The sequence below is a fragment of the Astatotilapia calliptera genome, chromosome 4 (genome assembly GCF_964374335.1).
Source record: "Astatotilapia calliptera chromosome 4, fAstCal68.1, whole genome shotgun sequence".
In the NCBI taxonomy this organism is placed as follows: Eukaryota; Metazoa; Chordata; class Actinopteri; order Cichliformes; family Cichlidae; genus Astatotilapia; species Astatotilapia calliptera.
The window spans coordinates 31,340,369-31,412,457 of record NC_137425.1 but is presented as its reverse complement, the minus strand read 5'-3'; the positions used below and the strand labels follow the sequence as shown (position 1 = coordinate 31,412,457).

General features: G+C 39.7%; 2 protein-coding genes and 2 long non-coding RNA genes across 6 annotated transcripts in view; 2 read left to right on the top strand and 2 right to left on the bottom strand.

Moving 5' to 3' along the window:
• The window catches only part of LOC113019939 (uncharacterized), a 9,512-nt gene extending 495 nt beyond the window's left edge, over positions 1-9,017 (top strand). The window contains exons 1-8 of one of the 2 annotated variants that reach the window (XM_080300476.1): positions 1-117; positions 278-313; positions 396-707; positions 2,846-3,136; positions 3,245-3,538; positions 4,218-4,535; positions 6,052-6,189; positions 6,276-9,017. The exon at positions 1-117 is cut by the window's left edge and continues 495 nt beyond it. In XM_080300476.1, the coding sequence (XP_080156602.1) occupies positions 87-117; positions 278-313; positions 396-707; positions 2,846-3,136; positions 3,245-3,538; positions 4,218-4,535; positions 6,052-6,189; positions 6,276-7,024 (2,169 nt within the window). In that variant the 5' untranslated portion in view covers positions 1-86 and the 3' untranslated portion in view covers positions 7,025-9,017. Of the gene's footprint in view, positions 314-395; positions 708-2,845; positions 3,137-3,244; positions 3,539-4,217; positions 4,536-6,051; positions 6,190-6,275 lie in introns of both variants that reach the window. The other variant, XM_080300475.1, reaches the window with a different exon arrangement.
• A 6,733-nt stretch (positions 9,018-15,750) lies between these two features.
• On the top strand, positions 15,751-25,067 carry LOC145428373 (uncharacterized). Its single transcript, XR_013908659.1, has 5 exons — positions 15,751-15,817; positions 15,895-16,030; positions 16,410-16,477; positions 24,280-24,396; positions 24,488-25,067. It is a non-coding gene; the product is annotated as an uncharacterized LOC145428373 (long non-coding RNA).
• LOC113019938 (uncharacterized) lies at positions 24,773-31,270 on the bottom strand. 2 transcript variants are annotated; one of them, XM_080300483.1, is made up of 6 exons: positions 30,510-31,269; positions 30,102-30,395; positions 29,489-29,809; positions 27,807-29,031; positions 27,339-27,700; positions 24,773-24,905 (listed from the first exon to the last, which is right to left on the bottom strand). In XM_080300483.1, exons 4-6 carry the CDS (start codon positions 27,931-27,933, stop codon positions 24,888-24,890), a joined length of 507 nt encoding a protein of 168 aa, XP_080156609.1. In that variant the 5' UTR covers positions 27,934-29,031; positions 29,489-29,809; positions 30,102-30,395; positions 30,510-31,269; the 3' UTR covers positions 24,773-24,887. The 2 variants fall into 2 exon arrangements, with proteins under 2 accessions (XP_080156609.1, XP_080156608.1); XM_080300482.1 differs by having other exon boundaries at positions 30,102-31,270.
• Positions 31,271-40,173: 8,903 nt separating this feature from the next.
• Positions 40,174-42,438, bottom strand: LOC145428377 (uncharacterized). The gene is made up of 2 exons (XR_013908664.1): positions 41,851-42,438; positions 40,174-41,746 (listed from the first exon to the last, which is right to left on the bottom strand). It is a non-coding gene; the product is annotated as an uncharacterized LOC145428377 (long non-coding RNA).
• Positions 42,439-72,089: the final 29,651 nt, after the last annotated feature.

The window sequence follows — 72,089 nt, the reverse complement described above, 5'->3', positions numbered from 1 at the left end:
CGAAAGGGGAAGTGTTTCGGGAGGACAAGCACTGTGAACAATTTTAGTTCTCTGTAGTGTTCTCTGGATCTCATAAATGACACGCCATGTGGGGCAGACAGCATTTTTTTACCCTCGGTAAGACAGATTTTCTATAATGTATAATGTTTTTTGTAATTTTGTACAGGCACAGTATCAATAGGATTTTGGGTTTGATTTTCAATGCAAATATTCATCACTGCATATCAACAAGAACATTTCTATGTAATAAGCAATGGCATGGTTTCCTCTCCGATAGTTTCTTGTCTCTTGGCCTCACCGTCACCTGCTGCAGGTCAGTCTGTTCCTATGTCTTTTTTTAAAGGAAAACCTTTAAGGGAAATATTAAAATGTTGTTTATATAACGTTCTTGATAGGTCAGATCAGACTAGCTGGATCTGGGTCCACTCGGTGCTCTGGAAGAGTTGAAATCTATCACAGTGGCTCCTGGGGAACAGTCTGTGATGATGACTGGGACTTAAAAGATGCTGAAGTGGTCTGCAGACAGCTGCACTGCTGGACAGCAGTGAGTTTCCATAAATCAGCTCACTTTGGTGAAGGTACAGGACAAATCTGGCTTGATGATGTGGCCTGTTCAGGAAGTGAGAGTTCTCTAACTGAGTGTCGACACAGTGGATTTGGGACACATAACTGTGGGCATAATGAGGATGCTGGTGTCACATGTTCAGGTGAGCAAACTTTCAGTTAAATCCTATCCTATCCTAACAGTTCATAATAAAAGTTGTTAAAAGTGGTGAAGTGATTATTATTTTTCGTTAATAAATAATGTAATTAGTATATTATATTGTTTTTACTACACTTTGTTCATTGGAGAAAACATTTACTAGTAAATTATATTTCCCAACAAAAATGTAAATGCATATCTTTTTTTAAAATAAGATTTTCTTCTTCTCTGAGACACAAGTCTCTTCAGCTGCTGTAAATAAAAGAATCAGTGAAAATGAACTTTGAACTTCCAACTGATTTTAATCTCAAACATAACCTGTTCCCAACAGTTTTAGATTTTGCTCTCACAGCTGCAGACTTGGTGCGGTTTAAGGTTTTGACAGTAAAGATCAAATCTAAAAACAAAATTTGAAACCCTGAACGAGACTTTTTCAGTTACTTTCTAATTATTCTAATTGTTCGTAGAGTTCTTTGAAAATGTTCTTTTTCACAAGACTGTCCTTTCTCAGCTGTAATGTTACAGCCTGTATGACCAAAATCAACATCAACACCATGGCTGCCATATTTTCACACACAACGGACAGATCAGCATGATTAATCAAGCGTACAACTAAAACATATACTCAGTGAAGTTAAAAATGACACACAGTTTACAATTCTATATCCAATAAATAATATGAAGTAGGCAACAGGAAAATACAGTGTGAAGTTGTAAGGTAGTTTTTTGATGATTGAATTAAAAATTTAAAATGTTCAGCAGGTCGACATATTGTGGGAAACATCACTGTGGTATCATCGAGCACCTCAACAAATGATGAAATCGTCCTGCCTGCTACTGTGTGACTATTCTTCAGCTGCTCTACTTTCTGTTCGTTATCTTTGATCTTGAGCTTGCCTGCAGATACCTTTGATCTCATTATCAAAGCATTAGTTGCTTTGCAAGGTGATGCTGACAGGAAAAGGATTAATTTAGCAGCGCGGCACATTGAACAGCAGTAATGTGGTATTACTACTTGACAGTGACGCATAGGGAAATAATTCAGAAGCACATCTCTGGGTTCAGAGCGGAGGGAGTTGCCTTTTTCTCCTGTTCTTCACAATGAACTTTTGGCTCTGTTTGTATTTGTTATTTATTCAGTTTAGGTAAATGTAAGGTTAACACTGACAGGCCAACTGCCTGTAAAAAAAAAAAAAAAAAAATCCAGGACGTGTGAATTTTCAAGTATTGCATGCTAGTCAGGGCCATACTTTCATGGTGTCATGGCTTCTGTAGGAGCATGTCAGGATTTTCCTCTGTTTCGTCATCTGTGTGCTGCCTATGTGTTTTTTAAAGTTACTTTTGAGTCTGGTTCACTCCGAGTCACTTATTTGAGAAACAGATTGTAACCTTAACCAGCTCATTGGCAGGTTTTCTTCAACAGAGTATCCTGTTGTCCTGCTGCACATCAACCAGCTGCCTGAAACTTCATTTCCTCATTCATAAAGTCGCCATCAAAGCTCAGACCAGCAACTTATTCAAATGAGCAACAAAGCAATGCAAACCAAATACGGGTGCCATCATTTAGAAAATGGATGGATAATACAAAAATTATCAAAGCGCTTTACACCACTCTCATTCATACAAGCACTTTTTTTGTATGCTTTCTATCTAACATTCACACAGATACACTCTGATGGGTGCACTGGAGGGCAACTTGGGTCTAGTATCTTCCCTAAGGATATTTGGCATACATCCCGGAGCAGTCTGGGATTGAACCACCGACCTTTTGATAAATAGATTATATGAAAAAGGCAGCGGCAGCCTCGCCTCTGTCAGTGCGCCCCAGGGTGGCTGTGGTTACAATGTAGCTTGCCATCACCAGTGTGTGAATGTGTGTGTGAATGGGTGGATGACTGGATATGTAAAGCGCTTTGGGGTCCTTAGGGACTAGTAAAGCGCTATATAAATACAGGCCATTTACCATAGATTGGTAGAACACCACCCCAACAAACCAAAAATGTCTCTTAAATGTTGAAATACTGACCAGGAAAACCAGTGCTAGTGCCATTTTACTGTCACAATGCTGGCACTACACCAGAGATGCTTAAGTTAAAAGGAGAATACGGTGTACATTTACCACATGCCAAATTATTGTTTCAGGGGTCCCCCCCAAGCCAAGGATCTCCATAAATAACAGTGAGGTCACCTGGGGTCAGAGTGCCAGCATCTCTTGTTTAGTCCCAACTCAGGCATCAGATGGAACTTTCATCCTCAAGAAGACATCTGACTCATTCATGGAGACTAAAACCTCAAATTCCAACTCTACTATCTTCAGTATCAACAAAGTGAACTTCAGTCATGAAGGACAGTACTACTGCCAGTACGAGGAAAGCATTCAGGGTTCAAAGTTCTCCTCCCCCTTTAGTAACTCTGTAGGACTCTTTGTTACTGGTAAGGATAAATCCAATTTCCCAAGTTTTATGGTATATTCCATTTTGTATAATCTAATCAGTAAACTGGTGATAAAATGAAAACTTTAATTCTGTGTTGCTATTTCAGTAAGCTTCCCCAAACCCCATATCTCCATCAGTCCTGCTGGTGAGGTGACCTGGAGTCAGAACATTGCAATCACTTGTTCAATCTCCACTCAGGTTTTGGGTGGAACGTTCATTCTGATGACAACATCAGATTCATTCAACAGGACCCAAAATTCAGCTACAAACTCTGCTACCTTCAATATTTCTTCTGTGGACTTTGATGATGAGGGATCGTACCAGTGTCAGTATCAGAAAAAGGGCTCAAGGCGGGACTTTAATTCCCCGCTAAGTGACAGTGTCACACTCAATGTCACAGGTAAGAGCAATAAATAAAAGGGTAAAATAAAAAGATCAAAACTAAATAAAAATAATACAAATTTACAGATCTTTACATTTTTGCTATTACAAATAGTGTTGTATAAACTGTAGAAATTACTTGTCATAAGATATCAACAGCGTTAATTTATGTTTATCTATGTAATAAAAATATAGATATAAACTTTTTCATATAAGACAAAAAGCGCAATTTCAAAGGTACATCTAGTTTTTTCTGCATAATCTCGCAGAAACGCAGCTGCAGTTAATAAACTGTGTTTTTTTTTTGTTTTATTACTGTTGGCTCACTATATAAAAAAAATGCTGGAACTTTTCTGTCATTTCAACATTTATTTATTACTTAATTTCTTAGTGTAATGTGAATGACCACGAGAGGGATCTTTATCAGTAGGAACAGCAGCAAAAATCTATGCCCTCCTACACATATCCAGTGGGACGAATTGGAGTCTTTGGCAGACCGATTCTGGCCCCTGGGACTTATGTTTGACACCGCCGCTGTAGAACATTAAACAGCTGTTAACATTCGGTAGATCACGAAATACATGGCTAATGTTGATTGGTTAATGATGATTCATAAATAATAAGCTAACTTGCATGAAATGCTACCATTGGACTTGTTTCTGCTGCCCTTCTTAATGGTAAGTCTTTCTTTCACACAGTGAGACTGCAGAGGCCCAGCATCTCCTTGACGTCTCCTAATGCAGGACTTGTCTGGGGTCCTGAAGGTGCCGAAATCACCAGGGGTTACAGCTTTGTCCTCACCTGTTCCATTAACTCCACATTTTCCAGTGGACATTTTATTCTGAGCTTCCCTGGCTCCAACCTCACAGAGCCAGCAGTCAACAACTCAGCCTCCTTTAGTTTCCCTGTAGCTGAGTATGAACAGCAGGGCAACTACAGCTGTGTGTATGAGGTCACAGTGTCCACACGGACATTCAGATCTGCTGTATTGGCACCGATTAGTGTCATCATTAAATGTAAGTACAGTGTTGAATTCATGGATTTTTGTATAAAGCAAAAAATAACATAAAAATATCAGACTGACTGTGGTAGCTGTAGCTGTATGTACCATGCAAACTGTGACCATTGCATTAGCTTATGTTTCCCAGTCTTGTTATAAATGTATACATTTAAGACCACAAAGAGAAGTCATAAAGGAGGAAAATGGTAGAGTATAAAAATAAAATGGTAAATAGACTAATTCTTATATAACAGTTTTCTACTCTTCTCTACTCAAATGTCTTTGTACAACACGCCACATTTAACCAAGCACTGTTTTCTATACTTGTCAGTGCCTTCTAACTAACATTCATACTCTGATGCAGCGGTCCCCAACCCCCGGACCTCGGACCGGTACCGGTCCGTGAGTCATTTGGTACCGGGCCGCGAGAGTTGAGGCTCAGGTGTGAAATGTCTGGTTTTCAGGGTTTTTATCGGTTTTCAGCCTTATTTTGTTATCGTTTTTATAGTTTACTCAGTTTTCCTGGGTTTTTTCACGTGTGTTATGAATAAATGTTCTTTTTTTCAGTACTGGTATTAGTTTTATTTTGTTGTATTTATCCGCGACACCTTAAAGGCCGGTCCATGAAAATATTGTCGGGCATAAACCGGTCCGTGGCGCAAAAAAGGTTGGGGACCGCTGCTCTGATGGATGCATCAGGTGGTTAATAACTTGCCCAAGGATATTTGGCATGCAGACTGGGGAAGCAAGGGATTGAACCACCCCCTTTCCAATCAGTAGATGACCTGCTCTACCCCCTGAGCTACAGCCATCCTCAAAAGACCCCATTTGTTTTTGAGGACAGAAAATAAAAAAAGATCTTAGCAAACCAGTTCTTATTACAGATTGTTTTACAGTAATGTTCTCAGAAAATCTGTTAAGTATACCCAAACCTCTTACAGTCACTCAGTCAGAACAGACCCGGTCTTTTGGATGAGGTACTGTCCACTATGTGTTACACCATTATCCTGCATTCTATGTGAAAGTTAGTCACAAATCATGAAGATCAAATAAAAAGAAAGTCAGACTTAATATAAGACATTAAAGCAATGATCATTTTGATGAATGTTACTCTTACTCTGTAATATTGACATTATGTTCTGTAGTATTGTCAAACTGGAGGTTAAAGCTGGCTATGCTGTAGGGCAGACCTACCCTGTAGGTGAAACGTTTCATGAGCAAGCATTGTCCCTCATTTTCTCAGATCCACCCATTGACTGACACTTGGTTTCATAATGGCAAAAATGGTGAGATTAAGAAGGCTTGACAACAGGACTTAACAAACCAATGGGTGGTCGTGTCTAACTTTTAGACATAGTTGAGATGAGAAGTGTTGACAGGATGAGCAGAGTGCCCTTTCAGTGACCTGTAGCCATATTCTTGAAACAGACTTGAAATAAGTTACATGTTCTAAATTAAAACATTAATGAAAAGTAGTTCATTATGTGAAGAAGTGTTTTGATGGTCAAACTGATCAAATTCTCTCTCCTTAGTCAATTTGATGCCGCTGCTGTCCTCAGTATCTGTTGGACTCCTGTTGCTGCTCCTGCTGTTGCTGTTAGTGGTAGGGCTGACGTGCAGGAGAAGACAACGACGAGCCAAGAAGCCTGTAGCTCTCATCCACAGTCAAAGTGTGTGCTCGCAAATTTTAAACAATTATTCATCTGAAATTCATCAGACTACATATTCGCATTCTTTCCCCTTACTTGTGTTTCAGTGGCTGTCCGAGTCGGGAATGCTTACAAGTATGGAGATGAAGATGATGATGAGGATGTTGAGGACTCTGTGAATGTTGATCTATTGGACACTAATGAAAAAATCAAAGGAGGAGCTCCTGGGCTGGATGAAGATGATGATGATTATGAGGACCTAGTGAGTGATGATGATCACGATTATGAGGAAGCAGGCCCAAATGACAAAAAGTCCAAGGAGGCCTGTGTGAGTGTAGACTGTCACAGACAAGATGAGGAAGAAACTAGTGATGAAGAGGAAACTAGTGATGAAGAAAACAACTATGAGAATGTATCCCCACCTTCAGCAAGTGTGGATAATAAGGAAGAAGAGGAAACTAGTGATGAAGAGGAAACTAGTGATGAAGAAAACAACTATGAGAATGTATCCCCGCCTTCAGCAAGTGTGTGTAATAAGGAAGAAGAGGAAACTAGTGATGAAGAAAACAACTATAAGAATGTGTCCCCGCCTTCAGCAAGTGTGGACAATAAGGAAGAAGAGGAAACTAGTGATGAAGAGGAAACTAGTGATGAAGAAAACAACTATGAGAATGTATCCCCGCCTTCAGCAAGTGTGTGTAATAAGGAAGAAGAGGAAACTAGTGATGAAGAAAACAACTATAAGAATGTGTCCCCGCCTTCAGCAAGTGTGGACAATAAGGAAGAAGAGGAAACTAGTGATGAAGAGGAAACTAGTGATGAAGAAAACAACTATGAGAATGTATCTTTACCATAACCAGCTCATTATCATTCGTAATGAGCTCTCGTCCTTTTGTATGAAATGGTAAATGGACTTGTTCTTATAAAGCTCTTTTATCCTCTGAGCACTCAAAGCGCTTTAGGCAACTTACCTCTTTCATCCATTCATACAAGCACTTTTGATGCTTAAGAGTTTTCTATCTAACATTCACACACATTCACACTCCAGTGGATGCATCAGAAAGCAACTTGAGGTCAGTATATATATTTAGCATGCAGACTGTGGGAGCCAAGGATCAAAGCAACCTTCCGATTAGTAGATGAGCCGCTCTAGCTTCACCTACTTCTTTTCCATGCACTTCCAAAGAAGTGCATGGAAAAAGGGTAAAAACTGTCGTGTCACCTTCCAGTCATATTGAACACAACATGATGTTAACTTTGTAAATGATGATGCACTTTAGGCAACTTGCTTGCAACTGATTGAGCTGTGTCCCCTAAGTTCTAATCTCAGTCAGATCTTCCCCTTGCTCATGAAAACACCAGTTTGAAAACACCAAGAGAATGATGGCAAAATTGCTCATCTTGAGGCTTCACGGTGGGATTTCAATAACCAATGGGTGATGCCAAGCATGGGTGGATGCATGCATTATTTTTAATATCCAGTATCTCACAAAAGTAAGTAAACCCCTCACATTTTTGCAAATATTTTGTTATGTCTTTTCATGGGACAACATTGAAGATATGACACAGTGTACAGCTTGTATAACTTTAAATTTGCTGTCCCCTCTAAATAACTTACAGCCATTATTGCCTAAACTGCTGGCAACAAAAGTGAGTACACCTCTAAGTGAAAATGTCCAAATTGTCCCCAATTAGCCATTTTCCCTCCCTGGTGTCATGTGACTCATTAGTGTTACAAGGTCTCAGGTGCAAATGGGGAACAGTTGTGTTGAATTTGGTGTTATTGCTCTCACACACTCTCATACTGTTCACTGGAAGTCTAACATGGCAAAAGATCTGCAAAATAGAATTATTGCTCTACATAAAGATGGCCTAAGCTATAAGAAGGGTGCCAACACCCTGAAACTGAGCTGCAGCACATTGGAAAAAGACCATACGGCAGTTTAACAGGACAGATTTCACTCAGAACAAAAAAATAATCGTTGCCACGCAAAATATTGACACCTTGGGCACAGCTTGGACATTTTCACCTACAGGTGTACTCACTTTTGTTGCCAGCAGTTTAGACGTTAATGGCTGTATGTTGAGCTATTTTGAGCTGACAGCAAATTTACAATGTTATACAAGCTGTACACTGACTACATTACATTCTATCAAGGTGTCATATCTTCAGTGTTGTCCCATGAAAAGATACAACATTTTTTCAATAATGTGCAGGGCGTACTCACTTTTGTGAGATACTGTACATTTTCTCCAACATTAAAACCAGATCTGAATTTAAACTAGTCAAATATTGTCTATGTACTGTAAAAATATTAGCTGGCTAACCTAAGTTTGTTGTAAGTAGCCTTTTAGATATGATAGTCAACAGTGAAAAGCTCAACTTCAACAAACTGTTTGCAAACTGTTTTCTATGATGTCACTAAAGCATCAGTGTGGGTCTTCACATTAATTATTAGTAATAATTCCAGGATATGTGTTTAAAAGAGTGCAAATGTTCTTTGAAACAACCTTCCCTGATAACTTTTAGATTTTTGATGATTTATATTTTAATGCTTTGCACTGTATGTTATTCTTGATGGTGGACTTGGGTCTGGGACGCCTCTATTTTGAACTGATATTGCAATTAATTTTAGATGCATACATCATATTTTATATTTTCCAGTATTATGACTTTGTCCATATAAAAAACATACTGTAAATATATACATGTATACATGCAAAGTATTATACACTGTCCCTTGATACTCAAACACTTTTCAAAAGCAAACTATAAATTTCATTTTGTTATTTATGTAAAACTATAGATAGCGAGTAAACACTTTTTCTAATAAATTTCCTACAGAATATGTAATTTCACCTGGATGTTATTCCACATTCTCACACATTTAAAACCCTGGGCAATCTTAATTTGGATGTTTTGACAAACTTGTGAATAATAACCTGGTTGAGCTGGGTGGTGTAATCATATCTTAGTCATTTAGAGATGCAGACACAGCAGCTATCTGGAGTCTCTCTTTCTGTTTCTGATCCTGGCATCCTCTACCTAACTGACACACTTCTTTATTCATGCAGCAGTGCTGATGACTCACAGCTGACTTAGGTTATTTCATATGCGTCGTTGTTCCTTCTGAACTTTTTTCTTTAGTCCAGATTTGGTGGCTTCACCATGAATCCCCAGTGCAGTCCAGTTCATCCAAACCATAATGCTTCAAGTAAACAATATTTATTTGCTGACACTTTGAGGTGCATTAAACTTTTCACAGCAATAACAGACATCAAGATAAGCTTCTGGTGTTTTGTATCAGCAAACTGTTCCAAGAGGATGTGGTAAATACCACAATGAACCAGCTGTTTTCAACCAATCACATTCATTCTTGTTCACTGTTTGAGCCAATCACATGAAGGCATTACAGTCCTAAAAAGCCACAAATACATATGACACATGCTCTTTGTTGTGTTCACAAACAGCGCTCACATACACACAGTGTGGAAATGTTAGAGTCTGTCTTGTTTCGGGTTACAGGGCCTCATCACTGCTTAAAGGATGAGCTCAGACTGCTGTTTGAAATATGTGCTCGGCCCGGAGTCGCTGCTTAGGTCAGTTCTTGGTAGTCAGTTAATGTCTGACGAATGAAAATTCACAGAGCATACAGATGCATAAATAATAAAAAAAAGCAGTTCCATGTCAAAACTGTACTTGCTTCAGAAATGAAGGTAATGTTAACATTAAGAACACAACGGCATGTGCCGCCATTTTGGTGTTACCTTGGCTGTTAATGCACCTCTTGAGTTTTGTAACTTGGCACAATTGCCACTATGGACGTATTCGAGGGAAAACCACGGTCCGTCTGTACAGGCATCTGTATGACACATAAATGTGAGAGCACAAGGACTCCCAAATGTCAATGAATTCACGGAGAGATTTCAGCGACACTGGGAAAGAAAAAATCAGTGTGTTACAGACTGTGGAAGAATCTCCGTGATCACTCTGTAAAGGCAAGAAAGAGGGTACAGGCTAGAAAAAAGCACCAGCAGGCAACAAGCCAGCCCAGATATTAGCAGAAATACACTGGCTGATGAGGTTTGTAAAACACAGAGATTGATAATTTATTTATTGATATTTTGTTTTAAGTCTTTTGTGTTAATGTACTTTTGCAGAATTGACTCTTTGGTGGTTGGCCTGTTGCACCCCTCACAGGCAGTTGTAGAAACTTTTTTTTTCCTTCAACCATGACTCACTTGTACATTTTGTTCAGCAAATTTGCTTGTTTCTAGACACATCTCCAAAAGTTGATTCTGTTCATCTGGACGTAGCGTTTTCAGAGAGAAATGTTTCGTCACTCATCCAAGTGACTTCTTCAGTCTCAGCTGACTGCAGGTTTCCCCAGCCTTCCCCAGCTTTATTTAATGGAAAACTTCCACAACACTCTGTGTTGTGCCATCCGCTTAGCCAGAGGTTGTTTGGTTTCCCCGATGTATAAATCCTGGCAATCCTCCTGGCACTTAACAGCGTATACTATGTTACTCTGTTTGTGTCGGGGGACCCGATCCTTGGCGTGAACCAATTTTTGGTGCAGTGTGTTTTGGGTTTTTTAAGACACTGACTGTGCACTGTTAATGCTGTCCTATTATTAGACACTATACAGCAGGTATGAAGGTGGAAGAGAAGGAATCTCAGAATCATCAGGTAAAATTTATATAAATCTGTGCTGCACTTGATGTAACATAACTTTGACCTTTAAGCCACAGCCATTGTGCCACATTGTGCACCAGTCACACACTGCTCTTTTAATCCATCACAGTACACAGTAAACAAAAACACGAAATTGCCATTCAGATATTTTTTTCTTGTTTGACCTCTCACTCAGACATAATGGATCATATTATTGCACTTTCCACTTGTTGGTAATGTGCTTCTTATGCTTTATCTGTATTTGTTCGGGGACTTGTTATAAATCTGTCATGGTATTGCATCACGGACCCAGGGTTTGGTGTTTATTGGTTAATATTCGTGGATTATTGTCATTCATGGTTTTCTGCTTGTGTTTATTCTTACTTCCTTGGCTTTAGGTTTGTTTCTTTGCCTTCCCCGTGAGATGCAACCTCAAAATCACTCACTTGTTCCATCATTACTAAAGAAAGTTTATTTACTTTACAAAGTTTATTTATTTCACATGACACCCACTCCAGGAGTTTTGTTTTCCACAAAATAACTGGTGACCCTCCTACTCCTACATGCACGCACACACAGTCTCACTCTGTAAGTGAGTTGTGCACTAACTTCCGGTCGAGTGAACGCTGGCGCGCTTGGCTGCCGCTGCTCACCGGTTATTATTATCTTATTTTTTAAGTTGCTGACGACAATTTAAATCAAGTATCTAAAACGCGGCCCTGTTTTGACTTGTTTTCGCAATATTTTCGGGCTTCTATTGCTTGCGCTGCAGCTGTCAGCGGTCCCTCCGTTTGTGTTCAGTGCTCGGCCCTGATTAAGATGCGGATCCACAGGGTGTTGGTGTGGCTTGTGCTCACCTGGGTTTTTTTATCCATCATTCATCACCCGGCAACAGCTCTTCTCCAGTATTCTGCTACGGATCTTTTACGGCTCCGTTTTTGCCTGGCTATCTCTCCACCGGTGGCTCTATACTTCTACCCGGACATCGCCTTCCAGCCCCGCCGCAGGTATATCCACCGAGGGCTTCAGCGGAAGTTCAACATCAGTGACACTAACTCAATATTTTCCATCTGGTCAAAAACTCGTCATCCTCCCTGCAAGACTGACCGGGCTGTTGACCACAGTGTGCTGGCCCACCTGGCTAGATCGACTAAGCCTACTGTCAGGCATGGTAACTCCAGCATCAAGTTTGGTCTATTAAACATCCGCTCTCTCACTGGTAAGGGACATCTCGTCCATGATCTCCTCTGTGATCGTAAGTTGGACTTTCTTTGTTTAACTGAAACATGGCAACTGCCTAATGACTTTGTTTCTCTTAACGACTCCACTCCATCTGAGTTTGTTTACACCTGTCAACCTCGCATCTCGGGGAGGGGCGGAGGTCTCGCGATAATTCACCGGAGGCACTGGAAAGTGCTCCCTGTCTCTGCCCCTCCCTCCCATTCATTTGAATACACTGCACTACAGCTCCCTGGATCTACCCCCACCATCATATGTACTGTTTATCGGCCACCTAAGCCAAACAAGGAGTTTTTAAATGAATTTTCTGCTCTTCTCACTCATTTTTCTGTACTTTCTCCAAATCTGATCATTGCTGGTGACTTCAATATTCATATGGACAATAATAAAATCCCTCTTTCCAGAGATTTTACCTCCTGCCTGGAAAGTTTTGGGCTTCTACAGTACATAGAATTTCCTACCCATTCCAAAGGTCATATCCTGGATTTGGTCTGTTGTTCTGGCATTACCCCCACCCATTGTAAAGCCACATTGTTTCCCCAGTCTGATCATATGTTTATTTCTTTTGATGCAAACATAACCGCTTCCAAAACCTGTATCTCTCGTAATATCACTTTTAGGAAAATTAGTAATATCAACCCAGCTGTTTTTTCATCTGCCGTCCATGACCTTCCATCTATCCACTGCTCCTCAACCCCTCATGAACTCGTTTGTCATTATAATGTCAACCTTCATAACCTTCTTAACATATTTGCTCCCCTTAAACATCGAACTGTCTCATTTTCCCGTTCAGCTCCATGGTTTACCTCCAACCTGCGTCACCTTAAAGCTAAAGGACGCCAACTCGAACGTCTATTCAAGAAAACCGGACTTACTGTACATAAAGAAATGCACAATGATCATGTTTTGTTCTATAAGGACTGCATTGCCTCAGCCAAATCTGCTTACTACTCTGGTTTAATTAGTTCTAATGAAGGTAACTCCAGGTCCCTCTATTCATTGTTCAGTAAAATTACAAAACCTCCAGACACATTCCCCTCCCAGATGTATTCTGTTGATTTTTGCAATTCTCTTATCTCTTTTTTCACTTGTAAAATCTCAGACATTCACCGTCAACTTAACTCTTTAGGAGCTCCTGGCTCTGAAGTAGACTTCCTGGTTCCCCCACTGTCTTCCTGTCAGCTATTTTCAAGCTTTACTCTTCCCTCCATAACTGATGTATCTAATCTCATTAAAAAATCTAAGCCATCCACCTGTCAACTTGACCCTCTCCCTACTGTGTTAGTTAAAGCCTGTCTTCCCTCTTTAGCACCTCATTCCTCCCTGAACACTGGGATTGTTCCTGAAGCACTGAAAATGCTTCTGTTATTCCAACTCTCAAAAAGCCTGGTGCAGACCCCAATAACTTTGATAATCTTCGCCCTATATCAAATCTCCCCTTTATTTCAAAAATTCTTGAAAAAGTTGTCGCCGCCCAGCTTCATTCACATCTCAATGACCATAATCTCTATGAACAATTTCAATCTGGTTTCCGCCCCAATCATAGCACAGAAACTGCTCTGTTAAGGATTACCAATGACCTTCTGATGGCAGCTGATTCTGGTCTCCTATCCATTCTCATCCTTCTTGATCTTAGTGCGGCGTTTGATACCATTTCTCACAATATTCTCCTGAACCGGTTAGCTTCCATTGGTATTAGTCATACCCCACTTACCTGGTTTACCTCCTATCTCTCAGACCGCACTCAGTTTATCCAACTTAAATCCCATTCTTCAGCTCTCTATCCTGTTTCTGCTGGTGTGCCCCAGGGTTCAGTATTGGGGCCTCTTTTATTCATTATTTATATGCTTCCTCTTGGTTATACATTCCGAAAATATAACATAAATTTTCACTGTTATGCCGATGACACCCAGCTCTACCTTTCTTCTAAACCCAATTCATCCCTCCCACCTACCTCCCTCTCAGACTGTCTTATTGAGATTAGATCCTGGTTCTCCTCCAATTTCCTCAAACTTAACAGTAATAAAACTGAAGTTTTACTTGTTGGTACACCATCTATCTTAACCAAATCCCACAGCTTTTCCATTAAAGTTGAAAATTCTCCCACCCTTCCCTCCCCTCAGGTTAAGAGTTTGGGTGTCATACTTGATAATACTCTTTCATTCCAGTCTCACATTAATTACATAACACGGTCTGCTTACTTCCATTTACGTAATATTCACCGACTCCGTCCCTTCCTTACTCCCCATGCTGCTGCCATCCTTGTCCATAGTCTTATTACATCCCGTATTGATTACTGTAATTCCCTCCTATTTGGTCTCCCTAAAAGGTCCCTTCATAAACTCCAACTTCTTCAAAATTCTGCAGCTCGGGTCATAACTTGCACTCCGTTAAGTGCTCATATTACCCCAGTTCTACAGCAGCTTCACTGGTTGCCCATAGAAGCCAGGATAAATTTTAAAATCTTACTTCTTGCATACAAGTGTATCCATAAATCTGCTCCTTCATATTTGTGTGACCTGCTCCATATCACCACTGTTTCCCGCACTCTCAGATCATCATCTGCTATTCATCTTACTGTTCCGTCCTTACACCTTATCACTATGGGGAACAGAGCTTTCAGTCGCTCTGCTCCTCGGCTCTGGAACTCTCTTCCTCCTGCACTAAGAAATATTGACTCCCTCTCCGTATTTAAGACACAGCTCAAAACACATCTGTTTAAACTGGCTTATTCGCTTTAATGCTGATTTTATCTGTTGTCACGCTCTGTTTTGTAATTTTAACTTATTTTATGTATTTTATGACTATTGCTCCTTTTATTAATTGTGTTTTTTGTAAGGTGACCTTGGGTTTCTGAAAGGCGCCCTCAAATAAAATGTATCATTATTATTATTATTATAAAAGGCACAGTCCAGTCTTAGGCTCCGCTCCCTGAGTGGAATAATGAGTCTATGTGAGTACAGCTGCGAGTGTACGCTAATTATTGAAATTAGAATTTAAAAAATAAATAATAAATGATATATCTACTGCTGTCAACTGGAAACAGTTGCAATCATATCAGCATCAAGCTTGGCTGAGAGCTGGTAGCACTGTGGTGTTTTATTACAAAACACATGAACACGGTCAAATTGTGCAACTTTGAATAAAGCCCTAATAATGAAAAGCATTTTGAAGTTGTGTTCTGGTTATTTTTATTATTATATTCACATATATATTTTTCAGATAACAGATACATACATATATCATTGCTTTTACATAATTGGATCCCAAGTATGACATATTTTGCTTGTTATAACTGGCAGAAATTGAAAGTGATCACCAAGGCTTGAAGTGAAAACACAAATTGATCACACACTTTGAGTGTCACACATGATACAAATGATTTTTGTTTTTCACTGCATCATTATGGACTGATAACAAAGTGATATCTCATCATCTCAGACATGTTAAACACATTGATGGTCTGCCAGAACATGTCTGAAAACATGTATTTCATTAATGACAGCTGAGCATTTTTGTGCCAGAAAAAATGTTCCAGTTAAAACCACTCTACAGTTTGTGTTTAGATGTGTCCTCGATCCAACACAGCTGATTCAAATGGCTAAATTACCTCCTCAACATGTCTTGAAGTTCTCCAAAGGCCTGGTAATGAACTAATCATGTGATTCCGGTGTGTTGACCCAGGGTGAGAGCAAAAACCTCATCCCTTGAGACCTGGAGTTGGACACCCCTGAGGTAAGCAGTTTATTTAACTTTAGCTCATTTGAATCGAAGGCCGATCCAGGTCTGATCCATGTCTTGTCTTCCTGCAGTAGGTGCTGTAGTCGCTGCCCCTGCTCTTCTGGGAGCTGCTGGTTTCACCTCAGCTGGAATAGCTGCAGGCATGATGTCATTTGCTGCAGCTGCTAATGGAGGAGGAGTGGCAGCCGGAAGTTTTGCAGTCAGCAGGTAAATTAATAATTTGATGTTTCATTAGGATTTTAACTTGCAACAACATCCAAAAATAAAAAGTTCATGAAAATATCATAATTTTAGATTAGATAATGACACTATGCTGTATCATTATGATAATTATGGTCATTATGATAAACATAACTATGACATCATCAATGATATCATTACAACAATAACTGTGAATAATGATGATGATAATGATACAGTTCAAGGATAGATAAATTTGGCTGTCATCTTTACAGCAGTGCATGCTATGACTTCTTATGATGATAATGATAGAGTACACTGTGATATCAGCAGGACTGAAGTGATATTTAGTCATTAGGCACAAAGCACAAGTATTTATCACTTTCTTTGTCTAATGGTGCTGCAGGTGCAGCTGGTATGTCAGCTACTGCAGGTCCCGCTGTGGCTGGTGCTGGAGCAGCAGTGGGTTGGTTGGTGAGTTTCATCAGCTAAAAATCACGAAGAACTCGTATATTTGCTTTATGCCAAAACTGGAAGTCTTGTTATTCTTCTCAAGCTTGTTTTCATCATTGTGTTTTAATTGTGTTCATTATGATACATTTATATTAAAATTAAGTATTATGGTGCAAAGTTTTAAACCGCGTGTGTATCATTAATGCAGCTAACTGTATACACAGTTACAAGGAAAAGACATGATTTTGTGTACAAGTCAGAGAGACAACTGAACGTCTCAGTGAAACTAAATCTGTTTTCATCTGTTCTTTTGGAACATTTGTGTGTGGCATTTTCAATCAGCTGTCTTGTGGAATAGCATCCAAAACACTGATGGACTTTTATTATGTACAGCCGTGATATTCTCTCAGAAGTTGAGAAAATATCAGGGCTGAAAAGCCATATTTGAAAAAGTCTTTATTTCCTTCCATATCTGCATCTCAATTTATATTATTGTGGGTAATTTAATAATTCTTACAGGCTATATGAAGGGATAACATTATTATAAAAAAATACAGACTCATGTATGTCTTCCCAGTGCATGTGCATGCTTTCAAAGATAACTCAGATGACACCAAAAACTCAACTGCAGATATGGAAGTATGTGAAATGTTTTTTTTCCAGTGTCACATTACTGCCACATGCCCCGTTTCATATGACAAAACCAGTTTTAATCCCACCTTGTTTATATATTATACAGCTTTTTACCAACTTCATAAGAAAAAGAAATTCCATAATGAGTGGTGTGTTGGTGAAAAAAGTACATTGAGATGATACAACAAAAAATGCAGCATGAAGCAAAGTTGGACGAGCTGTTATTTTTTTAAATTGATCTATGAAACAGATTTTATGAAGGGATCTCTTGATAACTGCACTGAGTGATTTTGTTTGCTGAAATATTCTATTTCCAATTGTAAACTGTTTTTCAAGAGCAGTAATTAAAAAGATAGAACAGCAGCTAGTTTGCTTTTCTTCCACCTCAATTTACAGAGAAATAGTGCGTTTTGGGAACATTTCTTCCCATCTTTTTGGAACTACTATCCAAACAGTAATGTAGTACACACACATTTAGTATAAAGTTGGGAGCTTAGAGTATTTCTTGGAACTGTGGGGAAATGCATGTATTGTCTGACTTAGATGCAATAGTGTTGGGAATTCTTCCAGCAGGACCCTGCTGTGAGCATGAGAGTACTGACAGCAATGATACGAAGTTATACGAGGATTATGAGGACAGCAAAGTAGATAAAGTTTATGTTCTTACACAGTTTTCTGAGTATACACTTAATCTTTAAACAATGGAGGAATTATTCACATTCTTCACTTTACAACAAAGTACTAACATCACCCTGTGAACATTACATCCTGTATTTGTAGCATTAATATTATGTGAGAACAATGCAATCGTAAAAATTGGAATCAAAGAGCTCAGAAACATAGTTATTTTTTAAAATATTTTGTTTTGTTTATATTTTTATTTATTGTCAACAATCTTCATTTAATATTATATTACAGCAAATTTGGTTAACTATTTCTATTCAGCCCTGACACTGGCACAGCCAGATATTCAAAGCCTTCTTTTTTTTAAAAATCAGTTTCATACATTGAATAGTTTTCACTTCTTACAAAATGTAATTCTCAGAGAAGTTTTTTTTTCTTTTTTTTTAATTCAAGTCATTTCAGTTTTATCTATACAGCACCAAATCACAACAACAGTCACTTTATATTGTAAGGCAGACTCTACAATTTATGTCCCAATAGCAGGAAGTCAGGACCTGAAATTCAGACTGGGCAGACCGTTCTATCACAAAGGTTTTTTTTTTATTCAGAGGCAGTGTGACCAAGAAGTCAGAGGACTTAGGCTTAACTGTTCCCGTGAAATTTCAGGAGCTAAGAGGGGTTAAAGGGAGGGATCGGTGGCCACCGGGCAGGCAGGTGGAGGGCTCAGAGTTCCATGATCCATTCACAACCATTAAGGGGAGATAGCTTGAGGTCTTTGACCAGCGCGATCTGCTTAAGCTGACCAGCTGGAACAAATAGAGAACTAGTTGCCACATAACTAGAAGTAGAAATAAACACTAGTAGGCAGATCTGAGTACCACTGAAGAGGTGAAGAGAGTCTGAAGAGAGTCTGGTGAAGCTCTGTGGCACAAGGCGTCCTTAAATACTACCTGCTCCATGAAGCGATGCAGCTCAGCAGGAAAGATCTGTGTCCAATTCTCGGACTCTGCCCTAGGGTGGACCCCTCCTCCAGAGGAAGGGAGATAAGGAAAAAGATTTTCTATTAAACAAGGAGAGAAATTCTGGGTTCATGATAATTTGATCTCTTATCAGTCCAATTTAACCCACAAATTTGAAGCTTCAGTCCCTAAATTAACCAAATGTAATGTTTCTTTAATCAGCACAGTAATCTTCAGCTCTGCTTGTCAGTATAAAGATGTTTGTAGTCAAATATGAATTATCTAACATGAAAAACGTGTATTAAGTAGAACAATGTGATTCCTTTCAAAACAGGAGTAATTGTTACTAAAAATGCGCTGTACTGTACTTTAATCATGAACAAAAACAAGGACTTTTCAAACTGAGTCCAATCTTTTGAGCAGTAGTTTATACTGTTTGTTTGTGTCTGACTGCATCTGATCAAGGTTTTGTCAGCATTTTGAAACAAAGACTCAACTTTCTAGCTCTGTATTTCAACAAAAATTGAGCTGAACTATTCCAATGGCGGTGAAAAACTCTCCCTGACAAGTCCACTTTATTGCGTGTTCATTGGCGTTTTCTTATCAGTGGCTCATATTTAACTAATCCACTTTTGCATTCATATTAATACTGATCTGTCACGCTTATCAGTGGCTCATGGTTGCTTAAAGCCTATGTCTGTACTTGAGCACAGAGGCAGAGCATCATTCAATCCTGCCAGCTGCCTGTCTTGGCAGCATTTCAAGGATGACAGACTCCACTTTCTCTCCAACAACACAGCTCATAACTTTTTAACAGTCTGTCCCTGTCCTGATACTCTACATCATCTGCTTTAATCAATAACCATGGACTCTCACTGCAATTTACGCTACAGCTCAAAAGTTTGAATCAAGTTAGAAATGTCTTGTTTTATGAAGAAAATAAAGGTTAGTTTGATGTTGAGTAACACAAAATTAATCAGTCAGGTAAAGAAATATAAATACTTAATAGTAACACTGAGCATAACTCAGGAATGAGGTTGGAATATCTACGCAGGTGTACACAGGCCCATTTTCATCAACAGTGCCTCCTGTCTTCCAGTGGTACATTGTGTTATCTACTGTAAGTTTATCACATTAAATCCCAACTTATCAGTCAAGAACACTTTTACCAAAGATATCAGCACAGACCAAAACTACTTTGCTGATTAAGAATATAATACATGTTCCCATATTACTGTGTGGATCATCCCATTTTCTCTTTTCACATTGATTAATCCAAGTTGGCACTTTTCTGTAAACACAGTGATGTGCCACTGCCTTCAGCTTTTTATCAGCTTCACTGATGAAAGAACTTTTTATTTCTAAAAAAAAATTGCTTTTTTAAATAAATCATTTACAAATCCTTTACTTCCACCTATTTCAAGACTTTATTAGAAAAAAGCCAACAAAAGCCCCAGATCCCAAACAAAACCATATTTGTTTTTGTGATCTCTGCAACAATGGTCACAGTGGCTGATTTAATTTAAGCACATTTTGCCCCATTGAAATCATCTGGGTAACAAATTAAGCCTTCATACTTATCAGGGTGCAGGAGTGGGCTCATTCTCGTGTTGGCTATTAATTCCATCTTATCCGAAGCTTACATAACACGGGTATTTTCTTCTTCTTTTTTTCTTTTTTTTAAACTGGCTTTCTTTACATACACAAATTTAAAATTTTCTCAGGTCAAATCACTTCTACAATGTTTTTCTTTCATTTTTGATGAACACCTGTCTGTGCTAATTTTTACTGTGTACTTTTCATGTTGACATCCCCCAGGACAACATCACAAAAACCTGTTTTATTGTGAATAAATATGTGTGATGGCTCTTAGAACTCTATATCCTCTTCCAGGTTTTGGTGGCTACTTGTATTTAGAGCAATATTTGTCACCGTGGTTAGTTACTCAGCTGAGACTATATATGGACCTCAGCAACCTCAGTTTCTATCACTTACTCTTCCAGGTCATTTGGGATAATTTAATTTTTATTTGTTTACACACGCATTTACACACTACACAAATTACAGACAAACTGGTGATATTCTTGACTTTTAAATACATTTATTTTTTTCAGTGAGGTGTATATATTTTGTCTTTCCCTTTCAGCCAGGGGTGTGACATGAATGGTGGCTGATGTATGTGATGACAGTCACACATAATTAAGGGTAAACACTGAACTTAATCACCTGAAATCATCATAACATTTAGATTTTCTGGAAATGAACACATTTATTGTATAATGATAATGTGAGTAAAGGATGAAATACACAATACGCTTGTTAAGATATTTACCAGTGAAATTCAGAGACTCATTAGTTAATTCATAATATTACAGATTTAGGGTCTTTCACACAGGAATTGGTCAACAATTGAATTATTATAAAATATATTGAGTCTTTGGATGAGCCTAATGAAGACTAATGAGACTAATGAAGCTCTGAGGTGTGCTGGATTTCATCACTGTTAGTAGAAACAAGTCATCTGACTGACATACAGAAGGTCAAGACCTCAGCAGGACAGTTCATCCTCAACATTTACTCTTATTCAGCTTGTTTTAGAACTGCAGAAGCTTCTTGGATGAGAGGTGAATTGTCTTCATGAAAATAAATGAAGTCCATTCGCTTTCTTTCCAAGCTCTTTAAAATAGACAGCTTATTGTAGGTAGGTTCTAAACAGCTTTACATTGATAAATGTTTCTGTGGATTAATGTAGAAATGCATTAAAGCATCATAGTCAAGGGAACAGGGGAAAGAGGCACATAAACTCTGACTATCTTGCACTGCCCTCTGCTGAGAGTGAGTGAAAACACTTTTACTTCATTTTGATTCATTTGAATTTGAAGTTTGAAGTTCATTTTGAACTTGAATATAACTTTTATATAACTCAATTTATATAGCACCAATTCACAAAACAGCTATATAATATAAAGTGTTAGTACTTTAAATGGTTAAGGAGATTTGTGTGATAGTATTATTTACTTGTCTAAGATGGTACAAAAATGATACCTCCTAGATTTTGGTGCTTTTTAATAAATCCTTGCAGCATAATGTGCTACAGTCATATTTGTTATATTTCAACATGTGCTATACAAAACTCAGATGTTTTTGACATAATTACATAATGACTGATATAGTTACATATTATGGTTCTTCTTTACATCTACACCCTGAAAGAGTGTTTCTCTGTGAGGAAATCCCAGTCTGCTATGGCAGCTCCAACATGCAGTACATTTTTTGATAACTTTAATACATACAAATATGTTTTATAAAGATACAAAAATAACAGATGAGATTTTAAAAAAGTGTTTATTTTTTGTTATTTAGACCAATATGGGGACATATTTCAGTTCACATTTTTGCGTCGTTATGACATATTATTGTTAGTTTGGTGAGGGCACCAGGAGTGCCACTGTGCTGGACCCCAATGCAGTATCAACAAGTCTCTGCTGGTCATCAAAGAAGATGTGAGGCCTGATCTTCACAGACCAGATTCACATATTAGGTCTTATTTAGAAAGCGTTGGGCAGTGAATGTATCAGGATCACTTAAAAGAGCAAAGATTTTCTCAATGTAATCGCTTCCATTTAGGGTTATTTCAATAGAAACAGCTGAGACCTTTAACAGCTCTGTTCTAACGCATCCTCCTGAGTTCATACCTACATGGACGTCTCAGTGGTAGATTTCAAATGACATGGAACATATCAAAAATCTAAGAGACATGCCTAATTGAATTGGTAGTGAATGGATGTATCTTTAACTCACCACGTTTTGTGATCACTTTCTTCAGTGAGTCTGATGAGCTGGCGTTGATGAAGATGACCTTGAAGAGTTCCTCAGTCTGCTTTTTAAATTTATCATTCACAGCCTGCAGAGACTTGAATTTGAGTGAGAAATAAAACTTAACTTAAATGTAAATTTAGCCAGTTTTCTGTGGTTTTATGTTATATTATACCATTTAATTTTTGTATTATAATCTGTGAATGGTCCTAGGCTGCACTTACATGGCATTGTATATGAAGTATATATGTCTCTGCTTTCTTTTGTTTTTTTTAATTACGAACCATGTCACTGTTAGATATACAGGAGATGAGCCAAATGCATCCCTGTAGTGCACAGTTACCTTGGATGGTCTTGCAAGGTCATGATTCCTGGCAGAAAATTTGTGCGAAATGAAGAGTTTCCCACATTTTTCTGCAATGCAGCATATTTGAGGAGAGGGTGGCCTCCTTTAAGTTCCTCAGCACCCACGTATCTGAGGACCTATCTTGGTCCACAAACACATCAGCCCTAGTGAAGAAAGCCCAGCAGCGCCTCCATTTCCTGAGGGTTTGGAGATAGAACAGGCTGCAGACTGACCTACTAGTGTCCTTCTACCGAGCCACTATCTGTGTGGTACGCTGGCTGACAAGAGGAGACTACAGAGGGTCATCAAAACTGCAGAGAAGGTGATCGGCTGTCCACTGTCCCCCCTGGACTCCATTGCCAGCTCGAGATGTCTCTCCAGAGCCAGGGGAATTATAAAGGACTACCTCCACCCTAACCACCACCTCTTCAACATCCTGCCCTCTGGAAAAAAGTTGAGATTACTAAACTAAAGAACAGCTTCTTCCCGTGGGCTGACAAAACTCTTAATGCAAACTAAGAGTGTGAACAGACTTCTCCAACACATCCACTCTGACGCTTCTAATCAACTATGTTGCTGCCATCCCATGTGCAATATCTCAGTCTTTTCATGTTCTGTGCAATATTTTTGGCCCATGTGTAATATCTTTGGTATGTGCAATATTTTGGTCTCACTGGAACTACCACCTCCACCCTAACTGACCATAGCCACTCCACCCTTATTTATTTATTATATTGTATAACTGACCTTGTATACAGCCCACAATGTTTCTCTTTCAATGTTTCTACGCATACACCATGTACATTGTTACTCACATATATGTATACATATATATTGCTTTTTTCCCTCATTGTATATTGTTTTCTTTACTTTTGCACCTTTGTGGTCCATCTACCCAATTTCGCTGTGCAAGAAACCGCACAATGACAATAGAAGCTGTAAGTCTCTTTAAGTCTTTATTTTCTCTTTTATTCCCAAAGTTTTGCACATTTACAGTTTCAGTAGTGAAAATGGTTTCAATGTCCAGATTCTGTGTGCACAGACATAATCAAGTTTTGACCTTGGCAGATTAGTGTGTGTGTGGCTGCAGGAATGTGAAAGATAATAAATATGTCACCAGCCAATCATTATGCATAACTCTGAATGAAATGGTGTTATTTATGGTGTATTTGTTGAACACAGAATCATGATTTACAAGTGATTTTGCTGATAGTTAAGGATGCTTAATTGCTTATTATTGATCAGAATATAATCAGGTGTAAGTTTAATAAATAAAAGGGATATAAAAAATATAGTGATAATTCTAAGACAGGCCTCACACTGATGTCGGGATGCTGCTTGGCAAAATCTGATATTTCATTCCTACCCAGTATCATGGTCCTCCAGTTTCCTGCCTTGCCCGCTTCTCTCTCTCTCTTTGTCTCTAACCACACTTTGTTTTGCAGTGTCTTCCTCCAGCATCTGGCTGACTGCACTTGGGTTGACTTGGGTACTTGCCTCATCATCCGGTTCCTTTAAGCTGGAGGAGGACTGTCATTCAACGCCGGACTGCTAACTAAACAGTTAGTGAAGTTTGGTTTCTGCCACATTTAATCGTTTGTCTTCTTTGTTTGCCTTGAAGCTGCCACTTACCTTCTGTTCCTGTTTGTACAGGAATCGAGTGTGAGGGCTGAGTGAGTGTTTGGACTGTGAGTATTTTGGGGTCAGTTTGGTGGATTTGTCTCTGGCCATCCCTGTGGCATGGATGAGTGGCCTTCTGGATAACCTGCTGTTCTTGAGATATAGTTTGCAAATTCGTTACTTCCCTGTGTGAATTGCCGGGACTGTAAATAAATGCTGGTAATTCCTTAGTCCACATTTTGAATCCTTCCAAGCACTCACCATGATGCCCAGACTCTTGGTACCCGCAAAGATTACAGTAAACACACTCTTGCAATATTCAATTCAGGCGCTGAGCAGAACTTTATTGATCATTGTCTTGCAGCAAAAATAAACATAAAAGTCCTTCTGCTTCTTTAAACTCTGCCTGTCTCTGCTCTAAATGGTTCCCGACTCAATGACTCATAGAACACTAAACCCAAAAGAGAAGTTATGGAAAAAGACATCATCGAGCAATTATTCAGTGGTAAATATGGATATAAATGTAATAGGTTAATAATGAATGTTTAAAAACGTTCCTGTGATTATTTTCATGTTGGCTTGAAATAAAATATATTCCTCTGGTGTTACTGCAGCTTACTGTGAAATCTCAAGCTGACCAATCTTGCCATCATTTATTGTCAACACTTAGGCTACGTCCACACGTCCACGGGTATTTTTGAAAACGAAGATTTTCTGTTTTCGTTTATAAAAAATCCCGTCCACACATAAAGCCAAAAACGAAGTGAAACGCTTCTATAAACATGCCAGTGTAGCAGGTGGCGCTATATTCCTATCTGTGTAGAAATGGTGAAGGCTGGGATCTTCACCAGGATTTTCAACAAATCCCTCGCACAGGCGACTGTCCCACTCTGCCTGAAGTCCTCCACCATAGTCCCCTTGCCTAAGAAGCCCCACATCACCGGCCTGAATGACTACAGACCGGTGGCACTCACCCCAGTGGTAATGAAATGCTTTGAGAAGCTGGTCCGCAGACACATCACAGCAGCCCTGCCCCGCAGCCTGGATCCACACCAGTTTGCCTACAGAGCAAACCGATCCACGGAAGACGCTGTAGCCACAGCACTCCATGCTGCATTAACTCACCTGGAAGAGCATGGTAGCTATGTGCGGATGCTCTTCGTGGATTACTGCTCAGCTTTTAACACCATCCTTCCACACAAACTGGTGGCCAAGCTACAAGACCTGGGGCTTCCATACAGCACCTGCATGTGGATCAATAGCTTCCTCTCGGGCCGTAGACAGAGAGTCAGAGTTGGCCATCACACATCCTCAGCCCTGAGTCTCAGCACTGGCTCACCCCAGGGCTGTGTGCTCAGTCCACTGCTCTACTCTCTCTACACACACGACTGCACTCCTCGCCACCACAGCAACATCTTTGTGAAATTTGCAGATGACACCACAGTGGTGGGGCTCATTTCCAAGGGAGACGAGTCTACGTACAGAGACGAGGTGGAGCAGCTGACGTCATGGTGTAAGGCCAATAACCTCCTCCTCAACACTTCAAAAACCAAAGAACTCATAATAGACTTCAGAAGGAAAAAGGCAGAGATCCAACCACTATTCATAAATGGGGACTGTGTAGAAAGGGTGGCAAGCTTCCGCTTCCTGGGAGTCAATATAGAGGAGAACCTTTCCTGGAGTGTGAACACCTCCGAGCTGCTGAAAAAGGCCCAACAGAGACTGTACTTCCTGAGAATTCTCAGGAGGAATAACATCACACAGAGACTGCTGGTGTCCTTCTACAGAGCCACCATTGAGAGTGTTCTAACTTACTGCATATGCATCTGGTACACTAGCTGCACAGGGGCTCAGAGGAAAGCACTCCAAGGGATCATTAACACCGCCCAAAAGATCACTGGCTGCCCTCTCCCCACACTGGAAGTTCTACACAACGCCCACTGTTTTAAAAAGGCCCAAAACATCATAAAAGACACCTCACATCCTGGCCACTCCCTGTTCGAACTGTTGCCCTCAGGCAGACGGTACAGGGCAATCAGAGCAAGGACTAATAGACTCAAACACAGCTGTTATCCAACTGCAATAACACATCTGAATACTACAAAAAAATGTCCATCACGCCACTCTTGTGTTAATCTATGCACGGTCTGAAGCATGTGTGTGAGAATGTATGTGAATGTTTTACTGTTATATCTTATTAGTATTTTAAGTATTCTATCTATTTTATTTATTGAATTTTATTGTTTTATTTATATTTTGATATTGCTAGGGATGATGCAATGATCGGGGACCATTCTTAATTTCGTTGTTCTCATGACAATGACAATAAAGTTTCTGATTCTGATTCTGATTCTGAAATGTTGGCCAATCAGAAGTCAATAAGCCTGGGCGGGAAAGAGTAAACAAAGATGGCGCATAGAAGCAGAACTGAGTCGTATGTGTGGAGGGACAGTAACTGTGTGTGTATATGTAAGCATTTAAACACTGCAGAGAGTAAAATTAACAGTAACATTTTGTCTAAATCCGCCATTGTAGAAATTCATTTCACTGAAACAATAACGTGGCGCACAGTGTGACGTCAAAAAAGGTGCACACTTTTAACGCTGCGTTTTCTCTGTTTATCTCGTCCACACGTAATAGCAAAAACCGAGTTTTTGAAAATATCCACCCTGGCAGGAGTTTTTAAAAATCTCAGTTTTCAATGACCGAAAACGGCGTTTACGTGTGGACGAAAGGTGCAAACGCATAGAAAAATCTGCGTTTTCAAAAATACCCGGGTACGTGTGGACGTAGCCTTATGAACATTTTTTATGTGGTTGTATTTCGGATGTTTATGAAGTTCAGGTCATTATAAATGATAATGAACTGTTGATGGTGAGGATACATTCTCATAGTCGTTCTCTTCATCACTAGTTTCCTCTTCCTTATCATTATCCACACCTAATGATGGTGAGGATATGTTCTCATAGTTGTCTTCTTCATCACTAGTTTCCCCTTCATCTTCCCTGTGACCGTCTACGCTCACACAGGCCTCCTTGGGCTTGTTGTAATTGTCATTTGGGCTCACTTCCTCATAATCATGATCTTCATCACTCACTGGGTCATCATAATCATCACTCGCTTCTTCATCCAGTACTGCAACTTCTTTGCTTTTTTCATTAGTTTCCACTGCATCAACATTCACATAGTCCTCCTCATCATCCTCTTCATCTGCATTGATATAATTATTCCTGACTCTGACAGACACTGAAACACAAGTAAGGGAAAACAATGCAAATTTGTAATATGTATGAACATGTAAACAATGTGATGAATAATTATTTAATAATTGTGTGTCCTGGTGAGCACACACTTTGACTTTGGACGAGGATTCCAGGCTGCTTGGTTGCTCGTGGTCTTCTGCACAGCAGCCACATCACTAATGGCAGCAGCAGGAGCAGCAGCAGGACTCCAACAGATACCGAGGACACCAGCATCATCAAAGACACTAGGAAGAGAAAATTTGATCAGTTTATCCATAAAAACTACTTCTCATTTATGTTTCAGTCGAGAGCATGTAGTTTTCAGCCACATCGTATGTCATTCACACCAGTCTAGTTTCAAGAGCTTGGCTACAGAACACTATGCTCAGCAGGAGCAGATACACAGTCAACAGTCAACACTACACGCTCAACTTAAAAACCTACTTACTTACTAAAAGTAGTTGTAAAAATATGACAGCGTCCCCAGCACCAAAAGAAAGAAAGGCTAAATTAATTCAATTAGATGAAACCAGTAAAAAACATAAAATCATTTTCATCAATTTAATGTAAGCAGTTATTTACAAGTTTAAACAGTCTTAACAGACTGTCTCAAAACTTTACTGTGGTTCACTAGTGATTACTGAGAATTCTGCTGATGACAGACAGTATAATGTCCAGACTGAGAGAAAGCTAAAACAGGAAAGATGGTTAAGAAAGTTTATTCTATTTTTATTCTATTGTATGCAGTATATTATTTGATTCTATTCTATTATGTACAGTATCTTATTCTTATCAATCATTTTATCCTATTCCAGTGTTTGTCTAATTTTTGCTATGAATAATAATCAAAGTGTTTTTATTGAGTTTTCAGAAAGCATACCATTCATACAGAAAAGCTCGAACTCAAGTCCTACCACACAGTGTAAGACAAAACTATACCCAGACAGAGGAAGGGAAAAAAAAAAGGGGGGGGGGGGAGTTGCCAGTCATGGAGTGGACGGAAACTCATCTTCAAAATAGGAAATGAAAGGCTGCCAGACCTTAAAGAATTTCTTGGTGTTGCCCTGTATAGTAAATCTGAGATGTTCTAATTTGAGGTGTGCCATCACCTCCTCCACCCAGCGTTTATGGGATGGCGGTGTTGCCTTTATCCAGTTAAATAGAATCAATCTCCCAGCCAGCAATGAGGCGAATGCTATTGCCTTGCTCTGAGAGGCTGTTAGTTGAGTTTCCCTCGGTGCCACACCGAAGATGGATGTCAGAGGCATTGGTTCCATATCCTTATTAGAAATGAATGAGAATGTTCTAAAGATGTTAGCCCAAAAGTCTTTCAGCCTGGAACAAGACCAGAACATGTGGCATAAGTTGGCTGGCACCTGTTTACATCTGGGGCAGGTCGGATCGGCCCCCTGGTACATTCTTGCCAGTTTCTCCCTTGACAAATGGAGTAATTTTTGCTATGAAGTACACCCTAGCACAGGATTACTCTGAAAAGACTGATTACTGCATTTGTTTTTGTTTTTTTTGGAAACTTCAGACTCATATCTTTCTGTTTCTATTCACGTTTGTTTCTATACTGGAACAGTCTCCTCCTTTACATCTGCTTCTTCTCTTTCTGGTTTTAAATGTAAACATTCAGAAATTAACAGAATGAACAGAGAAGCCTGAGAAATACAGATACACAGTGGGCACAGAAGATTTGTCACAGTGACATTTCTTATTATTTGTTTGTAATTAAAAAATAAAAAAGCATAAACTGTGTAATTTATGTATGTGTAAATACTGTACTTACTGTACTTAATGATGACACTAATTGGTGCAATTACAGCAGATCTGAATGTCCGTGTGGACACTGTGACCTCGTACACACAGCTGTAGTTGCCCTGCTGTTCATACTCAGCTACAGGGAAACTAAATGAGGCTGAGTTGTTGACTGCTGGCTCTGTGAGGTTGGAGCCAGAGAAGCTCAGAATAAAATGTCCACTGGAAAATGTGGAGTTAATGGAACAGGTGAGGACAAAGCTGTAACCTCTGGTGATCTGTGCACCTTCAGGACCCCAGACAAGTCCTGCATTCGGAGACGTCAAGGAGATGCTGGGCCTCTGCAGTCTCACTGTGTGAAAGTGACATTGGGATTAAGGACGGAAGTCCAGCATTCACTCTTTTAGGCCTCAACTTAACATTTAGCTCTTTAGCTGCTAAATGCTCCACAGTGTGTAGTAGTTTGTTTCCAGTAGTCTGTGTTTCGTCCTGAGTACTGTGGGCTTTGAGAGCATTTTGTCAGCCACCCAGAAATTTTATGAAAAAAGAGCTGCTGTTCTAAATACAAGAAAGAACTACTGCAGTATCCTCTTATAAGCATTGCTATTGATTATTTATGATCATACTTGTATTTGTTTTCTTACCTGTAACAGAGAGCCTAACAGAGTCACTTGTTGGGGAGTAAAATTGTTGACTTGGGCCGCTTTCCTGATACTGACACTGGTACAATCCCTCATCATCAAAGTCTACTTCAGGAATATTGAAGGTAGCAGAGTTTGTGTTTGAGTTTTGGGTCCTGTTGAATGAATCTGATGTTTTCATCAGAATGAACGTCCCACCTAAAGTTTGAGTTGAGATTGAACAAATGATTCCAATGTTCTCACCCCAGGTCACCTCACCAGCAGGACTGATGGAGATATTGGGTTTTGGAAAGATTACTGAAAAGAGACACACAACACCAGCACAATAATACATTTGTTGTAGCTCACTGAGCGCCCTACTTATAGAAAACAAATGAAACATGATGTTCAGGAAAGTGTATTTCTTCTTACCAGTAACAGAGATTCTGACAGAGTCACTGAGGGGGGAGCTGAATGTGTTACTTGAAATGCGTTTCTCATACTGACACTGGTACAGTCCATCATCACTGAAGTCCACTCTGTGGATATTGAAGGTAGCAGATCTGGATCCTGTTTCAGTCTGACTGAAATTACTTGAGGTTTTCTTGAGGGTGAAAGTTCCATCTAAGAACTCAGATGAGACGGAACAAGTGATGCTGATATTCTGACCCCAGCTAACCTGACCTTCATTTACAGAGATGCTGGGTTTTGGGAGACTCACTAACAAAAAAAAAGAAAAGAAAAAAAAGAATAGTGTTAGTTTTAATAGATCACAAAGTCAAGCTACACCGATGTCCTCAGCTAATCCCAATAACAATCCATATGGCTCAACTGATACCAGTTTACATATCCAACTGGTAATTCTCTTTAGTGACATTCTCACTGCAAGCCACTTTGCAACCCACTATCACCTCCACTTTCCCTTCTCAAGCTCTACATGAATCAATACCATGTCTGCTGGCAATAAAATCCAGTTTAGAAAAGATGAGAGCAAGATGGTATCTGGGACAGAAACTGCTAACACAACTTTGGCTCTTTCCAAGCATAGACAGTATAATAACACTAGAGGTGGGAAGTAACAAAGTACAAATACTTTGTTACTGTACTTAAGTACAATTTTCAGGTATCTGTACTTAAGTACTTTTTTTCTGACTACTTTTTACTTTTACTCCCTACATTTTTAAACAAATAGCTGTACTTTCTACTCCTTACATTTTCTAAACTTGCTCTTTATCTCTGGTTTAACGCATTTGGGGGAGTTATTGTTTGTTACCGCTAGCCTTTATGACACCAGTTTAAACCTAGACAGTGACACTTGAAAGGCAGTCCTGTTCATTTATTAATCACCAGGGATGGCAAGAGAGGTAAAGAGAGAGAAAGAGAGATGGCATTGGCCAACGTTTATGGGTTAAAAGTGGGACAGTGGTTTATTTTATGTTTATTTTTTTATGTTTTTTTGCACAACACTGAAACGACTGTAGGTGTCTGTAAGTTGCAGTTGCAGTATCTAGCTAGCCCTACTGAAGAGGAATGAAAATGAGGGGAGTGACTTTTTAAGTGTCAGGTCATTTCAAATGCAACATTTTTATCAGCTCAACAAACATCAGCAAACACACAAACTGTTTGTGAGCAGTTTGTCTCACAGTGTATTGCTAGCTAAAGGTCCAGCTACTTTATTTCGCAGGTAGAGAAATAAATCTCACCCAGAGTTGGAGAAAGATAAGAAAGATTGGACAAGACGAACAGAGGTTAGATTTGAAGGTCTCAGTGGGATTTGATAAACTGGAAATGTAAAGCTTACATGTAAGTCCTCATGTTTTTAAAACGGACATTGAGCCAGTACATACGAAATTGTGTTTTGCAGGATAAACAGGTTAATTTGCTATAATGTGGTGGATTTAAAGTAAAGAACAGTGTGTGACTGGTGCACAGTGGTTGTGGTTTCATGGTCAGAGTTAGGTTACATCTGCGGTGTAATTGCATTCCACAGCAGGATGTTAACGGAACCGGTGTGAATGCGGAAGTGAATGTGAGCGCGAATGGTTGTCTGTCTCTGTGTGTTAGCCCTGCGACAGACTGGCGACCTGTCCAGGGTGTACCCCGCCTCTTGCCCTATGACAGCTAGGATAGGCTCCAGTGCCCCACGAAATCCTGAAAAGGATAAGCGGAAGCGAATGGATGGATGGATGTTAACGGAACCAATCAGTGTAATTAGTTAGGATGGCAGCTAGGGGGCGAGACTGGTGGTGTCAGCGGGGCCGAGCACGACGTTCAGCATCCAGCAACTGGAGTCCTCTGACTTTTCAAAGCCGCAAGAGTAGTCCAAATGGATACCAAGGTTCAAAAGATTTTCTCTTGCAAGTAATTTGAATGTGAGTTTGGAAGAGAACCAAGTCAACATTTTGATTTATTTCTTCACTGACTAAGTTAACTGCTAAGCAGAGGACAACATATCGGGGGTACATGATGGATTCGAGGCTGTTTTCAGCGTGCTTAAATTCAACATGCGCAGACAGGGAGATAATCAGAAAGGGGATGCTTTTTTTTGTGACTGTGCTCTACGCACAAGCACAACACTGCAACTATGGAGTGCTACATGATGAGCTGATACGTGACAGGCTTGTTGTCGGTCTCACAGACAAACGGCTGTCAGAATGCATGCAGCTTGACTCAGATTTGACCCTGCAGAAGTCTATCAACATATCAACATAAAGTCAGACATAAGTACAGCTGGACTGGCCATCAGGCATATTGGGCATTCGCCTGGTGGGCTGATGATATTTTTTTGTTCTCATGAGCTTTTTTGTTGTTTTTTTTTTAATTTTTTGTAATGGTATAAACAATAAAAGGTGGTGGATTGGCCAATGTGTCATGATTGACCCTGGGCTGGACCATTTACAGCTGAGGACGTCGGACACACCCTCCCGTTTGCTTGGGCAGCAGCTCTGAAACCAATCTTATCATGGACAAACAGAAGAAAATGGTTTTGTGGTATCCTTATTGAGGTTAAAAAGAACGTGATTTGTTCCGTTCTTGAGCTAGAATGAAAATAAGACACAAAGCTGGAGTTATTCTGTCTTTATGCTGCACAGCTGCCTCTTCTTCTGACATTCTCTCCCTCTCCTGTTGCTACTTCAATCATGAAACTGATCAATGATCAGCTGATTGGCTTTTCTGTTGCAAGTTCCGTCTCTCTTGTTTGTTTATCGCCCACTTTGTGACAGAAAGAGGAAACCTGTGGATGTCATGCTAAACAACAGCAGTATGGTTAAGCTTGATAAGCTGTTTTTAGAATTTATTTAATATTACTTTCAGGTATCAGCTGATGTTTGCTGGAGCCACAGCCGTAAAAGCTGCTGGTCATGATATCGGTTTGGATATCTGGTGAGAGGGAAACATGAAGATGAAACCAGGAGAGGTCCTTCCCACATCGCAAGCAGGTCTGGCCCGGATCTGGTATCAAGCCTGCACTGCTGGCTGACTTCTGGCATGATAAGACGTATGTCATCCAGATATGGGCCAGGCCTGGCATAGATTGCGCTGTCCATAGCGGTTGGAATGCCATATCTGGCTCGATTGTGATTTGGTTCATGTGGCCCAGACCCATAGAAAAATGGGTCTGGCCCGGATCTGGCATCAAGCTGGCATTTCTGACTGACCGGTGTCATGGCTGCATGTCAACCAGATGTGGGCCAGGTCTGGCAATGATGGCAATATTTATGTTCCTATTTTAGTTAGAAGACTCAAATGCCATGTTACAATACTATACTGCTATGGTAGCCAACATTACAAATGCAGGTTTGACAGGTTTGTGAGTGTACACTTTAGCCAAAACCTAGTTATGGTTTGCTCATCTTTGCCAGTGCGTAGCTGTAGCTCAGGAGGTAGAGCAGGTCACCCACTGATCGGAAGGTTAGTGTCAAGTCTGAATGTGTATGAATGTAGTTAGGAAGCGCTCAGTTTAGAGAAAGTGTGTGATTGGGTAAATGTGGCATGTTGAGCAATCTGGGAGAATAGAAAAGTGCTGTATAAGAGTCAGTCCATTCACTGTCTGATCAGAGTTTTGTCATTTTACTTTTGCACTATTATGCACATGTTGTTATTACATGGCTTGATTAAGGTAGACATTAGGCTGACATCTGGGTCCAGAGCTGAACCTGTTCAGGGCCAGCAGAGGGCCAGCAGTGTGCTTGCAACTGGCCCGTGGCTGCACACAACTTACATATGGCCCACATACCGCAAAGAATGACGACCCTTTGGTGGCCCAGATCATGTGTCTGCAACTGTGGTTGCAGACACATTACCAGGGAAAGAGGGGCACAAAGAAATACTTTTCTTTCTTATTGTCATTTTAATTCTCTATCTTTTAATAAATAATCATCTGAATCTTGCAACCAAAGTGGTCATCTGATGTAAAGTGTATAGCAATTGTCATTAGGGTTGCCAACGTCCCTTAAAAAACTGAATCGTCCCGTATTTAGAAACAAAAGTACACGTCCCGTATTGAGCTAATAAGGGACGCACTTTGTCCCGTAATACAGTGAGAATCAAAAGTAGTCTATAACTTTTAATGGAATTAACGCTTTGTTTGAAAACATAATTCCCAGCCCCTCTCCTGCTTTGTGACCAATGAGCTGACAGCACACTTATGACAATTCGAGTATGACAATTCAGATTACTGCTCATCTCATTGGTCGAGGAAAGGCCGCTTACAGAGAAAATACAGGAAGACAACAGATGATCACAACAAGAAGCGTGGCCAACAGGGAAACAAACGCCGACACTGCGGTGCAAGTCTCGGACGACAGTACACCTAAAGCTGGGCAGACACTGTGCAATTTTCAAACTGCACGATTGACGCGCAGGGGTTAGAAGTTGGTAGGTCACGATGCAGGGTCTCACCCGATGCTCTGATGCGACCTGAGAGCTCACACTGTGCGTCCATAAAATGAAGGTTATAACAGAAAATCTGTCGCTCTCTCTCTCTGTCTTTCACTCACACAGACACACCACCACCATCAACTTTGCTAAATTGCTAATGAAAAACATGATCAGGCAGCTGTGATTGAGCAGCAGTGTAAATCCAACTATTTTCACGGTTGTTGTGGTCGTGATAATTTTGTGATGCCACATCGAAAAGGCTCGGATGAGCTTTCCAAAGTTCTACAAGTTGTGCCTCCATCGCTTGTGTCCAGTTCACACGCTGCACAGCCGTGCTGCTCCGTCTTTTTCACCGACGTTTACGTGTTTGCGCGTGAGCAGTGTGAGATGCTCACGAGCGATTGATGATCGGGAGCTGCTTGAGGAGTTAATCGCTTCTCGTTACCCCACATATACTACACAATGCACGATGAAGGCCAAAATTGGGCCGATCACCAAATCGGTCGCATGACTCAAAAATCGGCTCAAAATGGGCCAAAAATCGCACAGTGTGAGCCCAGCATTAGAGCAGCAATGTTTGTTCCCCTCAGAGAAAGAAAAATAGGCTGCAAAAGTACAGGGAGGAATGGGAAAAGGGAAACACCTGGCTGGAAAAGTGCACGATAACACCTATAAAGCGCACTGCACTGTGTGCCGGCGCACTTTTTCCATAGGCATGCTTCTAGTGGTGGGCACAAGAAGAACATGAGGGGCGTGAAAGCTCAGGGAACCCTTAACCAATTTCTTGTCCACCAGGCCACGGCAGAAGCAGATATGGTATGTAAACATTGGTTTGTTTTTTTAAACCCTCTGGTTAAGGTTAATATGGGCATGTGCAGTGAATATCAGCGCTATGTGGCCAGAAGTGTGATAATATAATTTAATTTGTGTAATAAACAACTGCAAGGATAGATGATTACAACAAATAGATGACTAATACATAAAAGTAATACATAGATTAATAATGATGATGAGTTAAGATGCGTAATCATGGGAACAAGCGGGTTTACAAACAGGAGCAGCTGATTAGCATTAGAAAAGCTGAAATAATACCTGAACTGAAGCCAATTGTACTAAATGCACTATATGTGCACAGTTACAAGAATATTTTTGTTCTGTTGCTTTCTATTAATTTATATAATTTTAAGTTAAGCAGGACAGAGTTCTTTTAAAGAAAGATTTACTTATATTCTCAAAAGTTAAGCATGACAGGCTTCTGTTTAAGAAAGAGACCTATCTAAGAGAAACTGCTGAGTGTTTCTTGACCTGGAACACAAGGTGACATCACCAGTGTTAGCCATGTATGACCCAAGCTGTGAATGCAAGGTGTCAGCGAATGCATCATCTAATGGCTTAGAGCAGGGGTCGGCAACCTGTGGCTATAAAAAATAAATTGTAAAAGTATTTAGCTGAAGTGCATTTTATTTCTGTTAGTTCTTTTTTAACTTGTAGTCCTAAATTTGGGAGATTATCGTGGGTGATCGTGGCTCAAGAGTTTGCAGTTCGTCTTGTAATCAGAAGGTTGCCAGTTCGAGCCCCAGCTTTGACAGTCTCGGTCGTTGTGTCCTTGGGCAAGACACTTCACCTGTTGCCTACTGGTGGTAGTCAGAGGACCCGGTGGTGCCAGTGTCCGGCAGCCTCGCCTCTGTCAGTGCGCCCCAGGGAAGCTGTGGTTACAATGTAGCTGCCATCACCAGTGTGTGAATGGGTGGATGACTGAATGTAGTGTAAAGCGAAACACTCGCGCAAGCCGGTGTACCCGCTGAAACGCCACACATTTATCAGGACTTTCAACCCCAGGTAGGCTTAGCGAAAGTTTGTTAAATTAAAATATGTATTCAGAAATTTTAAAACACAAGATATGGGATGAGGTGAATTCTAAGAAATTTGTTTTACTTCACAGGTTAATTAGAGTTAAGACTCTTGTTAAATAATGTTTCGTACAGGTTACACCCCCCCCCCCCCCCCAAACCCCATCTCCATAGAGACTGTGTCAGCTCCCAAACAGACATAAAACAAACTAAAAACCAGCAATAAACAACTTAAACATAAAAAAAATCACAAAGAAAGAACAATACAGTTTCCACATCTGAACCAAAGAGTAAAACAGTGAAATGTGGATGATTAAATATTAGGTCTCTCTCCTCCAAGTCTCTGTTAGTACATGACTTAATAATTGATCAACAAATCGATTTATTCTGCCTTACAGAAACCTGGTTGCAGCAGGATGATTATGTTAGTTTAAATGAAGCTCAGATAAAATAATTATTGTGGGTGATTTTAACATCCATGTAGATGCTAAAAATGACAGCCTCAACATGGCATTTAATCTGTTATTAGACTCAATTGGCTTCTCTCAAAATGTAAAAGAACCCACCCACCACTTTAATCACACTCTAGATCTTGTTTTAACATATGGCATAGAAACTGAACATTTAACAGTGTTTCCTGAAAACCCTTTATCACTTTATCACAGTAGATGTCTTTCTGAAAGCGCTGTAACTAAGTTTAAGAATATAATCCACCCACTGTTATCATCTTCAATGCCCTGTACCAACATAGAGCAGAGCAGCTATCTGAACGCTACTCCAACAGAGGTCGATTATTATAATTTTACCTCCTCACTACGTACGACTCTGGATACTGTAGCTCCTGTGAAAACTAAGGTCTCTAATCAGAAGTATTTGACTCTGTGGTATAATTCTCAAACCACGGAGAATTATAGTTATCTGCTTTAGGCAGATAACTGCCTATGAGTTATCTGCTCGTAAGCCGCCTATGAGCAGATACGAGCAGATAACTTGTAATCTGGAGAGGAAATAGCGTGTCACAAATTTAGAGGATCATCATTTAGCCTGGAGAAATAGTTTGCTGCTTTATAAGAAAGCCCTCCGCAAAGCCAGAACATCTTACTATTCATCACTGATTGAAGAAAATAAGAACAACCCCAGATTTCTCTTCAGCACTGTAGCCAGGCTGACAAACAGTCAGAGCTCTGTTGAGCCAACAATCCCTTTAACGTTAACTAGTAATGACTTCATGAACTTCTTCACAAATAAAATTTTATTCATTAGAGAAGAAATTACCAATAATCATCCCACAGATGTAATATTATCTACAGCCAGGGGCGATTTTAGCCCTGGCTGTAGATAATATTATGAATCTACATCACCCCCAATCAAAGGGGGTGATGTAGACCAAAGCACCCCCAAAGATTTCTTACTTTTTTTGACAATATTTGCTGTTTGTGGGACACACTAATAAAAATATAAAAAGCTACTTTCAGTACCATTGATATTCATTTAGACTCTTTTTCTCCAATTGATCTTTCTGAGTTAACTTCAATAATTGAGGGCGATTGTGGCTCAAGAGTTGGGTGTTCGTCTTGTAATCGGAAGCTGGTTCAAGCCCTGGCTCGGACAGTCTTGGTCGTTGTGTCCTTGGGTAAGACACGTCACCTACCGCCTAATGGTGATGGCCAGAGGGGCCGATGGCGCGATATGGTAGCCTCGCTTCTGTCAGCCTGCCCTAGGGCAGCTGTGGCTACAACTGTAGCTGCCTCCACCAGTGTATGAATGTGAGAGTGAATGAATAGTGGAATTGTAAAGCGCTTTGAGGTCCCCGAAAAGCGCTGTATAAATGCAATCCATTATTATGTCCTTCACTTATGTTGCCTCAATTTGATTTGCCATCATGGTGGTACAATTGTGAACAGTTTTTGCCGACGGAGGCATATCTTTTACTTGTTTGATTATCTTGTCTGTATCTGAAAAGTCGCCAAAAAGTTAACTAGCAACATCAAGCTGTCCCTTACAGGATATTTCAATGCAAATGTAGTATGGCGTGTGTCGAAGTGGCGCTTTATATCTGACCATTTCATCGATCCAATTTTATCATTGCATATTAGACACACTGCAGAACCTGCTCTCTCCACATAGGTGAATTCCTCTGTCCATTCCTGCTGAAAAGTACGATATTCGTCATCTTTTTTTCTTTTAGCCATCTTCGATAAAAGGGTTTCTGCAATTGGCTAGCTGACTACTCGATTAAAAGGAAGGAAGTTTACTTCCTGACCTCACAATGACCCATGTATGTTACGCATTATCCAATAAAAATTTGGTGTTGTCTCGGAGGACAGCTGTGGTTAGCTCCAGCCATCCGCAACCATCAACATGAGCGGTAGAAAATGAATTGATTGAAATACATGGGAATGTTTTATAGTTTTAATATCATATTTCTTTTATTGTTAAAGATTTGCCTGCGAGCCAGATGCAGCCATCAAAACAGCCACATCTGGCTCACGAGCCATAGGTTTCCGAGCCCTGCTCTAAACAATCAAGAAGAAATTTACAGTAAAACACCAAACATACACGCTAAAAAACGGACTCACTGTTCTCTGTTTAATGTAATGGGGTTTTTTTCTGTTTTGTTTTTGTTTCATAATTCCTCAAAGACAGTTTCTTTGCATCTGAATTGTTAAAGTTTTATGTTTATAAGTACACCAAGCCTTAAAGCTGGTTGTGTCAAAGCAGAGTCCTGGATTTGTTGGGTTTGCTTGCCTTCAGTTTATTTTTTTCCTTAATGTTTTTAAGAGTGGAAAGGAGTCAAGAAAAGAGAGCCTCACTGGTTGATGTTATCCTCATGTAAAAGCTGCACAATTTGCAGAAAGCCATGGACACCCATACTTAACAGTGCTCCGAATTGTTTAAAATCTCCTCTACACACCAGCTGCTGCTTTTCTTGTTTGCCTGAGTAACTTACTGTGTGTGGGTGTGTTAGTATGTGAAGGTGTTGTGATGTTTAGTTTTGAGCCATTTTTGTGTTTCTGCCCATGTATCTATGTGAATATGCTTGATCAATCATGCTGATACGCAAGTTATTTGCATAAAAATGTAGTTTCACCATTTTACATGAGGACATTTTAGGCTGGTACAAATCAGCTGCAGTGCATTTAAATATATTTTCAATTACATGTTAGGAATGTGGTCTCTCTTCAGCTCTTGAGGGTGGCACGGATGCCCCTCCGGTGGTCCTTCTTGGGCTCTCGCACTCTGGGGCCTCTGGATGTCTGGGGCCTGGATCTCTTCCATGCCTGCTTCATGCCATGGGGGCGGGGCTATGGCTCTCTACATCCTCTAGCAGACCATTACATGGGGAAACCTTTTGAATAGAAGCGCGCTGATCCACACAGGTGTGCACAAGGGTGTTCACTGTTCATAGACATAAACTACACCTTTATAGTCTGCTATTTCCAAGCACATTGTGCGCTGTTGGTCCTGCTTGCTACACAACAACATTCAATATTTAGTATTTACTGCTGTTTACACTTAGCTAGATTAACGTGATGGTGTTGTGTTTAGTATGTTGCTCTGTTTTTTTGCTTGTTTTCTCTTCTTTTTCTCTCAACAGGTGATCCAGGAGATTTTTTTTCCTCTTCTTTCTCTTTTTAAGTGCCCTTTCTCTCTGTCCCTCTTCCCTTCTGTTTTTCTTTTACTTCATCTTTCTTTCTCCCTTTCCTATCCCTCAGTCATGTCTGTCCCGTCTGTAACAACTGAAAATAAAATAAAATAAATAATAACAACAAAGGTCGATCAAATGGACCAATACGGCAAGGCCGTGATGATCCATTTGGTAAAGTAAATCCATTGGGTATCCTTGTTGGTCTTCAGACAACAATTCTGACGGCTAAAGAACCAAATGGGACAGGAAAAATAAAAAATAAAAATAAAGGAATGTGGTCTCTGTGGTGAGCCACACTGTCATTTCTGCTTGTACTCTTAGAACAGGATTCTGTCATTTGACAAGACGGAGTTAGATGGCAAAATATTAATAACACCATGCTAAATATCAAAATGCTCCATGTACAGTAGGTTAGAAAAAGTATGTAAAACCGCACTACAGCATCTCCAAATGCTAACCTTAGCTGAGCCTCAGCTAATTTACAAATCAAAATTGAAGGTGTGAAGATAAGCTACGCTTATTTTGAGTTTGTTATCTGCACGATGCATCTGCTGATGCGATTGTTGCCTCAAAAACAGATCTCTGGGAAAGCTGGAAATATAATCTGAAAGAGCTTTGACATGCATCTGAAACATTAACTGTCTGTAAATGAAGAGATATCAACAGTGTACTAGTTAGATGAAAGAATAAAAAATAAAAAGAATAATGATCACTTTTTGTGCTCTACTTGTATATGGCAAATGCATATCTATTTAAACAGTTCCCCTGGCAAGTAACCACTGAATCCTGAGTAAAAACCATTAAAGAAAAACTTGACAGAACACACTATACTGCAAACTGACAGAAAAATGTCAAACACTGCACAGTGGAGGAAACATGATGGGTCCAGGTTGATTTGTTGCTTTTGACCCCATGTACCTTACATGATTGATGGAGAAAATTAAGTTTATCAAGTTGTTTTGTGTATTTTTTCTCACCTGAACAAACAACACCAGCGTCCTCGTCATGTCCACAGTTGTGTGTCCCAAATCCACTGTGTCCACACTCAATTAGAGAACTTTCACTTCCTGAACAGGCCACGTCATCAAGCCAGATTTTCCCACTTCCTGGACCAAAGTGAGCAGATGCAGTGGCCTCCACTGCTGTCCCGCAGCCGAGCTGTCTGCAGACCACTTTTGCATCATTTAAGTCCCAGTCATCATCACAGACTGTTCCCCAGTTTTTCCTGTGGTAGATTTCTACTCTTCCAGAGCACCGAGTGGACCCAGACCCAGATAATCTGATCAGACCTATCAGGCACAAGGCATTCCTATATTTTAATATTCCCTGAAACTGAAGTCAGACTTAATGCATATTATACAAGAACATGATGACCTGTAATACCTTTTCTCACCTGAACAAACAACACCAGCGTCCTCGTCATGTCCACAGTTGTGTTTCCCAAATCCTCTGTGTCCACACTCAGTTAGAGAACTTTCACTTCCTGAACAGGCCACATTATCAAGCCAGGTTTCTCCAGTGCCTTGACCAAAGTGAGCAGATGAAGTGGCCTCCACTGCTGTCCCACAGCCCAGCTGTCCACAGGCCACCTTAGCATCACTTAAGTCCCAGTCATCATCACAGACTGTTCCCCACGCACTGCTGTGGTAGATTTCTACTCTTCCAGAGCACCGAGTGGACCCAGACCCGGATAATCTGATATGAGCACCTAGTCACAGGCACATTTGCTTAAAGAGTGTTAGTGTTTCTTTTTTGTTATTTGGCCATGGCAAAAATCAAACACATTTACCAACAATAATAATTATGAAAGATAACATACTTTGTATCATTTAAATTCTGAAGAAACCAAAAGAAACCCAATCAGCATAACCCAGCCCAACTTTCCTTCTTGTCATTCAGTTTGGCCCAGTTATAGTGCCTGGGTCACAGAGTTGTTCATCCAAACAGAGAAAGATACATTTATTCAGCACAATTTATTAGAACAATATCTCACCTGAACAGACAACACCAGCGTCCTCACCATGTCCACAGTTGTGTGTCCCAAATCCTCTGTGTTCACACGCAGTTAGAGAACTCTCACTTCCTGAACAGGCCACATTATCAAGCCAGATTTCTCCACTTCCTGCACCAAAGTGAGCAGATGCAGTGGCCTCCACTGGTGTCCCACAGCCCAGCTGTCTACAGACCACTTTTGCATCATTTAAGTCCCAGTCATCATCACAGACTGTTCCCCAGGAGCCACTGTGATAGATTTCAACCCTTCCAGAGCACCGAGTGGACCCAGACCCAGCTAGTCTGATCTGACCTATCAGCACATAATATAAACTGTATTTAATATTTTCTTCAAGTTGAAATATTCATATGAGACACATAAGAAGAAACTTACCTGCTGCAGGTGTGGAGGACGCAAAGAGACAAGAAACTGATGAAGAGGAAAACATGGGATTGCTTATGATATAAAGTTAGTTAAAAATAATGTAACAAATGTTATCATTTATAAAAAATAAAATTAAAAAAAATGAAAACTGAGTCTTAAAGATGTATTCATTCATACTGCTTCTGTATCAGAGTTATTATAGTTTTGTATCTTTTTACTTTTTGTTCTTAATTTTTCTTTTGTACCCCGCCTCTCGCCCTATGACAGCTAGGCTCCAGCGCCCCCCGCGACCCTGAAAAGGATAAGCGGAAGCAAATGGATGGATGGATGTTCTTAATTTATTTTCACTTTAGCCTCCAGAGTTTAATTTCTTATTTCAGTTTCTTTTTTATTATTTGAACATGATGCAACTTAGTTTAGTTTTAATTGATTTAGGAAAATCACTACAGGTCTTACAATGAACAAACATAATCTTTTGAAAGCAGTTCACTCGGGCTTGTAGACTCAAGTTTCAATGCCTCATCGGGCAAGTTGTAATAAAATTCCTACTAAAACTAATTATATTCCATCTAAATTTTTATTTTAGTTTAGTTAACTAAAAGACTTTATTTTTTACATATAGTTTTAGTTAACTATAATATTCTTGATCTGCACAATATAAAGAAAAACATTATACGAAAAGGAAGATTTTCTTACCAAGGGTAAAGATGTGAAGCACCTTCAGCTGCTCCATAACTGACAAACAAAAGCTGCTTCATGTTATTTATTAGAACCCGGTGGCAGTAAAATGAACTTCCTCTTTCGATTTCCGGTGTTTTTCCTCTTTTTTCTTTTTTTAATCTCACATGCATCCGCAGGGTATTCAAACAAAGCAGCTGTAAGGCTTGAAGTTCACACACATGATTACGTGTTGTGTAATGTTGCATAACAATGGCAAAAATAATGCTAATGATTAATCGAGTGCCTCGCAGTCAGGGGCATTGCTACACAGCAAAAATGCCAGTGTTGATTTTTCAGTGTTAGTAGAATTCAACAGAGTTCCGAGTTAGTTCAACACTTAATCGAGTTAAAATAACACATCGGGAGTTGATTCCTGAAAAGTGTTAGTGTGGATTTTAGTCGTTACTGCATTTTAACACTGTGGGTGTTAAATTAGACCACACCTTCATTTCCTGTGGAGCTCCGCATTTCAGAATCCTCGGTCGCCATTTTTTCTTGCTGCTGCGGTAAGTTTTATTCGGTTAAATATTAAGTTTTAGATTGATGTTAGAACAAGTAACATGATAACTAGTAAAAAAATAGTATTTATATCAAAATACATTATCTTCAAGTGTCATATTTGAATTTTAACTGTTTTTGTTGAGCTAGAATACTGCTAGCTAGAACTCTGCAAAGTACCAGTTACTTTCCTAATATTCATTTAGCATAATCTGGCTGTTGCATGTAAATATAATAATAACCACTGCCGCCAAAATGAGTGCCTGGTTGTAAGAAAGCTGTTAAGACTCGACTGTACACTGTGTTCGCTGACAGTAAAGCTACAAGCCCGACAACCCGACGTATTAGCCAGAGGTGTCATTACCACGGTTCAGAGCCGCGGATCTGGCCGAGGTAACAAGAGAGTACAAACATGTGGAGGGATTGGCTTTGTTAGTTCAGTGAGAGTAAAAAACTAATGTGAACACTTATTTCTGCATTTTTATTTTGTTAAATATGAACAAAATTACAGCAGAAGTGCTGCAAAGTGTCTGACCAGAAAGAGAGGACCATTGTGTTCATTTGGTAGTTCAATTAAAGGCATCGGTTAGTTACGAGTGAGAGGGGGGGGGGATGCGTTCATATTTGCAGTTTTGTCTTGTTATACAATTTTTGAAATTTAAAAATGAACAAACCAAACGCTACATTGTCAGGAATATTTGTGTGTGTTTTCTTTATGGTTTCTGTTTTTTTGAAGTAGCCCTCCAATGAGATGGCAGTTCATTTAGGTTTGAGACCCTGCCTTAGGTGAACTAGGATGCTTAAGGGTAACCTGAGAGTATTTTTACACTATAATGGCCCCTACATCTTGTAAATTATGGGAATTTCATTATAGTGTGCATTTCTGTAGCCAGTAGGTATTTTCTTTGTTTATATTTTTTAGATTTAAATTCTTTCGTGGTAAATTAAGCATTTTCTAGTCTAAAAATGAATAACAGGGTTATATTAGGGTTTTTTAGAGAGTGGGGAGGGGTTTTATGGCTTAAAATATATAAAAATAATAAAATAGAAATATGGTTCCTACTAACCCCTGCTATAATTGAGAGAATACTGTATTGCAGTCATGTTACACAGCTTGTACTACTTAAAAATGGACCAAGGATGTTTTTTCTTAACAAAATTAATTTTAGCTCAGTCTAAAGGAACAAGACATGCTAGATATTTTGCAAAGAAATGGTGTTATATGCTGGACCTTATTTTACTCTTGGAAGGTGGTGATATGCTGGTTCCTGAGAAGAGATGAAGTAATCAAAGTCAGCTTTTCAAGACAGCCCCAAGACTCTTCGCAACTTGTGTTCAAATGTGAGGCCGTTGTCAGGTGATAAATGCAAGGAAGAGGCACTCAACTGACATGAAACATGTCAAAGACAACATGAAGGTGACATTTCAACATAGGCAAAAAGTGGTTCAAGAACCTGCCACAGCTTCTACTGTCCTGTACCTTTTCCCAAGATTTCTGGATACACCTGGCTTGGTAAGGCATAAAATGATTTAATGACCGCTTTGTGGTTCCTTTGTTTGTTTTCTTGTTAAAGTGTTGTTTCTGTTGTTACACTTTGTGTTTAAGATTGACCAAGACTTCACAATGCTGTTTGTTGTGGAGGAAGTGTCTGGTAAGCTCCTTGCAAAGTGGCCAACATTCTTCAAGCCAAGGATCATCAAAGATTGCAAAAATCTGTCTCAGAGTACAGAATTGGATGAGCTGCTCATTTCTGCACAGCGTTACTCTGACGAGGGTGGAAAGTGTAAGTTGGAAATGGTAGATTTTGCATGCCTTTACAGCATTTGCTTAATTCCCACAACACAATATATCACTGGACCATACTGGTAATCCTTTACTACAAATTGGAATACAGCTGTCCATTTTCTAAATCACATTGGGTTTCTGTATGGTATGAAAACAAGCTTACAAACATGTTAAACTTGAAATGACATTTAATGTAGTTTGAACACAAAAAAAGTTACATAATCTTACTATTGTTATGACTCGATATGTACTTCACTTGGTGGCGAGAAGATTTTAAGTCTCTAGAAATGAATTTTTATACCAAGGCACTGGTAAACTGCCTTATTTGAAAAATTATCAGGTGTCTAAAATGTCATCATGGTATTACATACCGTGGAAAAAATGGCTGCTGGGGTCCTTTAAATGACAGTAATTGTGATTATCTTAATTCCTATTCTGTAGTTTGGGACTGCGAGGCGGCTGCCATCTTTTGCTACTTCACTTGTTACCTCCAACATCTAAGGGAAGGACGTCTTCAAAGATTAGGATCTGGGTGCTGAGCCCAGTCTTGAAATCTTTTGGATTTACTAAATTTACTAAATATTATAGTGAAATAAATATAACATGTCAAAGATGTGCTGCCTCAAGGTTGAAGTCACAAAATAATACTAAAATAAACTTCATAGTCTTCATCTCCTCTGCTCTCTCCTCTGTCCTCGTTATAAGAAGAATGTAATCAACATGTGCCAATGAAACTCCACCCAAATAGATCATCTATGGTATAACTCTTATGTATCAACTTACTTTATAAACTGGCCCAATCAGTTATTCAACAAATGTCAGGTTGCAGAAAATCGAATTATTAATGCACAATTTCATGCCACAAGAACTAAACTGTCGATAATGACTGGACCTACAGGCCAATACTTAATGCAGATGTGGATGTTCATGAGTCAGGATTGTGTTGCTGTTATTTCTACTGAATGTCGTGCACAAATGACATCTGTCTTCACTATCACGTGACTCCCTTGTTTGTTAATTTGTGTTTTCTATTTCATTTTGCAGTATATTTTATTCTTAGTGTCCTTTAATTTTCACTCTGCTTTTACACTGGTTTTTAAACTATTCTGTGTAGTATCTTCAAATGTCCACTAGATTTCATTACTCCTCTGTGAACGTGGAACACAACAACGTACGTGACTTTCTATTGTCTTTCTGTGTATTCACACTCTGAATACACAGATATGCACATCTTTTTCTTCTTAAGGTTACAACAATAATGCACACTATCTACACATACAGTTTACTTATTTTAATAGGTTTTAGTGCAATCTTGATATCGGATGGATATAATAACCTCAGATCATTTATCCAGTTTCAGTTTCAGACCATCCCACTGTCACTATGGTTACTTACTGTGATGCTTGCCACCATCATTGTTGATGTGTTTTAGATAACTAATGACCTGATTAACCTGCTTTGCAGCACAGCTGTCCCATTGCTGAATCCAGTTTGTCAGACCAGTCAACATAGGCGCTGATGTTACTTTCGAGCTGCCAGAGTGATGCTCAGCTCTGACAGAGACCTTGCCTGTGATAGCCGGCGATCAGATAGCTGAATTTATCTTCCCTCCAGTAAACAATTCTTTTATGAGATCCAGGGATATTCAAAAACACATCCAGGGCCCAGGCTAACTTGCTGTCAGTCACTGTGACTCATTGTGAACAATTTTGCAGCAGGTCTTCAACCTGTTATCCACAAGAACAGAACTCTTTGTCTTCATCTAGTGATCACACTGTAGTATTAACATAGATTGAAGTTTTTCTCAATCAATTTGATTTTTGATGTCATTCTACTTACTCTCAACCCTTTAAATGTATTTCTCCGTCCTCATTAGCCTTTGTCATTGTGTTTGTACACAGCTCTTTTGTTTACAGATGCTTGTCATGGCACTGCTACTTGCATACAGCCAGTGAAGATATTTGTAGTTCACTTTAGGATTTAGAAATAAGTTACAAGAAATGTAGAGTATTGTAGAGACACTGACACTGCCCTGGATGCAATAAAGGCCTAAACGTATCTTAAAGTTAGGACTAGACTTTTAGGAGAACCCCCCCACCTTGGGCTGTGAAAGTAGAACAAAGGGAAGCCATAGCTTAGTGGAAATTCCCCAAGGGATACCTGAGTGGGAGTCTCAGTGCTTGTGACCTAATAATCATGTTTTGTAGAGGAGTTTGGTGTACCTTGGGTGTGGGGAGATGGCCTTTTTTAAGACGGGAAGTCATATACACAGAGACATACACACATGCACACACACGGTATGCGCACACGCTGTCAGGATTTGTGTCGTGTGGAGGCAAGGAAGTGACCTAAACGCAGGACTCGTGGATAGTTAAGAACTGAAGATGGTTTATTATGAAGAGTGGATGAACAGCGCAGGAACAAAAGGACCTTCTGGCTGAAAGACTGAATGGCTGGCTGTACTGAACGCAGGCGGAAACGACAACATAACTGTCATGGTCCTGGGTCTCTTGACCCAGCGTTTTAAGTTTGAGTTTATTTTGTTCATTAGGTTATCTAAGTTCATTTGGTTATTAGACTCCTTGTGTTTTCTTCCCCTGTATTTAAGCTTCCCCTCACCCTTCGTGTTTCATGCTGCGTGTCTTATGTTATCAAGTTTGTATTATTATGCCTAAGTGTTTCTAGTTATTATTTTCCCCTCGTGTTTCCAACTATGGTAAATCTCCCCTGCTTTTCATGTGTTTCATGTCTGTGTCTTACATTGTGAAGTTTGGGTTGTCATGTCTACGTCTCATTATGTTTCCTGTTTTATTGTGAAGAGGTCTGGTGTTTCTGTGTTCATCGTGTTCAGTTTTACTCTTCCCCTGTGGCGTTGTTATGTTCATGTTGATCTACTGTGCCTTTCTGTTCCATGTTTCAGATCCCTATGTTCTGTCTCCCCCAGTCTGTTAAGTCCACATGTCTTGAGTTCCGTCAGTGTGTTTCCTGTTTTACTTTCACAGTCTGTTCTATGTTAATGTTTCTAGTTTTGCTTCCCTTGCCTCGTCCTGCTTAATTACTCTCAGCTGTGCTCTCCTCCTGTGGCTCATTCCCCCACGTTATCCCTCAGTGTATTTAAGCCCCATGTTTCTCTTTGTCAGTGTTGCGTCCTCCATCATAGCTGTGTGAGTTTTCCCTGTGGCTCCTTGTGCTTTAGTTTTCCCAGTTTAGTTTATTTTGTATTGTTTTTCGTGTCCCACTCCACGCCAGCAATAAAGCTGTGTTTTTTGAGTTTAACTTTTGACTAGTGATGGTGAGATGAAGCCTCATGATGAACTGAAGCTTTCCATCCAATTGGTCGACTCATGGTTCGAAGCATTGTGATGATTCATTTGCTCTCCTGCGCCATCAAGTGGACAATTCAAGTGAAGCGGGCTCTTTGATTATAATGATGTGTAAACCTTATGTACATCTGGATAATGACACAAACTAGTGTTTGGTGCTTCACTTTTTAATAAACTAAAAGACAGAAATCAGATTATAGGATGTGTAGTGTTGTTTATTTATATTTTGGTGTTTATCATTTGTGATATTTATTACTGTGTGCATACTTTATTAGGAGAGACAAAATTAAAAAAAAAAAAAAAACATCTCTTCCTTGCTGGTTCCATCGAAGAAGAAATGCACAAGTAACTATGTAGCACGTACGTAATCCAATTCCACAACACGGTGTGATGGGGAATCAGCTGTTTTCCTGCCCATGTTATTTCGAATCTGGCGCGAACCGGTGAACCAGTCCCTGAATCAGTCACGTGGTACGGACTGCCCGCGAGGCCTCGAACGTCACTGCCTACGTAATCAAAGCAAGCCTCGATACGCGCTTCAGAAAAACGCCCCCGCGATTACCCGACGCACGATTCGAAGCTTCGACACACAGGACACATCACTACTTTTGACTCTGTGAGTTTGCGTTTGGGTCCTACTCTTGCCTGCACACAGCCGTACTGTGACAATAACATCAATGACACGACAATGAACTGGAGGAAACTGAGGACTTAAATACACAGACTGATGAGGGTGATAATGAGAGACCGGTGAGTACACAGCTGAACATAATCTGGCTAACGACATGAGAGACGAGCTGATACGGGAAAAACAGGAAGTGAGAACAACATTGATGTGGCAAAATAAACCGAACATGAACAAACTGAAATCACTGGGTCAATGACCCAGGAACCCTGACAGTCCATGTAGAAAAAGGAGTGATACACCTGCTGCCGTCAGACCTGCAGGTATCAGGCTGTGATGTTCTCCTTTATAGTGGACAGAATTATTTGGAGTGGCACAAATAATTTGTGTGGCATCTTATTGAATGCAGAACAGCTGATTGTTCTGTAAATAGTTTGAAATCAAGGTAAAAGGTAAATGGATGCAAATAACTTTGTTGTTTGCAAAACTTGTGCATAGGATTTTAAAATTGACAATTTATATTTGCATTTAAAGTTATGAAATATGATTCATTAAACATGTTTGTGGTTGTTACAGTATAAATATAACATTTTCTACTCTGATTGTATGTTTTTTTTGTCTGATTTTACATCAATTGTGTTATTGCAGTATGACAAAATGAAAACATAACTGTAAATTCAGTTACGTTGCGGAAAATTGACTGCAACTTCTATTTTATTTTAAAGAACTTTATTTAACAAACAACGAGTATACAACATACAAACAGATGAAGTATACAAAAGAACAGAAAATGAACACACAAAATCAGCAGTAAAAAGAAAAAAGTAATAATTATATGAATACACGGAAAAATTCACATATACATGTATTGTTTTGAGAGCCTTTTTGTTGGTGGAGTCTGATATTGATTGTACAATTCCACATCCTTAAACAAATGGCAGATATGGTGTTTTATTAGTAAACTTATATTTATGGATAAAAAATTTAGCTAAAAGTATTAACAAATTTATTATAAAAAAACATTTATCATTCTCCGTGGGGAACTTAAAGAAACAGAATAAAACATTTTCCCATCGTAAAGAAAACTCCCTTAAAATATGGACAATAACAAAACAGCTAAATTCCTTCCAGAATCTTTGTGTAGAAGAACAGTACCAAAAAAGATGTGTCACGGTTTCTGGATGATCCCCACAGAAAGTACAATTAGTATTTATGTCTCATTTAAATTTTACCATGTAGTGACTGGCTGGATAACATTTATGTAGAAATTTAAATGAGACTTCTTTCACCTTATTTACAATCTACGGAAGAGGATTAGGGCCACTGGAAAAAAAAAAAAAGAATTCTGACTTTAATCTCAGAATTCTGACTTTAATCTCAGAATTCTGACTTTAATCTCAGAATTCTGACTTTTTTCTCAGAATTCTGACTTTAATCTCAGAATTCTGACTTTAATCTCAGAATTTTGAGGTGGGCACCTGCAGGCTTCCAGCTTCAGTGACAGCGATGTGTCCAGTTTGGCAGGTGGAGAACTAATTCACTAAATATGGTGGATATAAGTGACTTTTTGCGTGGCCGAGGGGTCCCCGAAGATGCTATTTTATTAATGGAAGAGCAGAAGGTGAGTAACAAAAAAGAGAAATAGTTTGGTGTCTCCTATTTTTACAGGAAAACAGTTACGGTACAGTTACGGTTAGCTGTTAGCATGCTTGTTAGCTTATAATGTTATATAGGAATGAACGTGTTTCACAATGTTACAGTATACTAGGTGAATTGACGTTTTAACTGTTGTTGATCGCAGGATCATCCCAGATGGGTTCGTTGCATTTTATTTTATTGTTCTACTATTTCAGAGTTTTTCAAGGCAGTTAAGCAGAGCTGTGTTACAGATGCTAGCCGCCTGCCAATATCACTGATATATTTGATGTGTACAAGTAAGTTACACTTAGTACAGCGGAGAAGAGAAGCTGTAATGAATGTTTATGCGGATATTTCACTCAGAAAAATGGGTGGCGTTCATACACAGCCACCGACACAGCCCCGGTTGTTGTTCTGACGGTGGCCGACTGACGATCCCCTCACAACATGTTAGCTAACACAAACTAATGTAGTGCATGTAACTGTGTATACGTTAGTGGTACAGTGTCGGAAGAAATAAGCAAACTGTTAACTGTTTATAATGTCAGAATGACATCATCGTTCTCCTGCACTGTGTAATGTATGTCAGCTCAAGAAGGAAATCATATCTTATACTCTGAGCTGCTCAGTGCACTTAACGCCTACGTGTGGAAATGGTAGGCTACACTACAGTTAACTACCGGTAAAAAATAAACTTATTACAGTATTTGATTTTTTTTTTTATAGAACAATAAAATAAAAAGTGCTGGCTGAGGAGCGCTGCCGTGTTGAACTTTGACCTCGGAGTGACGTGACGTTTGTTCGCACAACCAATAGAAGTGCAGAAAGTCGCAAATCAGGCATATTGTTCGCATAAACACAAAAATAAATAAATAAATAACGAAATAATCCCGATATTGTGCCAAAGACTGATTTACAATGTTACTTTGTGTTCTATGTGTAATACCTTTGCTTAATGGCAAGAAGGCAGCGGGTCCAGATGGCATCAGCTCGAGGGTCGTCAGGTCCTGCGCGGACCAACTGTGTGGGGTGATGGAGCACCTCTTCAACCTGAGCCTGAGGTTGGGAAGAGTCCCACAGCTCTGGAAAACCTCCTGTGTTGTACCAGTGCCAAAGACTTCACGCCCCAAGGACCTCAACAGCTACAGGCCGGTGGCTCTGACATCCCACCTGATGAAGACCCTGGAGCGGTTGGTCCTGGCTCAGCTTCGGCGCCTAATAAGCTCATCACTGGACCCACTTCAGTTTGCCTACCAGCCTGGCATTGGAGCGGATGATGCCGTCATTCACCTCCTACATCGTTCCCTCGCTCACCTGGAGACCGCTGGAAGCACTGTGAGAATCATGTTCTTTGATTTCTCCAGTGCCTTCAACACCATTCTTCCCTCGGTTCTAAAGGACAAGCTGGTGAACTCTGGAGTGGACAATCACCTCACTGCCTGGATCCTGGACTACCTCACCGACCGACCACAGTATGTGAGGACTCAGGGCTGTGTGTCGGACAGGGTCGTCTGCAGTACGGGGGCCCCACAGGGAACGGTTCTGGCTCCGTTCCTCTTCACCATCTACACTGCAGACTTCTCCCACAATTCCACCCAGTGCTTCCTGCAGAAGTTCTCTGATGACTCTGCAATAGTCGGCCTCATCACTGATGGGGATGACAAGGAGTACAGAGGTCTGACCCAAGACTTTGTGGACTGGTGCCAGCTGAACTACCTCCAGATCAACGCCAGTAAAACCAAGGAACTGGTGGTAGACTTCTGCAGGCACAAGCATTCTCCACTGCAACCACTGAACATCCAAGGTATGGACATTGAGGCTGTGGACAGCTACAGGTACCTTGGTGTTCATCTGAACAATAGACTGGACTGGACTCATAACTCAGACGCCCTCTACAGGAAAGGGCAGAGCAGGCTGTACCTGCTGCGGAGACTCAGGTCGTTTGGAGTGGAGGGCCCACTCCTGAAGACCTTCTATGACTCTGTTGTGGCTTCTGCTATCTTTTATGGTGTGGTCTGCTGGGGCGGCAGCATCTCTGCTGGGGACAGGAAGAGACTGAACAGGGTGATCCGAAGGGCCAGCTCTGTTCTAGGATGCCCTCTGGACCCAGTGGAGGTGGTGAGTGACAGGAGAACGGCCGCTAAGCTGTCATCCCTGTTGGACAACATCTCCCACCCCATGCAGCAGACTGTGACAGCACTGAGCAGCTCCTTCAGTGGGAGACTGCGGCACCCACGGTGTGGGACGGAGAGATTTCGCAGGTCTTTCCTCCCCACTGCTGTCAGACTCCATAATAAAGACTTTAACTGATCAAGCACACACATCCATACATATGCAATAATACTAAGTGCAATAATCATTTCTGTCATCGTATTTTTACTCAGTTGTGTATATAGTATTTGTATTTGTATTCTATTTTTATCTTATTGTATATTTATTTTATTTTATTCTACTGTATATAGTATTTTATTCTATTCTGTACAGTTGTGTACTGTATTTATTCTTATTGTATTCTAATTTTTGCCTCATAACTTTTGCACTGTCCACTCCTGCTGTGACAAAACAAATTTCCCACGTGTGGGACTAATAAAGGTTATCTTATCTTATCTTATCTTATCTTGTTGTGCAAACAAGCCTGCATAACTTAATAAATGTAGAATTTGAAAAATAGCAAACCTAAAAAGAAACACTAGGTACGAGATACATGAGGACCTATGATACGGTGATACTTTTGGTAAACAACCATTTGACTAACATGTGTGTCTCACCTGCTCTTGTTCCATCTCTGTTCTGTCCTCATTCTCCTCTCTCTCCCTCTTTGTGCTGACAATCATCAAATATACAGTTGAAACCAGATATTTACAAACTCTTCAGATCAAAACACAAACACTTTTTTTTTAAATTGTAACATCAAATCAGACTAAATGTTTATTTTTTTTAGATTGATAAATATAAAAAACATTTGTTAACTTTAAGAGTAAAGAGAGAAATTGTCTGTATTTCTTAATTGTAAATGGCACCAAATTGTATTCAAAATTGAGCCACACTTATGGAGCTCCACAATTCTTTTCCTGGTGTATTGGTTGACATCTCTTGATTTTAGAGAAACAGGCTCTGTGTTTTGCCTTATATGCATCCACAGCTGTGCCACCAATTTACTCACATGGACTCTACTAACCTATCAGAAGCTTCTTCAGCCCAGAATGGAATCGTCTGGAGTTTTGTTATTAATTAACAATAAACTTAATGTATATGTACTCCTAAATTTGATCAAAGTGATAAAAAAATAGACAGCTCTGTCTCTCTTTATTCTGACACTTAACTAATTCAAAAGATATTTCAATATTTATTTATCCAAAACAAAACAAGTTTACTCTAAATTGATGTTGTACAGTAAAAAAATGTTATTGTAAAAAAAATAAGGTGTATGTAAATATCTGGTTTAAACTGTGTATTGAAATTCCTCTTGTTTTGCATAGAAATATAGGGGAGACCGGGGATAGTTGTAACATTTTTGACATTTCTGTCTGTAAATTGAAGCTCTTTTAAGGTAGTGGATTCAAAATGTAATGCTATTAAATAGTGCAGCTATTTTCTCTGCAGCACAATTACCCATTGCATGGTATGGTCTCAAACACAAAGAGTGAAATGTTACAATTAACCCCATAGTCTGGGTTAGTTGTAACATATCCTGGGGTAAAATGTAACACAATGAAATAAGGGTACCAACAAAACATTAACATGTAATCTTTGTTTATTCAACACATGAATGCACTTACATCCATTTATGTAGCTCTGTGTGTGTGTGTGTGTGTGTGTGTGTGTGTGTGTGTGTGTGTGTGTGTGTGTGTGTGTGTGTGTGTGTGTGTGTGTGTGACAAAATGCAGAAATCTAGCTTTTGAACATATTCCAACCCCCCCAAAAAAGACAAGTTATGGAATTTTCTGCAACTGAATATTTCATAAATTTTGGTTGGTCTTCCTTGAGTTTGGCCTCATTGGCTCAGTGGGCATTATAACCTACAACTCTTGCACCAATTTTGAACATAACAATGAAGCATCGCAATTCCAGCATCGCAATTCCATTACTTTTTATCATGGCTTACCTTGGTGTGGTTTGCAGAGTGCTTCAGAAAGATGAGGAAATCTGTTTCTTGCACCCATCCTGATTTATTTCCACTATCAATACTTCCTACTGGTCCATCTCTGACACAGTGGTCAGCATAATGTATGTGTGGGAACACAAACAGTGGAGGAATTGTGTTGCCAATGGCATTAACCGCATATACAAAAGTGACCAGTGAAGCTCTCTCTGCTGATGTTGTTGCCCCAACTTGTTTAATATAAGTTAAAGTAATAGTGTGGTAAGTTGTAACATCTGCATTATTGTTACAACTAACCCAGACTGTTGCTGTTACAACTGACCCAGACTCCTATAGCCATGAACTAGCTAACATTACAGCCAACGGCTAAAACATTAGCACTAAAGACTTACACAGAATATATCCCCATAGACATACAAATAACACAATTTAAGTTTGATGAGTTTAACTGCAAAGCAGATAATGCTATTACAAATTGAAATAAAGTAGAAAAACTTACTTTTTGGCATACAAATTACTTTTTTTCATGTTAAATTGTCTGTGTTTGACAAAATGTGCTGATTTTTCACATGTGATAGCAGAACTGAATTGGGCATGCACAGGATGAGTCACATCATTTGAAACTTAGCCCTGATTGGAGAAATTGGAAGTGTTACAACTGACCCACGTTACAACTATCCCTGGTCTCCCCTACTGAATAACATACAAAGCATAATATATAAAATACTACCAGAGTTTTTTCTTTGAAAGAAGCCCCTTATGTCCATTCTTGTATATCAGTGCATTACTGAAACCGATTTATTTAGCTGTGGAGGGTAACAACTGAAAATATGAAATAAACACACATGTAAGCTAAGACTCTCTAAAGAAACAGCATTGTTGTTGATCGGCTTTTCATTTCGCTATTTGTTGATTCACTTGAATAGCAAGTAACGTAATATGGGTCAAGTGATCAGTTTGATATCAATCTTTCGTGATACACTGTCATATTTGTAATGTTCTTATTCCTCTATGAATAAAACATCAAGAATTGCTCCTGGTGCTAGCTTCAGCTAGCTGTTTATTGTTTTTTTTCTACAACGATCACTTCTTCTATTCTGTATATCTTATGGATTCCAGAGCGCCCCCTGTGGGTAGCTTCAACAATAGCAGCTATCATTACATCCCCTTTCCAAACAGGTTGGTGTTATAATAAGCACATTTCCAAAGAGAACTGTTACTCTGTAACATCTGAACATTCTTGTCTAACATTCAACATGTTATAAATTGTGCAACAAACTACATTCAGTAGTGTTTTTTTTATAACCAAAAGTTGGAGCACAAGTCAAACAAAATAAATCCAAATGTATGCATTACATCTTCCAGAATGAACCAAATGAATCCCATACAGCCTTCAAGCACATTAGAACTCTTCACCTTTGACAACTTGAACAGTCAATAATACATTATAACTCAGCAGGTCGCAAGTAAGTGTGAACAATTACTATTCTAAATGAATTATTATCTGTTATTTACTTGTGATTTATTATTATTATTTTTTAACAATTCTTTACCACAACAGTTCACACTTGTTCTATGAGCCTCTCTGTAGGTTTCTTAGGTCTGGTAGACCTTCTCAGTATCTCAGACATTGGGGAAGGTCACTGTGGTGCTCAACAGGGTTAGCACCTCGTTGTTCAGTTCCAGTCTCTGTGTCCTGATGTTTAACATCCTGTGTCTTTAACAGACTTCTCCGGTTTCTTCTTAACACTTGTCCATTCTGTCTGAACAGCAAACGATCTGGGCCCTACTTCGCTGAGAACTGTTGCTTTTTTGTCCCAGAAATCTGGACCTGCAATCCTCACAACATTTCTTTCCTGAAGCGGTTCCAGACGCCTTGCAGTTTTGTCATAGTTCCCTTTCTGTCTGTGCTTGAGTTTCATCCTTTTGTCAGTCAGCTTGTTGTCATGTGCATTGTCATTTTCCTTGGAAATGTGTGGAAGTGTGGTGCGGAGCTTGCGATGCATGAGTAGCTCAGCAGGTGATGCCCCACACTCCAGGGATGAAGCTCTGTAGCTTAGCAGAGCCAGGTAAGGGTCGGTCTTACTGTCTCTTGCTTTTTTGAACAATCTCTTTACTATTTGGACTCCTTTTTCTGCCTGTCCATTCGCTTGGGGATACAAGGGACTAGAGGTGATATGTTGAAATCCATATTGTTTTGCAAAGTCACTGAATTCTCTACAGTCACATTGTGGACCATTGTCACTGATGACACACTGTGGAATTCCATGTCTGGCAAAAAAGCCCTTCATGTGTGTGATGACTGACTGTACTGATGTACTGGAAAGCTGTGCCACTTCTGGATAATTAGAATAGTAGTCAATCACCAAAACATAGTCCTTGCCATCCAGATGAAATAAATCCGTGCCTACCTTTTGCCATGGTGCAGTGGGTAGATCTGCTGCCAGCATTGGCTCTTTTGTTTGTTTGTAGTGATGTTTGAGACATGTTTCACATTTCTGTATCATCTCCTCAATATCCCTGTTGATGCCTGGCCAGTAAACTGCTTCTCTCGCTCTCCTTTTACATTTCTCCACTCCAAGATGTCCTTCATGGATACGCTGAAGCATGTCCTTCCGCATGGATTGAGGGATGACAATCTGGTTTTGTCTCAGCACCAGCCCATTAGCCATGCATAAATCAGCTCACACAGAGTAGAACCCTGGACAGACTCCTTTTGACCACCCATTCTGTATAAGGTGGGATACTTTCTGCAGCACTGGATCTTTTGTTGTCTCCTGTACAATTTGCTGCAACATGACATCTGATGCTGGGAGTGAGGCAGTTACCATGTTTACATGTGTTTCAGCCTCCTCGGCTGTAGTGCTGACTAACCTGTCACCACTTGGTGCTGGCGCTCGGGATAATGCATCCGCGAGTACGATATATTTCCCAGGCGTGTAGATCAGCTCAAAATCATAGCGCTGCAACACCATCATCATGCGCTGAATTCTGGGTGACATGTCATTGAGGTTCTTTTTTCTGATCGAGATGAGAGGTTTGTGATCAGTTTCTGCTGTAAAGGTTGGTAATCCATATACATAGCTGTGAAATTTTCCACACCCAAACACTAAGCCCAAAGTCTCTTTTTTGTCAGTGGGTGCTGGCATATCCAATATGGCTTGTACCTTTGACTGATCAGGTTCCACCCATTCACTTGTAACCTTATCTCCCAAGAAGGTCATCTCTGAAACACCAAAGAGGCACTTGTCTCTATTCAGTTTAAGTCCATTCTTGTTAACTCTCCACAAAAGTTTCTCCAGCCTTTCATCATGTTGTTGCCTTGTATTTCCCCAGACTACAAGGTCATCTATGTAGACTCTGGTGCCTTCCAGCCCTTCAATCAGGGACTCCATTGCCCTGTGGAAGATCTCTGGTGCTGATTTAATTCCAAATGGGAGCCTCGAGAAACAGTAATGCCCAAATGGTGTGTTAAGGGTAGTGTACCGGCTGCTTTCTGGGTCTAGCCTCAGCTGCCAAAATCCATGTGATGCATCCAGTTTGCTAAAAAGCTTAGCTCCTGCCATTTCACTCATTATTTCCTCTATTTCCTCTCTCTTAGGGATCTGATAATGCTCTCTTTTAATGTTTTCATTTAGATCTTTGGGATCAAGGCAGACTCTTAAGGCACCTGTATTCTTTTTCTTGACACAAGAGTTCACCCAGTCTGTGGGCTCTTCCACTTGTTCAATGACACCCATTTGAGTCATTCTTTCAAGCTCTTTTTTCAAACTTGTCCGTAATGGAGCAGGCACTCTCCTTGGGGCATGCACCACAGGCACGGCATCATCCTTGAGCTGGATTTTGTAGGTGTAAGGCAATGTTCCATGTCCTTTGAAGACTGAAGGAAATTTACTGATAATGTCTGAACTTCCTTCATGCCCTTGGTGTTCCAGTCTTTTGCCTTGTTAGGCTTCTTTCATGGCGTCAGTATTAATCTGATAGATCCTCTTTACTAGTCCCAAGTCCTCAGATGTTTTATCTCCTAAAAGTGACTCGTGTCCATCAGGCACGATGGTGAACAAAATGTTATGCTGTTTGCCTTTTGCTGTCACTTTAAGTCTGCATCCACCTTTTGTTTGTATTGGCTGGTTATTGTAGGCCCTCAGCGGCGTGACTTTCTCTGTAAATCTTCTAGGCTTCTCAGTCAGTGCCTTGAAATCCTTCTCGTTGATCAAGTTAGCTTTGGCCCCTGTGTCAATTTTAAATGTTACCAATGGCCATTGACTAACAGTGGAGCAGTCCATTTATCATCTGTGACTGAACTAACACTTTGGCCAGTGTTATGTCTTGAAGACTGTGCATTGACATCTTCTTCATGTGACACCATCTTAATGAAAAATGTTTCACTTAGATCATCACTGTCATCTGTGTCGTCCTGCACAGTGTGTACTTTTTGTCCCTTGTTTTTGGAGAGACACATTTTTGCATAATGGTTTTGTCCTTTACATTTTGCAAATTTTTTCCATATGCGGGACATTGTTTTGGTCTGTGTTTCTCTCCACATCTCTTGCAAGTGAACATTTCATTGTCACATGTTTGTCACGGACCCGGTTCTGGAGGACTCGGGGGTCCGTGAGCAGTTTTGACTGTTGTTGTTGCTAGTATGATTATTATTTGGTGATGTGTGTTTTTTCTCCACAATGCTGTGTTAGTCTGTGTCCCACTCGTATGTATAGACAGGGTGTGGTTGTGCACGTGTGTATGTCTGCGGGTGTGGCTGGAGGATGGAGCACAGCCACCTGCAGGCCTGATGGGTGTGGCCCTGCGGGAGGACGGGCCACACCTGAAGTTCCTGCCACACCTGTTGGTGATCAGGCTCGTCGGGGGAGCTACTTAGGAGAGTGTTGGAGCTCCCACCGGCGCGGGATCATTGAGTTATCGTACCAAGTCAGTGTGTCAGCATATGTCTGTGCCGTTCGTATATGCCCGCTGAGGGTTAGTGTTGACGGCTGCTTCTATGGTTTCCCTGCAGGAGGAAGAGTGGTCCAGAAAGGCAGCACGCACAGGGAGTGCGGAAACACAACAGCGGGGAGCACGAGCACAGATGTCGGAGGGAAGCACGCACACGGGGTTCGAGGGAGCAATGGGGAGTTATTGTGTTTACAGCTTTTCACTGTAAATAAAGAGCACTGTTTGCATCGCAGAGTCTGCGTTTTGGGTCCTCCTTTCCCCACATCCCCACGGTCTGCCAGCCAGACCGTGACAATGTTTTGTTTTTGTTGTCGTTGTTTTTGAATTTACTCCATGGCTTTCTTTTAATCGACACTGCGTTCACTGCCTCATTTTCTTGTTGCGCTGCTCTTTGAACAGGCTCTCTAAAAGTCAGTACATGTTGTCGTGCTAGCTCACTGGCTTGACTTATCTTTATAGCACTTTCCAGCGTTAGTTCTGTTTCTCTCAACAGTTTCTCTCGGAGCTTCTTCTCATTAGTTCCAAACACTATTTGATCTCGTATCATAGAGTCTCTGAGATCACCAAAATTGCAGGACGGAGCTTTGATCTTGAGGTCTGTGACAAAAGTATCAAATGACTCACCCTGATGCTGTAAGTGTGAGCGAAAGACGTATCTCTTGTATGTTTTATTTTTCTTTGACAGACAGTGCTCGTCAAATTTCTTCATGACTTCATCAAAGTTATCTTTGTCCTCGGGCTGAGCAAACACAAAAGTGTTGAAGACCTCTATTGCTTCTGTGCCGGCGATGGTGAGCAGCATGGCTATTTTGCTTTCATCTGCCCGTCGATCCACTCCAACAGCTGCAATATACAGTTTGAACTGCTGTTTGAAAGTCCTCCAACTTGCATCCACGTTTCCAGTCAGTTTCAACGGACTTGGTGGTTTTATTGCATCCATCTAGACTTGTAGTCAAGACCGCCTAATCCGAGACCAAGACAAGACCAAGACCAGAGGGTATCGAGACCAAGATAAGACCAAGACCAAGACCGAGACAAAAAAAGTCTTTAAACTGCAGCCAGATCCTGCTTCGTTTACAGGCATATTTATGTGTTTTTGCTTTCGCACAGCCCTCCTCACCGCTGTCTACTGTCTCACTCACTTACTGAGAGGACAGACGGATGCTCCACTTGACTGTCCTGTCTCTCACCCTCTCTGTTTTTCACATAATGATATTATCCTATATCCTCGCATTTGATTGGCCACAATATGGAGTGATTGGAGCATAACTGAGCCACTTTGTTAGAGCTGAGCAGCGAAAGGAAATTAAGTGAGGGTAGAAATGACTGAAAGATTATTATGGTCTGTTTTGAGTTTCGTTCAAAAAAGAATGACTTCCTATATATATATATATATATATATATATATATATATATATATATATATATATATATATATATATATATATATATATATATATATATATATACACACTTCTATATACATATGCAGGACACCTTAAACTAGTTTTTTAATTAAGCAGCAAGGCAGAACAAAGTCGGGCCTGTATCAAGACACGAGGACTAAACCCCAATTCAACCAGACCCAGAACTGATCCGGAATTAAAACGACTACAACAGTAACCAAGACAGAACCAGAATCAGAACTAGATGATAGTAGCACTAAAAGTCATCATAGACCTGCACTACACTTATTTTTTAATTCTACTAAAGTACAATATTTAGATTGAGAAATGTTTATATAATTATTTAGCCTTGTTGTGCAAACAAGCTGCAGAACTTAATAAATATAGAATTTGAAAAGTAACAAATGGTATCTAAAAAGTTACACTAGGTACGAGATACATGTTCTGGTGAGTTTTGGCAAACAACCATTTGACGAACATGTGTGTCTCACCTGCTCTTGTTCCATCTCTGTTCTGTCGTCATTCTCTCTCTGCTCCTCTCTCTCCCTCTCTGTTCCTCTCTCTCTCTCTCTCTCTCTCTCTGCTCCTGTCTCTCTCTCTCTGTTCCTCTCTCTCTCTCTCTCTCTCTCTCTGCTCCTGTCTCTCTCTCTCTGTTCCACTCTTTCTCCCTCTCTGTTCCTCTCTCTCCCTCTTTGTGCTGACAATCAAGCCAAACACCAACATCATCAAATATACAGTTGAAACCAGATATTTATGTACTCTTCAGATAAAAACACTTTTTTAATTGTAACATCAAATCAGACTAAATGTTTATTTTTTTTAGATTGATAAATATAAAAAACATATTTGTTAACTTTAAGAGTAAAGAGAGAAACTGTCTGTATTTCTTAATTGCAAATGGCACCAAATTGTATTCAAAATTGAGCCACACTTATGGAGCTCCACAATTCTTCTCCTGGTGTTTTGGTTGACAGCTCTTGATTTTCCCATGTCACAGAAACAGGCTCTGTGTTTTGCCTTATATGCATCCACAGGTGTGCCACCACTTTACTCACATGGACTCTACTAACCTATCAGAAGCTTCTTCAGCTCAGAATGGAATCGTCTGCAGTTTCTTATTAATTAACAATAAACTTAGTGTATATGTACTCCTAAATTTGATGAAAGTGATTAAAATAGACAGCTCTGTCTCTCTTTATTCTGACATTTAACTAATTCAAAAGATATTTCAACATTTATTTATCTAAAACAAAAGTTTACTCTAAATTGATGTTTAACAGTAAAAAAAAGTTTTTATGTTTTCTCCCTAAAGTGTATATAAATATCTGGTTTAAACTGTGAATATACTGCTGTGTATTGAAATTCCTCTTGTTTTTTATAGATATACTGAACAACATCCAAAGCATAATATATAAAATAACATCTACCTGAGTTTTTTCTTTGAAAGAAGCTCCTTATGTCCATTGTTGTGTTCATCAGTACACAATTGAAACCGATTTAGAGAGTTTGTTTAGCCGTGGAGGGAAACAACTGAAAATATGCGAAATGTAAGCTAAGACTTTGTGAGTAGTTCTTAACTGAGCGGTGGTTTCCCTTAAGTGACAGCGGCCTCCATTATTTTGTTTGGCCTGCCTGGGTATTGTTAATAGCAGCGTTGCTGTCTTTTTTTTGTTGAAGCCGTATAGTTGTTTTCTTTGTTGAAGTGGTCACTATCTCTTTGGGTTGACCTGTCTGATTTATCATTAAAGCAGCGGTGCTGTCTCTTTTTGTTGTTACCATTTATATGATTATTGAGGTATTTGATTATAATAAAGATTTATTTTATGTTAAATACCTCTGCCTGGCGTTCTTTTCATTTCACCCGGATCCAACTGTTACTGTCCCCCACCCTCATCGCCTAGCTTTTATGTGGGGACGTAACAAGGCGAACTGAAGAGGAGGACAGGGACAGGTGCTGCTAGGGTGAGACAGACGTCTCTCACGGAGTACTTTAGTGCTGCAGGCAGGCAAGGTGTTCAAATAGTGCACAACTTCAGTTTTTTTTATTTCTATATGATGAACTCTGCATTATTAAGTGATAAGAACAAGAAATCTGATGTCCTGTAATCATTATGATGCTACAATTTGAGATACAATAAATAAAATAAGTTTGTGCACAAAGTATCGGATCAGTATCGTCGATACCACCCTGAATATTACTTGGTATCCGATCGGAAAGAAAATCAGTGGTATCGCACATCACTAGTACCTAGTCAAACTTCACTTCTCCTCTGTCTGCCTAGCTCCGTTTCTCCAACAGCGCACTCTTAGGCAGCAGCTGCCCTGCCCCGCTTAGTGCCTGAGCTCGGATCATACCAATATTAGGGGGGGTTTACGCACAGTCATAAATTCCCACAGTGTGCACTATGTGCTTCGAATATTGTGTGTAGTTTTTTGCTTTATACAGTTGTCAGCCAGGCATCTAACTATGAAAAAAAATTACACTCCAAAAGACCCCGGGCTTCTGAAAAAACAACCCGGGCTTAAGCCCAGTAAGCCACCCCCCGCTCCGCCACTGGTGCTCAGTACCTTGAGAATATTCTTCCTGGCTCAAAATGACTTTATATGATTCATTAGATTTATGTTTGGCAGATTATAGGCCAGCATGTCATTCATAACCGTTTAAATTCCCGGAATTCACTTTTCGCCACAACACCAGTTTGCCTGTGTCGTGGCAAGGTAGGGATCAGCGACAGAATTTGCTTCCCCTGCGTCGGGAGTATGTCTGGTTGACTCTGCCTGCATTACAACCAACTAGACGAAGTAGTGATGTTTACTTTAGTAAAAATTGAAAGATGAGCGTCGTTACATTACCGTTCAGTTTGTGAGTTACAATCAGAAAATGATACATTTATTGTTCATTTATCGGACAGGATTATTTTTGACAAATCAAAGAAATTTTGCCCGATAATTACTTTTTTTCCTAGTGTAACTTCACTTCAAAGAGCTACAACTCAAACATTTCGGAGTAATAAGTCATAATAAGAAGTGCATCTGAACTAAAAATCAAGAATGAGTGATACTGTTTGTCAGTGATTTGGAAATTCTTTCCATTGCGTGCTTGCCACGCAGGGGAAACAAATTTTGTCGGGGATACCAACCTTGGCACGACACCGGCAATAAACAAAAGCTCTACCTCTGCTAAACTGTACATTACACACTTCAGAAAACACAGTCTGGTGTGAGGAAAATCAAAGCGATCGAGGTAACTTGTAATCTAGGTTAATACTACAGTGTGACCACTAGATGGAGACAGTGTCTGTTCTCATGGATAACGTGTTGAAGACCTGTTGCAAATTTGTTTCCAGTCCTATTCAAACTGTGATGATTTACAACAACTAAGAGACTAAATTAGAAATTAGGATTATGTTTGCAAATGGTATTCAGCAATCCACAAAAAACCCACCGGAAATCTGAAGGGGAAGTTCGTTTTACTGTCGCCTGGCTCTCATAAATGACATGAAGCAGCTTTTTGTGGTCAGTCATGGCAGGCACACAGCAAAACATCCTTCACTTTCTGATGCTTGGTAAGCAATAATTTCTATAATGTATAATACTTTTCTTTATGTTGTACGGAGATAGCATGAGACAGTCTTTAAGTCTCAGTGTTCAATGCAAACATTCATCATTATATTTGTTTTATTTATTTTTTTGCCAACCTTTGTCCTGTGTAATCTCACGTTTTCTTCTTCAGTAGTTTCTTGCATCTTTGCCTTTCTCGCACCTGCAGCAGGTCAGTGTCTTCTCATGTGTTATACATACATGCTTAAATATAAAAAAAATTATTTTTAAAGGACAATATTATATACAGTTTATATTATGTGCTGATAGGTCAGATCAGACTAGCTGGGTCTGGGTCCACTCGGTGCTCTGGAAGGGTTGAAGTCTATCACAGTGGCTCCTGGGGAACAGTCTGTGATGATGACTGGGACTTAAATGATGCCAACGTGGTCTGTAGACAGCTGGGCTGTCGGAAAGCGGTGAAGGTCACTTCATCGGCTGACTTTGGTCCAGGAAGTGGGAAAATCTGGCTTGATAATGTGGCCTGTTCAGGAACCGAAAGCTCTATAACTGAGTGTGGACACAGTGGATTTGGGACACACAACTGTGGACATGGCGAGGACGCTGGTGTTGTCTGTTTAGGTGAGATAATGTTCTAATAAATTGTGCTGAATAAATGTATCTTTCTCTGTTTAGATGAACAACTCTGTGACCCAGTCACTATAACTGAGCTAAACTAAATGGCAAGAAGGAAAGTTGGGCTGGGTTATTGGCTTTTGGCTTTCTTTTGGTTTCTTCAGAATTTAAATGATACAAAGTATGTTATCTTTCATAATCATTATTGTTGGTAAGTGTGTGTGATGGTTGCATGACCAAACAATAAAAAAGAAAACACTAACACTTTTTAAACAAATGTTCCTGTGACTAGGTGCCCATATCAGATTATCTGAGTCTGGGTTGAGTCAGTGCTTTGGAAGAGTAGAAATCTACCACAGTAGTGCGTGGGGAACAGTCTGTGATGATGGCTGGGACTTAAAGGATGCTGAAGTGGTCTGCAGATCCTTAGACTGTGGTACAGCCCTGAGTGCCACTTCATCTGCCCTTTTTGGTCAAGGAAGTGGACAGATCTTGCTTGATGATGTGGCCTGTTCAGGGAGTGAAAGTTCTCTAACTGAGTGTCAGCACAGAGGATTCGGGACACACAACTGTGGACATGGTGAAGATGCGGGTGTCGTCTGTTCAGGTGAGCAGAAACACTGAAATTATAATATTTGTTTTCTTTGTTATTACTCATTAAACATTTTTAGTGTTTATGGAAAATAAATGAACTCTCGAGTAAAGCTTAAAAATAAGTACGTTCACATAGCAACAGCTTTGTGAACAGTCTTCTTCACAGCTCCACCATAATCTGGTGGAGCTGGAGCAGTCGAGTGGTCAGCACCAGCAGATCTCATCAGGTCATCCATCATCATGTTAGTTAACTTAAAGTCTGGCCCTCATTTGTGCACACTTGGTTTCAGTTCCTTCTGCTGGACAAACTCCTTCAATTAATTAAATTTTTACACATGAACTGACATGCAGTTGTTCTTTACTTGTGCTTTATTTTTAGTCTTTTAACTTTCCTCTAACTAGTATAATGTTGACATCCCTTTATTTAAAGACAGTTATTATAGCAGATGAATGTCTAACATCTATCAGGTTACTTTTCCAGCTTCATGCTAACTCATGATGGTATGTCTGAGATTTCAGATGCTTCTTGTAGGTGATAAACTCAAGATTAATTTTATTTGATAGATCAGCGTAGTACAGCCTCACTCCTTCAGTTTTGATTTGTGAATTAGCTAAGGCTCGGCTAAGGTTAGCATTTGGAGATCTCATTATAATGGGGTTTGACATACTTGTTTTTTTACATCCTTTTTTGTAGAGAATGTCAACATGTGATTACTACTTGAAAGTGTCACTTTGATGCTGCACAGCTTACATGTTCTTCCAGTGATAGTGTGGGCTGTTTCTTGCTACTCTGGCTTCCTCCCAAAGACATGTATATTGAGTTAATTGGTAATCCTAACTGATTATATTGGGATCAGTGGAATATGATTATATTAATTGCCCTGCATCTCTTCAAAGCAAAAGATATCTAATAGTTAATAATAATAATAATAATAATAATAATGATAATAATGATGATGAGAAGAAGAAGAAGTAGAAGAGTGGGCTGCTTATTAAAGTCTGTGACCTTTTGGAGTAAGATGTCTCAAAAACTGAAAACATTGCTAAGGCTGTCACTTATGTTTATGTCTTAACATTTTTTCAGATTTTAGATTTTTCTTCCTGCTCACCTCTCATTTCCCCCTTGCCTTAATTTTGTATTTTGCATTTGTATTTCCCTCTTTTTATTTTTAATACATGCATGCATGCCTCTTTGTGTGCTCTGCATTTTCCTTAAGATAATATAACAGAGGTTAAAACATGAACAGAGTGGATTTCAAAGCTTGTCAATATGGACGATGAAAACAAGCAGCTCTAACAAATTTATACTCTATGCTGTCATAAGCTGCCCTTTACCTTTCTTTGTTTATCAGAATATATATATCGAATATATATAAATATGTGTGTGTGCACGTGTGTATGTAGCAACAATGCCAAATATTCTAAGTCAAAGTTCATCAGTGCTGCAGATTTTTGGTGGTAAGAGAAACCGAAGGGTTTTTGCAAAAGAGGAACTAAAGCTGATTTGGGTGAAAACTACATGTTCTAGACTGACAAACTAAATAAGTAGAAATACATCACACCGATGGTCAGAAATTTATTTTAAGGAAAAATGGAACGTGTTCATTCTGTTTTAGTGTCCTTGCTGCTGCTGTTTTAATACAGTCAATCCTTCTGCTGCTCCACTAGAAAAAAACACCATCTCCAAATTATTTTAAAGACTGTGTAATCATTAGTGACTTTTTGCAGTTAACATTTACATGTGTGTGTGTATATATATGTATATACACACACACACACACACATATTTGATTGCCGGTGCAAATTCTGTCATTGATCATGGTGATTTTCTCATTTCATTCACTGAAGTTTGTGAAGTTTCAAAACAAGATGTTCGAGTTAGGTCAAAGCTTCGACTGTAAATTTAGCATCTAGACCTAATTTCTATCGAGGACACTCAAAAGAATAACTGTTATGTAATCCTGCAGTGATTTGTTAATTTGGCTCAATTCCAGCAATTGACACCTTCCCTGCACGTTTTTAAAACTAGATGTGGGGAAAGCAGCAATATCAGCCCATTGTAGAACAAAACAGAACAGCCTACAATGCCAGCAGGCATGATATTGATTCTTGAAAGAAAGCTTGAAAAAATAAAGTGGATGTGATAGTGGGTTGCAAAGTGGCTTGCAGTGAGAATGTCACTAAATGTTACTGTGGGGCGATCGTGGCTCAAGAGTTTTGTAATCGGAAGGTTGCCGGTTCGAGCCCAGACTTGCATAGTCTCGGTCGTTGTGTCCTTGGGCAAGACACTTCACCCATTGCCTACTGGTGGCACGAGTGTTCGGCAGCCTCGCCTCTGTCAGTGCACCCCAGGGCGGCTGTGGCTACAATGTAGCTTGCCATCATCAGTGTGTGAATGGGTGGATGACTGGACGTGTAAACAATATACAAATACAGGCCATTTACCATTTGTAAAGAGAATTGCTAGTTGGATATGTAAACTGGTATCAGTTGAGCCATATGGATTGTTATTGGGATTAGCTGAGGACATCGGTGTAGCTTGACTTTGTGATCTGTTAAAACTCACACTATTCTTTTTGTTTGGACTTTTCAGCGAGTCTCCCAAAACCCAGCATCTCTGTAAATGAAGGTCAGGTTAGCTGGGGTCAGAATATCAGCATCACTTGTTCCGTCTCATCTGAGTTCTTAGATGGAACTTTCACCCTCAAGAAAACCTCAAGTAATTTCAGTCAGACTGAAACAGGATCCCGATCTGCTACCTTCAATATCCACAGAGTGGACTTCAGTGATAAGGGACTGTACCAGTGTCAGTATGAGAAACGCATTTCAAGTAACACATTCAGCTCCCCCCTCAGTGACTCTGTCAGAATCTCTGTTACTGGTAAGAAGAAATACACTTTCCTGAACACCATGTTGCATTTGTTTTCTATAAATAATCAAAGGGTAGTCACTCAACTACCAATATATTTAATATTGTTTGGGTTTTTTTCTTTTCAGTAAGCAAACCCAATATCTCCATCAGTCCTGCTGGTGTGGTGACCTGGGGTCAAAACATTGGAATCACTTGTTCATTGTCAACTCAAACTTTAGGTGGAACGTTCATTCTTATGAAAACATCAGATTCATTCAACAGGACCCAAAACTCAAACACAAACTCTGCTACCTTCAATATTCCTGAAGTAGACTTTGATGATGAGGGATTGTACCAGTGTCAGTATCAGGAAAGCGGCCCAAGTCAACAATTTTACTCCCCAACAAGTGACTCTGTTAGGCTCTCTGTTACAGGTAAGAAAACAAATGATAGCATGTAGTATGTATGATAGTCAATAATTAATAGCAATGTATATAAGAGGATACTGCAGTAGTTCTTTCTAGTATTTATAACAGCAGTTGCTGTTTTATAAAGTTTCTGACTGCCTGACAAAATGCTCTCAAAGCCCACAGTACTGAGGACTAAACACAGACTACTGGAAACAAACTATTACACACTGTGGAGCATTTAGCAGCTAAAAAGAGCTAAATGTTAAGTTGGGGCCTAAAAGAGTCAATGGTGGAATTTCATTCACCAGGTCACAAAAAACAGTAACACTTGAAAATAATGTCACACTGTTAGTAAAGTATTAGTAAGTGCGTAACTCATCATTTATAAAGCACTACTCCTCATTAGTATGTAACTTATAAATACAGATTTAAATTTTTATTCATGATTAATTCAGAAATTCTAAGTATTATTATTATTATTTAGAGACACACACACACAAATATATACATATATGTATATATATGATTACGATTTTTGTGAGTGTATTAATTGTGGTTATTTTTTTATTGTAAATTAAGGTAGTTGCTAGTTGTTAGTTTTGTGTGTATTTTAAGTATTTTGTGTGGTCTTCTCTAAAGTGAGGATAGTGGTGCAGTGGTTAGCACTGTTGCCTCACAGTGGGAAGGTCCTGAGTTTGACCCCAACATCTAGCACACCCTTTATTTGTGGAGTTTGCATGTTCTCCCTGCATGTTTGGTTCCTCCTGGTTTCCTTGCAGTATCAGTGTATCATGAGGGATACTTGATATTTGTGAAGCTCTTTGAAAAACTCACTATTGCCTTGTGATCACCTTACTAGTCTTAGTATAATGAGGCAAAGCTACCCTGTGGCTCCAGCTGTCCAGTGTATCTTTTATTCCTAAACCCACCTTACAAACTATGGTTTAGACTCTGGTCTTAACTACATGTCAGTATTTTGCAAACCTCGGGGGGATTATGTTTGTAACTGGCAATAAATATTTACATGTCCTGTATGTCTTTGTTCTTTGTCTGTGTCATTTATCTGTTGTGAAGATAGCTGAGACTTGTTCGAGTCTTCAGCTACTTTCATTTTTTTTCTAAATGCTTTATAAGGCAAGTCGTCCCTTTACTCGTCACACAAAATACTTAACAACTAGTAACTGTCTGAATTAACCATGAATTACAGTATGATAATAAAGTGTCTGTTAACACACTCACAAACAGTTCAGTTCATCTTTAAAAGCATTGAGTAATACGTTACTAATGCTGCACTTAAATGTCTTAAACATTACAAAGTAAAGAAAATCATGATCTTAATCTCAATCTGTTTTCACACAGTGAGACTGCAGAGGCCCAGCATCTCCTTGACGTCTCCTAATGCAGGACTTGTCTGGGGTCCTGAAGGTGCACAGATCACCAAGGGTTACAGCTTTGTCCTCACCTGTTCCATTAACTCCACATTTTCCAGTGGACATTTTATTCTCAGCTTCTCTGACTCCAACCTCACAGAGCCAGCAGTCAACAACTCAGCCTCCTTTAGTTTCCCTGTAGCTGAGTATGAACAGCAGGGCAACTACAGCTGTGTGTACGAGGTCACAGTGTCCACACGGACATTCAGATCTGCTGAAACTGCACCGATTACTGTCATCATTAAATGTAAGTACACTGTTAAATATATGTATTTTTATTTTTTACTAAGAAAGAAGAATCATAAATATCACTGGCAATTCTACTGGGCAGTATTTTTCCCTCAGACGTCTCTCATTCTATTAATTTCTAAATTTGTATGCATTTAAAAAGAAAGAAAAGGAGAAGCAGGTATAAGTCAGAAGGCAGTTCTGATATAGAAACAAAACCGAACAGAAACAGGAACAAGCACAACTGATAATATATCCTAGCAAAGCAATCCTTTGCTATTTGTATTTGCTTATACACGCTCTGGACCAGAGATGTCAAACAAATCGACATGGGAAAGACTCCAATCTGGCATAAATTTTAGACTTTATCTGAATTTTCATAGACTTTTTAGCTTGTCCTACTGACAAAGGTCTCACCCACAGTCATTCATTACTACATCAAAGTAATTAAGTAACAGAAACAATTAAATAAAAAAGTTTGGGTTTTGTCATTGTATACTACAGAAAAACTGAGA

Coding starts and splice junctions, on each gene's coding strand:
- LOC113019938 (XM_080300482.1), bottom strand. CDS start 27,933: ATGATGCTGGTGTCCTCGGTATCTGTTGGAGTCCTGCTGCTGCTCCTG. Junction 27,701..27,806: donor AATCCTCGTCCAAAGTCAAA/GTGTGTGCTCAC, acceptor CTTGTGTTTCAG/TGTCTGTCAGAGTCAGGAAT.